Below are 72,089 nucleotides of genomic sequence, written 5' to 3'. Positions count from 1 at the left end.
GTAGTGGAATGGGTGGCAGATAACGTTTCCTCTAAATTCCTTTGCTGTGTGAGACCCACTTCTTGCAGTATGTGGTGCCTTTAAGGTTGCCCATGTTGGCACATCTTAAAGGGGCCATTGTTTGTCATTAGCACGGCACGTTGACAACTGATTGATGGCCGGTTCCCCCATAGGGATGCGGGCAAAAAGAATTCCTGGTTAAAAATCTGCCACAGTTGCACAAGCCATCTTGTGATGCTTTCAGTTGATTCAGTTCTGGGTCGTGAATCATGGGGAAAGTGGGTTGGCAGACAGTATCATCCTCCAGCCTCGATGCCTCCTTTGAAAGGCTTAGTGACAAGGGGGAGCTGCAGCAATTCAACACACGTAACCCGTCTCTGAGGCTGCTCCTTGATTGATGCTGTGAGATACTATTCTTAGACTGACCTACAGAAAGATAGATGAGAAGATTAAGTGCCCCACAGCAAAAAAGGATGATTTAAACAGACTGCTGTCCTGAACTATTTTTACCCTTGTTGATCAGGCCTGTTTGGAGTTGCAATCTATATTTTTAGCTGGATATGTTTCTGCAACATCAGCATGGCCATTTTTTCTTGTATGCAGTGGTTCTGTTTTTGGCTGGAAAAGTGACTCAGTTTTATCAACATTTAGGTAGAGGACAGGTCACACAATGCTATAAAATAACCATCATCAATTGATGCTTTCTCATTGATTTTGTTGACTTGAACAAAAGTGACAGTTTTCTTAGATTAGATTCCCTATAGTATGGAAACAGGCCCTTCGGCCCAACATGTCCACACCAACCCTCCGAAGAGTAACCCACCCAGACCCATTCCCTTACCCTCTATTGACTCCTGACTAATGCACCTAATACTATGGGCAATTTAGCACGGCTAATCCACCCTAACTTGCACATCTTTGGACTGTGGGAGGAAACCAGAGCAAACCCACGCAGACACGATGAGAATGTGCAAACTCCACACAGACAGTCGCCCGAGGTTGGAATTGAACCTGGATCCCTGGCGCTGTGAGGCAGCAATGCCAACCACTGTGTCACCAGTTCAGGGTGGCTCAGTGGTTAGCACTACTGCCTCACTGCCCCACCCAAACCTAGGTTCAATTCCAACCTTGGGTGACTGTTTGTGTGGAGTTTACACATTCTCCCTGTGTCTGGATGGGTTTCCTCCGGGTGCTCCAGTTTCCTCCCACAGTCCAAAGATGTGTAGGTTAGGCTGGATTGGCCATGTTAAATTGCCTAAAATCTCCAGGGGTGTGTATGGTTAGGTGCACTAGTCAGGGGTAAATATAGGATAGGGGAACGGGACTTGGTGGGATACTGTTTGGAGGGTCAGTGTGGACTTGCTGGGCCGAAGGGCCTGTTTCCATACTGTAGGAATTCTATGAAGGTTCAGAGTGGCCCTGGGCTGGTGTGGAATCAGTGAATGAGTGTGACGCTGTCTGTGTTCCCTCACATTTGCTGTCTCAGTCAGTAGCATACTGGACTTTATAGTGAAAGGTTGGAGAGGAATTTGCAAGGGAGTGGTGTCCCCGTGTACCTGATGTTCTTTTAAGGGTCATGTTTGCTCTTGAAGGAGGTTTGAGGAGTTGCCACAGTGTGTCTTGTGGATGGTGCACTCTGCTGTCACTGTGCATCCTTGTTCGAGGGAGTGGATGTTGAAGGAGGTGGTTGGGGTGCCAATGAAGCAGATTGGCTAGTCCCCCAGACAGTGTCGGAACTGCACTCATCCAGACAAATGGAAATTATTCCAACACATTCCTGACCCTTGGACAGGCTTTGTGGAGGTGAGGAGATGAGTTACTCACTTCAGAATTCCCAGGCTGTTTTTTGTTGATTCAGTTCAGTTTCTGGTGGATGGTAACTCCCAAGACGTTGATAGAACATAGAACATAGAAGAATACAGCGCAGTACAGGCCCTTTGGCCCTCGATGTTGCGCCGATCCAAGCCCACCTAACCTATACTAACCCACTATCCTCCATATACCTATCCAATGCCCGCTTAAATGCCCATAAAGAGGGAGAGTCCACCACTGCTGCTGGCAGGGCATTCCATGAACTTAGGACTCGCTGAGTGAAGAACCTACCCCTAGCTTCAGTCCTATATCTACCCCCCCTTAATTTAAAGCTATGCCCCCTTGTAATACCCGACTCCATACGCGGGAAAAGGTTCACACTGTCAACCCTATCTAACCCCCTAATCATCTTGTACACCTCAATCAAGTCACCCCTAAACCTTCTTTTCTCTAATGAAAACAGCCCCAAGTGTCTCAGTCTTTCCTCATACGATCTTCCTTCCATACCAGGCAACATCCTGGTAAACCTCCTCTGCACCCGTTCCAGTGCCGCCACATCCTTCCTATAGTATGGCGACCAAAACTGCACACAATATTCCAGATGCGGCCGCACCAGAGTTTTATACAACTGCATCATGACCTCAGGACTCCGGAACTCAATTCCTCTACCAATAAAAGCCAGTACGCCATATGCCTTCCTCACCGCACTATTTACCTGGGTGGCAACTTTCAGAGATCTGTGTACATGGACACCAAGATCCCTCTGCTCATCCACACTACCAAGTATCCGACCATTAGCCCAGTACCCCATCTTTTTGTTATTCTTCCCAAAGTGAATCACCTCACATTTAGCTACATTGAATTCCATTTGCCACCTTTCTGCCCAGCTCTGCAGCTTCTCTATATCCTGCTGTAACCTGCCACATCCTTCCTCACTGTCAACAACTCTTCTGACTTTCGTATCATCCGCAAACTTGCTCACCCAACCTTCTAACCCCTCTTCCAGGTCATTTATAAAAATGACAAACAGCAATGATCCCAAAACAGATCCTTGCGGAACACCGCTAGTGACTGCACTCCATGAAGAAACTTTGCCATCAACTACTACCCTCTGTCTTCTTCCATCCAGCCAATTCCTAATCCAAACCTCCAACTCACCCTCAATGCCATATCTCCGTATTTTCTGCAGTAGCCTACCATGGGGAACTTTATCAAACGCCTTACTAAAATCCATATATACCACATCTACCGCTTTCCCCTCATCAACCTCCTTCGTCACCTTTTCAAAGAATTCAATAAGGTTTGTGAGGCACGACCTGCCCTTCACAAAACCATGCTGACTATCCTTGATCACATTATTCCTATCCAGATGTGCATAACCCTATCCCTTACAATTCTCTCTAAGACTTTGCCCACAACAGAAGTGAGACTCACCGGCCTATAGTTACTAGGGTTATCCCTACTCCCCTTTTTGAACAAGGGAACCACATTTGCTATCCTCCAGTCTTCTGGCACTACTCCTGTAGACAAAGAGGACATAAAAATCAAGGCCAATGGCTCTGCAATCTCCTCCCTTGCTTCCCAGAGAATCCTAGGATAAATGCCATCAGGCCCAGGGGACTTATCTATTTTCACCTTTTCCAGGATTTCCAACACCTCTTCTCTACATACCTCAAAGCCATCCATTCTACTTATTTGTGACTCAGTATTCACATCGACGACAATGCCCTGTTCCTGAGTAAATACTGAAGAAAAGTATTCATTCAGTGTCTCCCCAATCTCTTCCGCCTCCACACGCAACTTCCCACTACTATCCTTGACTGGACCTATTCCTACCCTAGTCATTCTTTTATTCCTAACATACCTATAGAAAGCCTTAGGGTTTTCCCTAATCCTACCGACTAAGGACCTTTCATGTCCCCTCCTTGCTGCTCTTAGCTCTCTCTTCAGGTCCTTCCTGGCTACCCTATAACTCTCAATCGCCCCAATTGAACCTTCACGTCTCATCTTGAGATAGGCCGCCCTCTTCCATTTAACAAGGGATTCCAATTCCTTATTAAACCACGGCTCCCTCGCACGACCCTTTCCTCCCTGCCTGACAGGTACATAATTATCAAGGACACTCAATAGTTGCTCCTTGAACAAGCTCCCTGCGGCCATTCCCCTCAAGAACAAGTATACCGTTTTGGATACTTGTGGGGGGGATGACTTACCAGGGGTAAGTAACGGGGCTCAGGTCTCTGGCACGGAGCCTGTCCCCGTTACTCAGAAGGGAAGGGTGAAGAAGAGCAGAGCAGTAGTAATTGGGGACTCGATAGTTAGGGGCACAGATAGGCGGTTTTGTGGGAACGAGAGAGACTCACGTTTGGTATGTTGCCTCCCAGGTGCAAGGGTACGTGATGTCTCTGATCGTGTTTTCCGGGTCCTGGAGGGGGAGGGGGAGCAGCCCGAAGTCGTGGTCCATATTGGCACCAACGACATAGGTAGGAGGAGTGCCGAGGATGTTAGACAGGCTTTCAGGGAGCTAGGTTGGAAGCTCAGAGTTAGAACGAACAGAGTTGTTGTCTCTGGTTTGTTACCCGTGCCACGTGATAGAGATTCGAGGAATAGGGAAAGAGAACACTTAAATGCGTGGCTACAGGGATGGTGCAGGAGGGAGGGATTCCGGTTTTTGGATAACTGGGGTTCTTTCTGGGGACGATGGGACCTCTATAAACAGGATGGTCTACACCTGAACCTGAGGGGCACCAGTATCCTTGGGGGGAGGTTTGCTAGTGCTCTTGGGGGGGGTTTAAACTAACTCTGCAGGGGCATGGGAACCCAGATTGTAGCTTCAGGGTGCAGGGCCTGGAGTGTAGGGAGGTTAGGAACATGGCATCAATTTCCAAGGAGGGTGTCTGTAAACAGGAAAGTGGCTTGAAGTGTGTATACTTCAATGCAAGAAGTATACGAAATAAGGTAGGTGAACTTGCAGCGTGGGTTGGTACCTGGGACTTCGATGTTGTGGCTATTACGGAGACATGGCTAGAACAGGGACAGGATTGGCTGTTGCAGGTTCCAGGATTTAAATGTTTTAGTAGGGTCAGAGGTGGGGGTAAAAGAGGGGGAGGTGTGGCATTGCTTGTCAAAGATAGTATTACAGTGGTGGAAAGGACGATGGATGAGGACTTGCCATCTGAGGTAGTTTGGGCTGAGGTTCGGAATAGGAAAGGTGAGGTCACCCTGTTAGGAGTCTTTTACAGGCCTCCCAATAGTCCTAGAAACGTAGAAGAAAGGATAGGGAAGGTGATTCAGGAGATGAGTGACAGTAATAGGGTGGTGGTTATGGGGGACTTTAACTTTCCTGATATTGATTGGGAAAGCTATAGCTCAAGTTCGTTAGATGGGTCAGTGTTTGTTCAATGTGTGCAGGAGAGTTTCCTGACACAATATGTAGACAGGCCAACAAGAGGTGAGGCCATACTGGATTTGGTTCTGGGTAATGAACCAGGCCAGGTGTTAGAATTAGAGGTAGGTGAGCACTTTGGGGATAGTGACCATAATTCGGTGATTTTTACTCTCGTGATGGAGAGGGATAAGTGTGTACTACAGGGCAAGAGTTATAGCTGGGGTCAGGGAAATTATGATGCGGTGAGGCATGACTTAGGATGTGTGGCTTGGAAAAGTAGACTCCAAGGCAAGAGTGTAAATGATATGATGGTGGGGAATCCAGTGATGGTAATGCCACTGAGTAATGGAGGAGATGGTTTTGTCTTGTTGGAAATGGTCTAACCCTAACAATCAAGTGTGGCCAATGTTCTGTAATTATTGCTTTCCTTATGTTCTACTGTAATAGCAACAGTTATTGTTTTCCTGTTCATCGGGGAAGCATAGGTACAGTTAGAGTATCACTCGATTGTTATACCACAGCAAGTTGGCATTTACATAGCACTTTTCACAGTCTCGAAATGTGCTTTACAGTCAATGAATGTTTGAAGTGCACCCAATGTTCAAATGTGGGAGTAATGGAAACCAATCATGCACAGAAAGCTGCCATGAACACGGTGGCTCAGTGGTTAGCACTGCTGCCTCCTAGTGCCAGAGATCTGGGTTCGATTCCAGCCTCGGGCGACTGTCTGTGTGGAGTTTGCACATTCTCCCCGTGTCTACGTGGGTTTCCTCCCACAGTCCAACGATGTGCAGGTTAGGGTGGATTGGTCACAGTAAAAATCCCATGTGGGGTTATAGGGATGGGTTGCTGGCCATGGGTTACTAGACTCAATGGGCCAAATGGCCTCTTTCAGCACTGTCAGGAGTCTATGACTGTACAAACAGTAATGTGATAATGACCAGTTCAGCTCTTGCTTGAAGAGTAATTATTGTTAAAAATCACACCGCACCAGATTGTAGTCCAACAGATTTATTTGAAAGTATAAGCGTTTGGAGTGCTGCTTCTGATGAATGTTCTGTAATTACTGCTTTCTATATGTTAAAGCTGGTACTTCAAAATAAAGCTAATGAACTATAACCTAGTGTTGTGTGATTTTTAACTTTGTCCACCCCAGTCCAACACCGGCTCCTCCACATCATAATTGTTGTGCCCGGGCACCATGAAGATTATGCCTGCTCTGAACTGGAGTGCGACAACTCCTCAAGCCTCCTTCCAAACCCTACAAGGACAAGGGCAGCAGACACGTGGGAACACCACCCCTTGCCAGATCCCCACCAAAGCTGAAACTTTATTGCTGGAACAGCACAGCAGGTCAGGCAGCATCCAGGGAACAGAAGATTCGACGTTTCGGGCACATGCCCTTCTTCAGGAATGAGCAGAGAGTGTTCAGCAGGAGAAGATAAAAGGTAGGGAGGAGGGACTTGGAGGAGGGGCGTTGGAAATGTGATAGGTGGAAAGAGGTCAAGGTGAAGGTGATAGGTCGGAGTAGGGTGGAGGCGGAGAGGTCAAGAAGAAGACTGCAGGTCAGGAAGGCGGTGCCGGGCTGGAGGGATTCGGCTGAGACAAGGTGGGGGGAGGGGGGATGAAGAAACTGGTGAAGTCCAAGTTCATCCCCTGTGGTTGGAGGGTTCCCAGTCGGAAGATAAGACGCTCCTCCTCCGACCGTCGCGTTGTTGTGGTTTGGCGGTGGATGAGTCCAATGACCTGCATATCCTCGGTGGAGTGGGAGGGGGAGTTGAAATGCTGTGCTACAGGGTGATTGGGTTGGTTCGTCCGGGTGGCCCAGAGGTGCTCTCTGAATCGCTCCGCAAGTAGGCGGCCTGTCTCGCCAATATAGAGGAGGCCACACCGGCTGCAGCGGATGCAGTAGATAATGTGGGTGGAGGTGCAGGTGAATCTGTGGCGGATATGGAAGTTTCCTTTGGGGCCTTGGAGAGAAGTGAGGGGGGAGGTGTGGGCGCAAGTGTTGCACCTCCTGCAGATCCCCACCAAGTCATTCACCATCCTGACTTGGAAACATATCGCCCTTCCTTCACAGCTGTTGGGTCAAAATGGCAGCTACTCCCTCAACAGAACTATGGGTATTGCTACACTGTGGGACGGCGACACTTTAAGAAGGTGATTCATCGCCAACGTCTCATGGGACAATGGAGATTGGCAATACACATTGGGCCTGCCAGTGATGCCAATGTGGCAGGAAAGAATATAAGGAAGTTCAGAATAACTTAAGGCCTTATATGATTACAATGACTCCACCCTCTCTATTCTTCCACAAACCTGCCCAGCTCTCTGACATTCAAATAGATGCTGTACACCTAGTCCATTACAATAGAGGTTGACCCCTTTAAGGAGGTATTTGTATTTATGTATTTGACCTGCCCCACATCCGCAGGAGGTAAACTGTGAATCAGGCATTCCTGATCTGTGAATCACTCTCATTGACTTTAAATAAGCTGCCCACTACAACAAAGGCAAGGTCAGATATCACGTGGAGATAAATGTCATTCCTCTCCCACTTTTGCCCGAACAGAAACACAGACTTTATTTACTGTTGCTTAGTCACCAGCCATTCTTTGAATGAAGTGTAGGGAGTGCTCTGGGTTTTGGGTGGCCACTTGTATTACGTTTTGGGCTTTCTGCCAATTCACTTCAGTCATTGATCCAACAAGAAGGCAGTTCCTTTTAGAACATGTTTGTACCTTTTGAATCAAAGCTTTCAACTTCAATGAGGTGCATGAGATAGCGTGCCATGGCACTTAGAATTATTTTCTTCCCATGCCACTGGGCATTGCATGGGACTGCATTTCCCATTCCTGCATCCATTGGAAAGGCAGCCATTGTATTCAGGTTAAATCCAGTAATTACATTTATTTACAGATTACACAACTGCAGAAGAATTTTGAATGAAATTGATAAGATCTTAATTGCTCTGTTGCATATGTTGTGTGAAACCAACAATAATTTTGCCAAATCTCTGATGAGGCATCGCTTATACAGTTGAGCATGAAATATATCAGTGTTGGGACTTTGACCAGAATTAATAATCTTTGATAGTAAGCTGAGAACAATGCCTGGCTATAGCTTGTAAGACTGATGGGAAAGTCCCTACTTAGGGTTTTCTTGTTTATTAGTAAAAGCTAACAGTGCGACATGGTGGCTCAGTGGTTAGCACTGCTGCCTCACAGTGCCAGGGACCTGGGTTTGATTTCAGCCTCAGGTGACTGTCTGTGTGGAGTTTGCACATTCTGTGTGGGTTTCCTCCCACAGTCCAAAGATGTGCAGGTCAGGGTGGACTGGTCATCGGAAATTGCCCTGTTGCGTCCAGGGAAGTGCAGGCTAGATAGATTAGCCATGGGGAATGCATGGTTATAGGGATGGGGTGGGTCTGGGTTGGATGCTTCTCACAGGATCAGTGTGGACTCGATGGGTTGAATGGCCAATGTGTGCACAGTAAGCTCTCACAAAGAGCTACATGATAACACCTTGATATCTGTTTTGAGTGATTTTGCTTTGGATTTTATTCCTCCCAATAGCAAGCTCATAAACAATGCCCCTTTGCCCTCCCCGTCTCATAGCCAGTAAGTGAACGAGGATTGGAAGTTTAACCCTATGCGTGAGTTAGCACTCCAAGACAGAGCAACCCGACCTCTCCGAGACAAAGAACAATGAATTTTCGAAGGTGAATTGAATCTAATTTTGATGGTACGCGTGTCAGAGACAGACAGGATTCAGATGAAAATTGTTCAGAAATGAAACGGCATTCCATAAAAGACAGACACCGCTAGCTGGAGAATTATGTTACTAGACTGTACTCTCTCAGTAAAATGACAATTGTAAACGCGAGGCCATTAAAATGTAATTCCAGTCACACAATCGCTGTCTGCATCACATTCATTCTCATTAATAGCTCATTGACACAACCCAAAATACCCTCCAATGAGGCATCGGTGACGTAGAGCACGAGATAGCCTTGAATGATGCTCATATCATGAATGATTCATTCATGGTGTTTGTTGAAGTCAGAGCTAAAATACTTGGAAGGAAAAGTGCATAGCTGTACTGTCGGTTTAAGGCCTAATACCTCTTCAGGCTGTCTGTGAGGCAGTGCATTTACCTTGGCCCCAGACTCTGCTTCATGTTGTTTTAAATCCCTCCAGACTAAATGTTAGACAGAACACCAGTCATATTAAGATTGCGTGAATATTTAACATTGTTGTAGAGAGAGCAATGCTTCCACTTTTGGAGAAAAGCATAACTGAGTCCATTGTTTTTAGGTTAAACATTCCCTCCCTCCAACACTGCTGCTCAGTAGTAGCGTTATGATTCCCTGCATTAATTCTCTAAGGCTGCTTTGACAACACCTTCCAAACCCATGACTTCTACCCCACTGGAAGTTACTATGAAGGACTCTCCTTCCCAACCTCTCCCCTTGTCTGAGGTATGGTGATCCTCAGGTTAAATCACCACTTGTCATCTCTCCCTAATGAGAGAGCAGCCCTCCGGCCTGGTAAGACAACAGAGTCACACCACAAAGGAACATGCTCTTTGGCCCATTATCACCATCATCGGCGGGGGTCCCTCACAATCGAGAATGATTCTCTCCCACTCTCAGGGTGAGTCTGTAGGCTGTACAGACTGATGGGCCTACTGCAGGCTCTGTTACACTGGGGGCAGGAGGTGGTCACAGGAAGGGGGTGGGTGGGGCGTTGGTGAGGCAGCGTGCTCCTTTCGCCCGGCTTCCGCTTCTTCCCGACGGCGAGTCTCCAAATGCTCCACGCCTTCCCGGATGCCCCTCCTCCACTGTGCACGGTCTCGGCCCAGTGATTCCCAGGTGTCTGTGGGAAGGCCGCACTCGGCCCAGTGAGGCCTTGAGGGTATCCCTGAGATGCTCCCATGTCCCACCTGGGGCTGGCCTGCCGTTTGGGAGCTGGGAATAGAGCACCCACTCGGGGAGTCTCGTGTCGGTCATGGGGACAACGTGCTCAGCCCATTGCAGCCAATCGTGGAGTGGGAGTGGGGGGTCAGTGCCTCGATGCTGGGGATATTGCCCTGGTAATGGAGGTTGGTGTGGGTGTGTCTGTCTTCCCAGCAGATTCACAGAGTCTTGTGCGGGCAGTGCTTTTGGGATTGCTCCAGTGTTTTGAGGTCCCTGCTGTAGACAGACCTTGGCCTACCATATCTCCGCTGACCAACAAACACCAAACTACACTCATCCCATTTACTTGTACTTGGTGTACAGCATACTATGCCCTGTGCATTTTAAGTGCTCATCCAGATGTTATAAAATGTTGTGCGAGGACCTACCTCCAGCACCCTCTCTGACAGTACATGCAATGATCCTCCAGAAAGACAAGGGCAGCAGGTGAATGGGCACACCACCCCTTGTGAGTTCCAAACCACACACCATCTTGATTGGGAACTATGTTGGGCATTCCTTCAGTGCCGCTGGGTCAAAATCCCGGTAGGATTCCCAACAGAGCTGGGTGGGGTTATCCTGACAGGGGCTAGATTAGAGTGGTGCTGATAAAGCACAGCAGGTCAGGCAGCATCCGAAGAGCAGGTAAATCGATGTTTCGGGCAAAAGCCCTTCATCAGGAATCTGAAGGGCTTTTGCCCGAAACATCGATTTACCTGCTCTTCGGATGCTGCCTGACCTGTTGTGCTTTTCCAGCACCACTCTGATCTAAACTCTGGTTTCCAGCATCTGCAGTCCTTGTTTTTACTGGGGTTATCCTGACATCATAGGGATCACCAAGTTTGAGAAGGTCTCTCAGCATTACTGCCTCCAGGGTAATTGGGGATGGGTAATAAATGTTGCTCCCGTCTGGTGTCTGAAATTCATGTTAATATAGTCTGGTTCGAGTAAAAGATGCCTTTGGTTTGTTTGTTGGAGAGAGTCAAACAGATAGGATAGTGAAGAAGGCGTTTGGTATGCTTTCCTTTATTGGTCAGAGTATTGAGTACAGGAGCATATGAAGAAACAAACAAACACTGGTCATAGAGTCAGAGAGATGTACATCACAGAGACAGATTCTTCGATCCAACTTGTCCATGCCGACCAGATATCTCAACCCAATCTAGTCCCACCTGCCAGCACTTGGCCCATATCCCTCCAAATCCTTCCTATTCACATACCCATCCAGATGCCCTTTAAATGTTGTCATTGTACCAGCCTCCACCTCTTCCTCTGGCAGCTCATTCCATACATGTACCACCCTCTGCATGAAAAAGTTGCCCCGTAGGTCTCTTTTATATTTTTCCCCTCTCACCCTAAATCTATGCGCTCAATTTCAGGACTCCCTGACCCCAGGGAAAAGACTTTGTCTATTTATCCTATCCATACCCCTCATGATTTTATAAACCTCGATAAGGTCACCCCTCAGCCTCCGACAGTCCAGAGAAAACAGCCCCAGCCTGTTCAGCCTCTCCCTATAGCTCAATTCCTCCAACCCTGGCAACATCCTTGTAAATCTTTTCTGAACTCTTTCAAGTTTCACAACATCTTTCCGATAGGAAGGAGACCAGAATTGCATACAATATTCCAACAGTAGCCTAATCAATGTCCTTTACAGCTGCAACATGACCTCCCAACTCCTGTACTCAATACTCTGACCAATAAAGAAAAGCATACCAAACGCGTTCTTCACTATCCTATCTGTTTGACTCTATCCAACAACCAAACCAAAGGCATCTCTTACTTGAACCAGACTATATTAACATGCATTTCAGACACTGGGAGGGTCCCATAACTGAACGGACCCCCATTTACCTTTAGCAGGAAGACCTCAGACGGTGGTCTTTCCCCACTGCCCCTTGGCGGCAGCTGCCCCAGGCTTCAGTGCGTCCCTCAGCACCTATCCTGGACCTTGGAATGTGCCAGTCTGCAACACTCGGTCAGGGTCAACACTTTACACCAAAGACCAGCAAGGTTTGGGCAGAGCAAAGAGAGTCTTTCACCGAGTCGCTGGTCCTCCAGGCGCAGTCGGTGTTTGTCTCGGTGTGTGTCCCGGGGGAACAGCCTGTGGAGCACGGAGTCCCGCGTCACAGAGCGGCTTGGGAGAAACCTCACCCCAAACCCACTGCGCCTTCCTCCAGGCTTCCTTTGTAAAGGCACATTCCGGCAGGAGGTGTGTGACAGTCTCTACCCCCTTCGAGGGCAGCGTGCGGGGGGACGCAGACTGACCGGGCATACAAGAAGCATCTCAGTCGAATTCTGTGAGAGTGCCACACTAGAGTTAGGGCTTCAATCTGAGACTCTGTGCCAAGTGACCTCATCCACATTAGACGGGCAAAGAGGGTGAGATGGCTTCCCCCAGCATGCCAGTCCCATGGAGGAGTGGAAAAACAGCCAGGATTTGCTCAGCACTCAGCAAACCAGATATAAATCACTTTTCGGATGGGCTTCGGGTGAGATCGGGTTGTGGGACTGCCTCCCCAGGTCAAATAGCATGAAAATAAAATGTATCAAGAGTAATATGTGCATTCATATATAGCACCTAATCACAACTCTCAGAAGCGTCCCATCCAATGGACTGCTTAGAAGTGTTAAGCAAGTTGGATATTGTGCGCGGAAAGGAGGTGAAAGATTTCCTTCTCTTCTGGGATGGACGTTGGCCGGGGGGCGGTCAGGAAGAACTTGCTCTTCCTCAAACACTGCTTTGGGATCCTCAACATTCACCTGAGAGGGCAGACGGAAGCGAGGTTTAACTGGGAATGGGTGCAGTGCTCCCTCTCTACAGCACTGGAACATTCGCCTTGAGCTGGGGAATGTCTGTACTCTTAATCTTTCAGCTGAAAGATAAGACCATGACTGGCTGAAGCATCGTAGAAACACAAACAGACTTCAATCTGCTTTCTCAGAGCTTTTTTCCCCTCTTTATTTATTCACAGGGGATGAGGGCATCGCTGGCTGGGCCACATTTATTGCTCATCTCTAATTGCCCAGAGGGCAGCTGTAAGTCAACCCCATTGCTGTGCGTCTGCAGTCACACAAAGGCCAGACCAGGTAAGGATGACAATTTCCTTCCCTACAGGGGAACAGTGAACCAGATGGGTTTTTCCTGGTCATCATTAGATTCTTAATTCCAGATTTTTATTGAATTCAAATTCCACCATCTGCCCTGGTGGGATTTGAACCCAGGTCCCCAGGACAGTACCTGGGTCTCTGGATTAACAGTCTAGCAATAATAGCGCTCAGCCATCACCTCCTCTTTGCTGCAGTGACACACTGCAGCAGTGAATGGTTCTCTGGTGATGATAATGAGCCAAAAATGTCAGGAATGAGAAAAACAAGAACAAAATTGAGGCAGGGGAAAGGAACATTAGCTCAGGATTTATTTTGAGACAGCAGTGTCTGTTGTACTGAAATTACTGCTGGACAGAAGAGCCCTTTTCTTTAGAGGAAATGAGCCATGTACAGAGTTGGACTTGTGTTTCTGGGCTACGAGGCTACATCTGGGGGTGGGATAAATCGCAGTAAATGAGGACTGCCACATTGTAATATTTCCAAATCCACACCTAACCCTGCAACAAGGTGTGGTCCCAGTGAAGAGGTTTATGAGGCCAAAACAAAATAAAACTTTGCATTTATGTAGTGCCTTTTGTATTCCCAAGTATTCCACAACCGATGGAGTATTTTTGAAATGTTGTCATTTGCAGCGACCGATTTGTACGCAGCAAGCTCTGTCAAACACCAATGCGGTAAACAGCAAGATAATCTGGTTTATTTTGTGATATTGTTTGAGGGTTAAATATTTGAAAATCTCACCCCATATTATCTGAAATAACACCCCGTGGGATCCTTGCCAACCACCTGAATAGGCAGACAGAGATTCCCAATAACATTTCAAGAGCATCTCTGAATTGGGTGGATTGGGAAATGCAGATTTACAGGGATAGGGTAGGGAGGATTGATGTAGACTCGATAGGCCGAATGGCCCACTTCCACACAGCGGGGATTCTCTGATTCCTGGATAGTTCATTGGATGATGTGCTCTGGAATGGGGCAAGAAAGGTTTGCACATTTCATAGCCACGAGATTTTCCCCAGCATTCTACAGACCTCCTACCGCTCCAGAATGTTGACCTTGAATTTCGAATCCTGGAGTGGGATTTGAACTCAGAACTTTGTGACTCATAGGGGATTGAACTGTAGCAGCTCCAAGTACAGTTACTCCCATTCTAGTGGCTAGGAGATCACAAAGTTCTCAGCTAGAGGTGACAGTGCTGCCTACACAGCCATGGTTGACAGGACGAAGTGATGCATATGGACACAGGCTCTTACTCTGAGCTATTAGATTAGTTTAGATTCCCTACAGTGTGGAAACAGGCCCTTCGGCCCAACAAGTCCACACCGACCCTCCAAAGAGTAACCCACCCAGACCAATTCCCTACATTTACCCCTGACTAATGCATCTAAAGCTATGGGCAATTTAGCATGGCCAATTCACCTAATCTGCATATCTTTGGACTGTGGGAGGAAACCAGAGCCCCCAGAGGAAACCCACGCAGACCCGGGGGATAATTTGCAAACTCCACACAGACAGTCGCCCGAGGCTGGAATCGAACCTGGGACCCTGGTGTTGTGAGGCAGCAGTGCTAACCACTGAGCCATCGTGCCACCCCTATTTTGTCTCTCTCTGTGTCTGTCTGAACATCCCTGTTCTCGTCGGAAATGATATTTTACCATGTCCAGGATCAAGTGACAGATGTCACGGCTAGTGGAGCCAACATCAGAGCCACAAAGAGACTGAACCACAGTATGTGACCACAAGTCATTTCTCTGTAACGGGTTTCACACTCAAGTTCAATGTTCACAAGACCAATCTATTTATGTCAGGTAATTTAATCAAGAAGGGTAGTGCGGAAACCAATTAATCTTACATTGATTTACAGAATCATGTACCTCCAAACTTAAACTTGTCAGTTTCAATTCGGGTTTCTTTTTATATGCTCCAGCACACATGTAGACAGGGTAGTGAAGAAGGCATTTGGTACACTTCCCTTTATTGGCCAGTGCATTGAGTATAGGAATTGGGAGGTCATATTGCGGTTGCACAGGACATTGGTTCAGCCACTTTTGGAATGCCTCATTCAATCCTGTCTCACAGAATGATAGGAAGGATGTTGTGAAACTTGAAAGTGTTCAGCAAGGATTTACAATGTTGTTGTCGGGGTTGGAAGGTTTGAGCTATAGGGAGAGGCTGAATATGCTGGGGCTGTTTTCCCTGGAGCGTCAGAGGCTGTCGAACCTTATACAGGTTTATAAAATCATGGGGGGGGGGGGGCATGGATAAGGTGAACAGCCAAGATCTTTACCCCAGGGTAGGGAAATCCAGAACTAAAGGGCAGAGGTTTAAGGTGAGAGGGGAATGTCATAAAAGGGGCCTAAGGGGCAATTTTTTCAAACAGAGGGTGGTGCGTGTATGGAATGAGCTGCCAAAGGAAGTGGTGGAGGCTGATACATTGACAGCATTTAAAAGGCATCTGAATGGATATATAAATAGGAAGGATTTAGAGGGATATGGGTCAAATGCAGGCAAATGGGGCTAAATTAATTTAGAATATCTGGTCGGCATGTACTGAAGGGTCTGTTTCTGTGGTGTACGTCTCTATGACTCTATGGTGAACCGGTTATAGATCAAAGATCAGAAATGAGGCTCAACTGATCTTTTTCCCCTTTCCTGCATCTTCACTCTATGACTGAGGCAACGTTAATGCCACTTGTAGATTGATATAGCACAGAATGAGGCCATTTGGCCCATGCCTCCACTGGCTCTTTGAACGGGCTAGCCTATTGCGTCTGAACTGCCTTGGTTTGGCTTAGTCCAAAAGGTTTAGATGTGAAAGGGAGTCAGGAGCTATCATTCCCTGAGTGACAGGCGAAACTTGTGCAAGTCAGGTGAATTAGCCGTGCTAAATTGCCCATAGTGTTAGGTGCATTAGTCAGGGGTAAATATAGGGTAGGGGACTGGGTCTGGGTGGGTTACTCTTCGGAGGATCGGTATGGACTTATTGGGCTGAAGGGCCTGTTTCCATACTGTAGGGAATCTAATCTAATCTAAAACTCCCTTGGCACTATCAAAAACAGACCAGGGCTTGCAACTAGCTTGTGTCAAAATATCAGGGGTGAAATCCCCGATCAACGGGCCATTCACGAAAAGACCAAAGTGAGATACTGTGAAATGAAGAACAGAAAAGAGCTGGAAAAATGCCAAAGGTCGGGTAGCATCTGTGGAGAGAAAACAGAGTTAATGTGTCAGCTCGGTGACCTCTCATCAGATTGGTTGGTCATGTATTTGTTGTTGGTGTGACTTCACAAGTTGGCTCTCATGTTTGCCAACAAAGCAGTCACTGCATTTCAGAAACAGTTTCCTGGCTGCAAAGAGTTTTAGAATATTCTGGCTTGAGATTGTATTAATGTGCCAGATCAATAGAATTCCTGTCCCTTGTTAACGACAGGTTAGAAATTTCACCCGATGGTTGACTGGTGACAGGAGAGTTGTAAGCAACACAGACATCAAAACAAAGACGCAGCAGCTGTGCCGAGCTATTGGAGAAATCTGTGGAATGTTTTGGATTACTGAGTTCTTTCCAAACTGAATAAACATTGCAAGCTGTCCAGGAGGGTCTGTACAAGGCTTTGCACGCTTTCTTAAGAAAGAACCTGAATCCAAACAGGCAACACCGATCCCTTCCTTCTCCTCAAAGCCAGACAGGTACCTCAGCACAATCCTGGTGTGGTTCTGGGCCAGTCAGAGAGAACGGGATTCCCGACCAGTGATCTTTGCTGCGTTTCCTGATGGCACTCAGGATAATAGTGTCTTTCCCCAGGACCAGCGCTGTGACGCGGGACTCCGTGCTCTACGGTCTGTTCCCCGGGACGCACACCGAGACGAACATCAACTGTGCCTGGAGGATCATCAACTCGGTGAAGGACGCTCTCTGGGTGGTCCGAAACCTGCTGATCTTCCGGCTGAAGGAGTTGACCCCGACTGAGTGTTGCAGACTGGCACATTCCAAGGACCAGGACTACGTGTTGAGGGACGTGCTGAAGCTTGGGGCAGCTGCCGCCAAGGCGCAATGGGGAAAGACCACCGTGTAACATCTGCCTGCCTAAAGAAGAACAGGGGGCCCGTGCAGTCATTTGGGCTCTGCTGACGCCTCAGCTAAATATATGGGCATATGATTGAAAAATGTACAGACCTGTATAAAAAATGATAAATTCTGATCTCTGTATGTACATGTTTACATATGTATGGCATGACCAACTGTACAGACCATCAAATTATTTTATGAATAAAGTATATTTTTGAAATAAAAAAAATCTTTCCCCAGGACTACATGCTGAGGAACACACTAAAAGACATCTGGATGGGTATATGAATAGGAAGGATTCAGAGGGATGTGGGCCAAGTGCTGGTAAATGGGACTAGATTAATTTAGGATATCTGGTCTGTATGGACTGAAGGATCTGTTTCCGTGGTGTATATCTCTATGACTCTGTGATGAACAGGCTATAGATCGTAGATCAGAAAGGAAACTCAAACTGTTTCTTTTCCCCTTCCTGCATCCTCACTCTACGACTGAGGCAACTGCCACCAAAACACAGTGGGGAGAAGATCCCCATCTGAGACCTTTCTGCCAAAGTATAACAGGGGTCCATTCAGTTATTGGACCCCCCCGAAGCCTCAGATACATGAGAATAGTTCCTAGCATAATTAAGAAATGCCTATAGATTAATTGTACCTATCAGGAAAGTCACAGCCCAATGTTTGGTTTCTTCTCTGTATGCAAAGATTGAATAGAGCGGATCTGCTTCCGTAACTGTGTTTGTAGGTGAAGTATAATAACTGCACACAGACTGGTATCCTATTACCAAGTCACCCTTTATTTACACGAGCACCGTACACAGGCTCTGACCAGCCAGCTCAGAGCCAATCCCCTAGACTGAGGAGACTCTCTCCATCTCCTGTTTATCTCTGTCAGCCAGGGCTCTCTGATTGACCCAATCAGGGATCTCATTGTCAAGGAGATCCAACTGACCCTCACTCCAATCACAACAGAAAGATTTCCCTTATTGTGAACGAGGTATATTTTTGCAAATATTTGGGTCTTTCTCCCAAAATATAGTGGGCGTCCATTCAGTGATCTGACCCTCCCAGTGCCTCAAATACATGCAAATCGTACTTTGCATAATTTAAAAATGCCTTTGGGTTTGTCATAACTATAGAGAAAGTCAAACCCCAATGTTTGTTTACTCTCGATAAGCAAAGACTGTACTAAATCGAAATGCTTTAGTTACTGTGTATGTTCGTGGGGATTCTTTTAAGAATAACGTATATTTTTGCAATTAAAAAAAGACTGCAGTTTGACTGTGTTCTCATAACCTAAAATGTTGGTCAAATCCATGGTCAAATAGTCCAATTCAAATTCAAAGCTTCTGATTACCAACTTCAAGTGAGAGTGGGTAGCTTTTATATCAGGGTTTCCTGGCACAGTCAGTCTTCATGAGGAGGCATTCTTGGATACCAGTCCAGCCTCTGCTCTGGCCTGTCCTTATATAAGCGGTTAGGAGCTGAATGATGGGCAGCACACCAGCCCTCTTGACTCTTTCTGCCCTCTGGGGAGGCCGCTTTCCTCATGGAATGGGACAGTGGCAGATACTATGGGGGATGATAATTGCTATTACTGTTGGTGCAGGTGGGGAGGTGCCCTGAGCGAGTGAGTAGGCAGAGCGGTGGGCACACAGGCTGTCAGGCATTTGGGTGGGTAACAGCAAGTGAGAGAAAGTGTTCCAGACAGCAGTGACAGTGGGAGAGTATGAACCTTGGCGGAAGGTAGGGTAGAGTGTTTTTTTATTCATTCATTCACAGGATGTGGGTGTGGCTGGCTAGGCCAACATTTATTGCCCATCCCTAATTGCCCATGTGGGGTGGTTATGAGTCAACCCCATTGCTGTGGGTCTAGAGTCTTATATAGACCAGACCAGGTAAGAATGGCAGTTTCCTTCCCTAAAGGACATTAATGAGCCAGATGGGTTTTTCCTGTCAACTGAGTCATGGTCATCATTAGACCTGAGCAAATTATACAGTAAATGGAAAAGTCCTGGGGAAAACGGACATACAGAGAGATCTGGATGTTCAGGTCCATTGTTCCCTGAAGGTGGCAATGCAGGTCAGTAAAGTGGTCAAGAAGGCATACAGCATGCTTTCCTTCATTGGACGGGGTATTGAGTACCAGAGTTGGCAGGTCAGGTTACAGTTGTATAGGACTTTGGTTCGGCCACATTTGGAAGACAGTTCTGGTTGCCACATTACCAAAAGGATGTGGATGCTTTGGAGGCAGTGCAGAGGAGGTTCACCAGGATGTTGCCTGGTATGACAGGTGCCAGCTATGAACAGAGGTTGAATAGATTAGGATTATTTTCATTAGAAAGACGGAGACTGAGAGGAGACCTGACTGAGTTCTACAAAATCTTGCGAGGTACAGAAGCTTTTTCCCAGAGTGGGAGACTCAGTTACTAAGGGTCACGAGTTCAAGGTGAGAGGGGAAAAGTTTAAAGGAGATATGCATGGAATGTTCTTTACGCAGAGGGTGGTAGGTGCCTGGAACATATTTCCAGCGGAGGTGGTAGAGGCAGGCACAGTAGTGTCTCTAGACATATACATGAATGGGTAGGGATCAAAGGGATACAGATCTTAAGAAAATAGGCAACAGGTTTAGATAGAGGATCTGGATTGGTGCAGGCTTGGAGGGAGGAAGGGCCTGTTCCTGTGCTGTAATTTTCTTTGTTCTTTGTTCTCTGAACTGAATTCAAATTTCACCATCTGCCGTGGTGGGATTCGAACCTGGGATCCAAGAACACTACCCAGGGTCCCCCAGAACACTACCTGGGGTCCCCCAGAACACTACCTCGGGTACCCCAGAACACTACCTGGAGTCCCTCAGAACACTACCTCGGGTACCCCAGAACACTACCCGGGGTCCCCCAGAACACGACCCGAGGTCCCCCAGAACACTACCTGGGGTCCCTCAGAACACTACCTCGGGTACCCCAGAACACTACCAAGGGTCCCCCAGAACACTACCCGGGGTCCCCCAGAACACTACCTGGGGTCCCTCAGAACACGACCCGAGGTCCCCCAGAACACTACCTGGGGTCCCTCAGAACATTACCTGAGGTACTCCAGAACACTACCTGAAGTACCCCAGAACACTACCTGAGGTACCCCAGAACACTACCTGGGATCCTCCAGAACACTACCTGGGGTACCCCTGAATACTACCTGGGTCTCTGGATTAACAGTTCGGTGATAATACCACTAGCCGTTGCTTCCCCTGTGAGGGTATCAGACAGAAAATGGTGGAAGTTACTCTGGTGGAGCGGAAGCAGGTCATTAACTTTCCTGTCATGGCACTGGGTATTCCTCCAGAAGGCAGAGACCATGCTGAACTAGGCAGCAACCTCAGACCAGGCTGGCACAGTCAGCTGCCAATGCTGATGTTGCTTCTCTGCCCCATCCCATCCAGCAGGACCCCCCTCCCCACCTGCAAAGCAGGGTGCCAACTTTCCCTTTTTGGTCACATCCGGGGTGAATATCAGGAACAGTTCAGGGCAACTCCGCACCAACGGGGCTTGTCCGGGTGCCCAAAGATGGCACAGCCCCAAGAGATGCCGGTGAACTCCGGGATATCCACGGAGTGGCGAATTGTTCCAGGAATGCTGCACAGTAAGATGGGACTGGAATCAGACAGAGAGGCGGATTAGGGAGTCAATAACAGGAATTTGGTACAAAGTTAAAAATCACACAACACCAGGTTATACTCCAACAGGTTCAATTAAACCTGTTAGACTATAACCTGGTGTTGTGTGATTTTTAACTTTGTACACCCCAGTCCAACACCGGCATCTCCGAATCAGGAATTTGGTACGTTGCAGTGGGAAAACTCATTAGCATTCAGAGCAGAAATCCCTCCAAAAAACTCAACTTGGACTTAGCTGAAAAAAACAAAAGTTTCACTTGACTTTCTTTTACTCCATGCATGGTATTTGGATTTTGTCTGTTCCCCTTTGTGGGGTTATTTAAAGGTATAAGTTATATACATTCGTAATTCTTTGTGACTGTTAAAGTTCTGTGTGTTGCAATAAATAAATTATTTTTCTGGTACTGAGGAAATCTTGATCTGGTTTGCTTTTAGCCTAGACAACAGGCAATCAGAAGCAAATTGTGATTTTGGGTAGTTTTGTTATAAGTTCACATTAAGCGATGACTCCAGGTGGTAGAGGTGGGCACGGATAGCGCCATATAAGATGTATCTATACAGATACATGAGTGGGCAGGGAGCAGAGGGATACAGATCCTTGGAAAATAGATGGCAAGTTTAGATAGGCATCCTTGGGAGAGGATCTTTATAGAGGGAGGAGGAGAACTTCAAGGTGGACATCCTTGGAAGACAGGTTTAGATCGAAGATCTGGATCAACAGAGGCTTGGTGGGCCGAAGGGCCTGTTCCTGTGCTGTAATGTTCTTTGTTCTTGGTGTAGTTGCTGAACAAGAGACCTTGGAGTGCAGGTTCATAGCTCCTTGAAAGTGGAGTCGCAGGTAGATAGGATAGTGAAGAAGGCATTTGGTATGCTTTCCTTTATTGGTCAGAGTATTGAGTACAGGAGTTGGGAGGTCATGTTGAGGCTGTACAGGACATTGGTTAGGCCACTGTTGGAATATTGTATGCGATTCTGGTCTCCCTCCCGTCGGAAAGATATTGTGAAACTTGAAAGGGTTCAGAAAAGATTTACAAGGATGTTGCCAGGGTTAGAGGATTTGAGCTATATGGAGAGGCTGAACAGGCTGGGGCTGTTTTCCCTGGACCGTCGGAGGCTGAGGGGGGAGCCTTATAGAGGTTTGCAAAATCATGAGGGTCATGGATAGGGTAAATAGGCAAAGTCTTTTCCCTGGGGTGGGGGAGTCCAGAACTAGAGGGCATAAGTTTAGGGTGAGAGGGGAAAGATGTAAAAGAGACCTAAGGGGCAACATTTTCACACAGAGGGTGGTACGTGCATGGAATGAGCTGCCAGAGAAAGTGGTGGAGGCTGGTACAATTGCAACATTTAAGAGGCATTTGGATGGGTATATGAATAGGAAACGTTTGGAGGGATATGGGCCTGGTGCTGGCAGGTGGGACTAGATTGGGTTGGGATATCTGGTCAGCATTGACGGGTTGGACCGAAGGGTCTGTTTCAATGCTGAACATCTCTATGACGAGTGCTGATTGTTCTCCACTGCAGTACCCCTGGGGAGTGGTGGCAAGGGGAAGTCTCACTGTTAACTTGTCTTCCCCTTCATCATGTTCTCCTCTCCTTGATGCCTCAATCTCTGACTCTTTCTTGACTACAAGTTCAGTGAGGCTGTGCCTCCCCTATGTGGCCATTCTTCTTCCCTGTGAGCTTTGGAAGACTATTTGAACACAGAGGGCATCACAGCTGAGCCTGATCCTTCCTGCTCCACTCAAGGCCATATTGATTTGGAGATGCTGGTGTTGGACTGGGGTGGACAAAGTTAAAAATCATACAATGCCAGGTTATAGTCCAACAGGTTTATTTGGAAGCATAGTTATCAGAGCACTGATGAAGAAAGCTTTCAAATAAACCTGTTGGACTATAACTTGGTGTTGTGTGATTTTTAACTCCAAGGCCATATTGATTGATTTGGGGGATTCACAGAATCCCTATAGTGCAGAAAGAGGCCATTCAGCCCATTCGATCTGCTTGCCTTTATTGGTCAATGAATTGAGTATAGGAGTTGGGAGGTAATGTTGCAGCTGTACAGAACATTGGTTAGGCCATTTTTGGAATACTGCATTCAATTCTGATCTGCCTGCTCATAGGAAGGATGTTGTGAAACCTGAGAGGGTTCAGAAAAGATGTTGCTAAGATTGGAGGGTTTGAGCTATAGGGAGAGGCTGAATAGACTGGGGCTGTTTTCCCTGGAGTGTTAGAGGCTGAGGGGTGACCTTATAGAAGTTTATAAAATCATGAGAGGCATGGATAGGGTAAACAGACAAGGTATTTTCCCTGGGGTAGGGAAGTCCAAAACTAGAGGACATAGGTTTAAAGTGAGAGAGAAAAGATTTAAAAAGGATCTAAAGGGTAACTTTTTCAGCAGAGGGTGGTATGTGTATGGAACGAGCTGCCAGAGGAAGTGGTGGAGGCTGGTACAATTACAACATTTAAAAGGCATCTGGATGAGTATATGAATAGGAAGAGTTTAGAGGGATATGGGCTAAATGCTGGCAAATGGGACGAGATTAGGTTAGGATATCTAGTCAGCATGGATGAGTTGAACTGAAGGGTCTGTTTCTGTGCTGTACATCTCTATCAGTCCACATTGACCCTCCGAAGAATATCCCACCCCAGACCGTATCCCTGCATTCCCCATGGCTAACCCACCTAGCCTGCACATCCCTGGACACAATGGACAATTTCCCATGGCCAATCCACCCTAACCTGCACATCTTTGGACTGTGGGAGGAAACCAGGGCAGCCGGAGGAAACCCACACAGACACGGGGAGAATGTGCAAACTCCACACAGACAGTCACCCGAGTCTGGGATCAAATCTGAGTACCTGGCCCAAGAGACAGCGGTGCTAACCACTGAGCCACCCCAGATTGATTCAATGTTCCCTCCCCTTTTGACCTGAAAATCCCCTCTTGCAAAGATTGTCGGCAATTGATGGTCAGATTGCTTTTGTTCGCTTAGCAAACTATCTCTCTGTTTCCATTTTCTGATTAAAGTTAACAAAACATTTTAATCTCTGCTCTTTTACTCAATGATCTTGAAACAACACTGCTCAAGGCCAATCTGAATTAATTATATGTTTATCATTTGCAAATATCCATTTAGGTAGTGAGATAAGAGATTGGAGGCAAAATATATATAATATGTTTGAATTGTACAGGAGCTTGGTTAGGCTGCACTTGGAGCGTGCTGTGGGCAGTTCTGGTCTCTTTATCTCAGGACAGATTTTACTGCCATAGAGGCAGTGCAACAAAGGTTAACAGATGTGCCCCCAATAGACTGCCCTCTGAAAAAACATGTGCAAACTGAGTCTGTATTCTCTACAGTTTTGGAGAATGAGAGGAGATCTCCAAAATAACCCCACAGAGGCTGGTAACCCGTCACCAAATTATTTACACGCGCGTAGTACATGACACTGACCCAGCCCCCTCAGAGCTGATTCCTAGTGTGAACAGAACCCCTGACACTCCTGTTTATATCCGTCAGCCAGGTCTCCCTGATTGAGCCAGGTTAACAGCCCCAATCAGGGAACTCATATGCGTAGACCCCTACAGTGTGGAAACAGGCCATTCAGCCCATCAAGTCCACACTGACCCTCTGAAGAGCATCCCACCCAGAACCATACCCCATTACCCTATCCCTGCGTTTCTGATGGCTAATCCACCTAGTCGGCATACCCCTGGACACTCCTGGCAATTTAGCACGGCCAATCCATCCTAACCTGCACATCTTTGGATGGTGGGAGAGAAACCAAAGCACCCGGAGGAAACCCCACGCAAACACAGGGAGAACGTGTAAACTCCACACTGACAATTGCCAGAGGATGGAATCGAACTTTGATTCCTGGCACTGAGCGGCAGCAGTGCTAACCACTGAACCACCACGCCACCCTTCTATGAGGTCCTCCTGGCTGCCCTCATTCCAATCACTGCAGTCTCATCGAAACCTAAATATGTAAAGGAATAGACAAAGTAGATGCAGGTAAGATGTTGGTTCTCCTGGTTAGGAAGGTCCTGAGTCACAATTTAAAAAATAAGAAATATGCTATTTATGATAGAAATGAGGCGAATTTCTTTTCCTCAAAGGATCATGATCCTTAGGAATTCTCTACAGCAGAGATCTGTGGAAGTCATTGAATAGATTTGACAAAGAGATTGGTGGTTTTCTAATTCCTAGCAGCACACAGGGTTATGGATAAAGTGTGGATAAAAGGCTGAGAAGAGTTTAATCTTTCAGGGAAGGAAAATGCCATCCTTACCTCGTCAGGCCTACATGTGACTCCAGATCCACAGCGATGTGGTAGGCTCTTAACTGCCCTCTGGGCAATTAGGGATGGGCAATACATGCTGACCTAGCCAGTGGCACACTCATCCTGTGAAGTAATAACCAAAAAAGGAAGGTCAGCCATGATTGTATTAAACGATAGAGCAGGTTCAATGGGTTGAATGCTATGGTTGCTGGAAAACTGAAATAAAAATAGGAAATGGTGGAATTATTTTGTACGTCAGATGGGATCTGTGAAGTGAGGAAGCAGCTTTTCTTTCTGTTTTTACTGATGTTGACTGGGGGGCAAACACAGGCCAGAAATAACACAGTGAGACCATGAATGGTGGCTCAGTGGCTAGCAACGCTGCCTCACAGCGTCAGGGACCTGGGTTCGATTCCAGCCTGTCTGTGTGGAGTTTGCACATTCTCCCAGTGTCTGCGTGCATTTCCTCCGGGTGCTCCGGTTTCCACCCACAGTCCAAAGATGTGCAGGTTAAGGTGGATAGGCCATGCTAAATTGCCCCGTAGTGTCTGGGTGGATTAGCCATGGAATATACAGGGATGAGGTGGGTCTGGATGGGATGCTCTCCACCGAGGGTCAGTGTAGACTTCAGATGGGCTGAAGGGTCTGTTTCCACATTATAGGGAATTCTATGATTCATCTGAAAGCAGAGAAACTTGGTTTGACATCTCAGCTGAGAGGTGGCACCTCTGACCAACACTCCCTCAGTACTACAGGTTGGGTGGTCAAACCTGGCTCAGATTCTAGGTAGGGAAAAGGAAGCCTTTTATATTGTCTTTCACAACTTTGGGACATGCCAAAGCGTTTCACAACCACTCGAGGCTTTTGAGGAGCAGTTTGAGAAACGGAAGTACAGATTTCATCTAATTTTCTGCACCACAAGTTCCTACAAGCAGCGATGAGATCATCTGTTTTAGTGATGTTGGTTGTGGGATAGATATTGGTGGGTACTAGACAAGTAGGATTCAAAAACAAGGGGCTGTGTTGGGGAACGGGGATAAATTGGTTTATTTTCTTCAAGGACTGATGGTTGATGCCTGAAAAAAAATTAATTGGAAGTTTGTGGAGTCTAAGCACGGTGTAGTTTTCAATCTGTGTCAGAGTGGAAATATGAAACATATTTGATCGCTCATTTACTTTTCTAGGTTGACCACTGTGAGTGAATGGCCTGAACTAATTTCTTCCTCCTGAGCGCATGAAGCACTCAGCCAAACACAGGAGGGAGATAGCAGTGGAAATAGAATCGAGAACTACTGCCAGTTTCTTTCCCTGGGAATGTTGATGCCAATGGTTCATTCGAATCATAAGCTGGGGGCTATCATGAGGTGGTGGCAGTCTCCCCACCACAGGGCTGAAAGGACTTGGAGTTCAAATGCCCCGCATCATGGAGCTGTGTCAGTCTAGGTTCATTAACATGTTTTCAGAATTGTGAAGTCTTCCTTGCAGAAGGAAGCCATTTTGCTAATCGTATATGTGCCAATTTCTATCCCCCCCGCCCCCAATCTTCTTAAAACAATGACTGTCCTTCAACAGTATTTCATCAGTTATGAAAGACATTTGATAACCAAGAAAGGCACTACATAAATGTAAAACGACAGATGTAAAACTGGAGGTTTGATACCCGAGTCTGTGCTGAGCCAACACGACAACAAGGGAAATACTCCAGTTTGCCTTAGTGCCTCTAGGCAAAGGGAAGGGTCACACTGGATTTGAAACATTAACTCTGTTTTCTTTCTCTACAGATGCTGCCCAACCTGCTGCAGCAGGCTGTCTTTCAGATCTTCAGTATCTGCCGTTCCTGGCTTCACATTCATCATTCTGGCTCCTAGTTATTGGCCAGTGAGTTCTGGGACAACATGGTGCCCAGGAGGGAGTGGTGGTGGTGACCTTGCTCTTTTGCCTACAATTAACTCCTGAGCTCACACCAATGCCAGGTTGGCACTCACTGCTGAGAGTCAGAAGGCCAGGTTACCAGTCAAGTGCAGTGGGGCCAATTCTGTTCCTTGATTGTGATGTTCAACTGCAAATGTGCCTCAGATGGATAAGGAAGATCCCAGGGCTGCAATTCACAAAGAGGACAGGCTCTGAAAGCTGTTTGGCTGTGGTCCATCACCAGAACTGAGCAGATCACAGACCAATTCTGATGAAGGGTGACACACTCATTAACTGATCTGTTATTAAATTCCTGTGAATTTCCTGGTTCATCTCACTGATCGAAGCTTACTGTTTACTTCCTGTATATTCACTGGATGCTGGATAACATCCAGTGGCCTGCATAGTAACTCCATGTTTAAATTACTTTGGGAGGTTTTGAAGAGGTTAAATCTAAAACCGGGGTGGTGTATTGATTGGAGTGAGGTCAGCCAGGTAGATCTCAATGAGTAGGAGTTCCTTGAATGGGGCAGTTAATCTGGGCCAATCAGGGAGCCCTGGCTGCCAGGGGTTCTGACTCTAGGGACTGACTCTGAGCTGGCTGGTCAGAGCCCACGCACTGTGCATGTGTAAATAAAGGTGACTCTTAATATTCCTTGAAATAACAGAACTTTTATTAAAAATAAAAGGGTGCATTCAGCAAAATTGACAGATGACTCACAACTTCAAAGTCATTTATACAATGAGGAGGAAAACATTTCAACTTCAAAGGGCTCAGATGAGTTGATTAAATAGACAAGCGAGTCTTGTCCTGTGGCAGCCAGGAGCTTTGCTATCATGGTACATCATCGTCATCTGATGTCCCACCCCATTGTAGCCTCAGTTGCGATTGCTCTAAGACCTCCAGATGCCAGCCTCTGTGGAGTTATTTCAGGTGGCATGGTGGCTCAGTGGTTAGCACTCCAGGTTCGATTCCACCCTCAGACAACTGTCTGTGTGGAGTTTGTATGTTCTCCCTGCATCTGCATGAGTTTCCTCCGGGTGCTCCGGTTTCCTCCCATGGTCCAAAGGATGTGCAGGTCAGGCGGTTTGGCCATGCTAAATTACCCATAGTATCTGCAAGAGGTGCAGGTTAGGTGGATTGGCCATGCTAGATTACCCATAGTTTCTGAGGGAAGTGCAGGTTAGGTGGATTGGCCATTCTAATCATCCATAGTGACTGGGGGAAGTGCAGGTTAGGTGGATTGGCCATTCTAATTGCCCACAGTGTCGATTAGGTGGATTAGCCATGAGAATTGCAGGGTTACAGACTGGGGGTGTTGGATCTGGGTGGGAAGTTCTTTGGAGGGTCAGTGCAGACTCAATGGGCTGAATGGCCTCTTGGGGCTTTCAAATGTATGCATTTTAATAACAATTGAAAGATATCATTGCTCAATGTGCGTGAGCACAGAAATGATTTGCTCAACCAACATAAACCTACGGTTTCAGCCAAGTTCCACTGTTTGACATTTTGGACTCAGACTCTGTGATCTGTTGCATCAGCCCCTGAAAACTGGAATGCAAGACCTGAGTACGTGAAGGTGTGAGATAGTTAACAGATGCCAGCATTCCTCAGGTAAACACGGATATCAACAAGTCAAACAGGATCTCTCTCTCTCTCTCCTCCCTCTTACTGATACAAAGAACAGGTTGCAAACACGTCAAAAACATTACAAAGTTCCTGGAATGGTGTTCTTTTCTGACGTTACCCGTTTCTTATTCAAGGTCATAGGAGCACGAGTGCAAGAGAAGACCAATCAGCCCGTTAATCCTGTTCCACCTTTCCCGAACATTATTGATCATCAGCCTCAACGTCACATTCCGAAGCATGTCCTTTGATATCGTTAATATCTAGAAATCCATCCATCTCTATCCTGACGTTTCTCAATGACTAAGCCCCCACAGCCTTCTGGGAAATTTTTAAATTTTGAAACTACATTATTTATAAAAAGTTTTTGTCCACATAGTTACTAGAGTATTTTGCTTCTATACAGTCTTAGCAAATGGAGAACAATCAAACACTTCCCTGACGGTTCCAACAAACGCAAGTTTTTTTTTACTTCTGTGAGATACTATTTACATATATTTTAGGAACAGGGAGGGTCCAATAACTGAATGGACCCCTATTGCACTTTAGCAGGAAGACTCAAACAGTGGTCTTTCCCCACTGCCCTTTAGCAACAGCTGCCCCAAAATTTATTGCATCCCTCAGCACATAGTCCTGGATCTTGGAATGTGCCAGCCTGCAATGTTCGGTCAGGATCAACTCCTTGATCTGGAAGGCCAACATGTTCCGAAGAGAATTCCAAAGATTTGCCAGTCCCCTGAGAGACAAAATTCCATGAAGGACTCTCCTCCTCAACCACTCCTCTCATCTGAGACGTGGTGAACCTCAGGTTAAGCCACCACCGTTTATCGGTCTCTTGAATGAGAGGTCAGAGGTCACGCAATGCCAGGGTATATTCCAACACAAGTGTCTTCACCTGATGAAGGAGCAGCGCACTGAAAGCTTCCTATTGCAAATAAACCTGTTGGACTATAACCTGGTGTCATGTGACTTCTGACTTTGTCCACCCCAGTCCAATTCCGGCACCTCCACATCATCTCTAATGAAAGAGCAGCCCTCTTGTCTGGTGAGACTATGGCAACTTTACCTTATACCCCAATGTACAAAGCTCAGGATCCCATATAAATTGTTAACCTCTCACACAACCTGCCCTGTTACATTTGTGGACATATTCCTCAGGTCCTTCTGATCTTGCACCTACCAAATCCTTTACTCCTTATTGCCTCACGGTGTTCTTCCTATGAAAATGACTCAGCTTCCACTGCTTTGCATTGAATTTCAGCCGTTCCTTCAAAACTGGAAAACAACAAAGGGCAAAGGAGGCAGCAGCAAAGAGAAGGGGCATAGATGGATGATGGAGGTCTTAGAGCAATCGCAACTGAGGCTACAATGGGGTGGGACATCAGATGACGATGATGTACCATGATAGCAAAGCTCCTGGCTGCCACAGGACAAGACTCGCTTGTCTATTTAATCAACTCATCTGAGCCCTTTGAAGTTGAAATGTTTTCCTCCTCATTGTATAAATGACTTTGAAGTTGTGAGTCATCTGTCAATTTTGCTGAATGCACCCTTTTATTTTTAATAAAAGTTCTGTTATTTCAAGGAATATTAAGAGTTGATGGCAAGACCAGCATTTTCTTGCCCATCCCTAATTGCTGTAGAGAAAGTGGTGGCCTGCAATTGAGCTGTTGCACGCACACCCAATGCTGCTGGGGATGAGGCCTTAGGATTTTGACCCAGTGACACTGAAGGATTGGCGATATATTCTTAAATCAGGATGGTGAGTGGCTTAGAGGGAAATTTACAGAGGGTGGTGTTCCCAAGTATCTGCTACTCTTCAGCTTGTCGGGATTGTGGATTTGGAAGGTACTATTGAAGGAGGCGTGAGGAATTGCTGCAGTTCATCTTGTGTAAAGTACCATGTGCATTTGTCAGCAAGTATCCCACTTCTGAGCTGGTGGTGGGAACAGAAAAGGGGTCACTGATAAAGCAGCTGAAGAGGGTTGGGCCTAGGACACACCCTGAGGAGTTCCTGCAGAGACGAAACTGAGAGAGCAAAATGACAACACCCATGTGGTGTAGATTGTGTCTTGTTCCTGTTAAAGAGTCATACAGCGTGAAAACAGACCCTTCAGTCCAACCAGTCCATAATCTCAAACTAAACTAGTCCCACCTGCCTGCTTCTAGCCCATATCTCTCCAAACATCTACTCATGTATTTATCCAAATAGCCTTTAAATGTAATTGTACACACATCCAGCACTTCCTCAGAAATTTCATTCCACACGTGTACCACCCTCTGTGTAAAACATTTGCCCCTCATATCTTTTGTAAAATCTCTCTCCTCTCACCTTAAAAATATGCCCCCTAGTCTTGAATTCCCCCACCCTAGGGAAATGACATCTTTTTCCTTTACTCTGTAACAGGATGAGGGCATTGCTGGTTAGGCAGCATTTATTAGGCAAAAGTGAGGACTGCACATGCTGGAAACCAGCGTTTAGATCAAAGTGGTGCTGGAAAAGCACAGCAGGTCAGACAGCATCTAAGGAGCAGGAAAATCAACGTTTTGGGCAAAAGCCCTTCAACGGGAATAGAGTCAGGAAGCCTCCAGGGTGGAGAGATAAATGGGGGTGGGGCTGGGGATAAGGTAGCAAGGAGTACAATAGGTGAATGGGGGTGGGGATGGAGGTGATAGGTCAGAGAGGAGGGTGGAGTGGATAGGTGGGAAGGGAGATTGGCAGGTAGGACAGGTCATGGGGACAGTGCTGAGCTGGAAGGTTGGAACTCCCATTCCTAATTGCCCAGAGGGCAGTTGAGAGTCATCCAGGAAAATTGACATTTTGGGGAGGAGCCCTTCATCAGGCTCAGGAATGCCTGAAATGTTGATTTTCCTGCTCCTTGGATGCTGCCTGACCTGCTGTGCTTTTCCAGCACCACTCTAATCTTGACTCTAATCTCCAGCATCTGCAGTCCTCACCATCACCTAGAGTTAATGTTGAGTCCAGTATGACTTTGTCAGCTTCATTATAGCCTGAACATGGATAAAAGAGCTGAACTCTAAAGCTGAGTTGGCTGTCCCTGACATCATGGCCACATTGGACTGAGTATGGCTCCAAGGAGCCTAAACAAAACCAGATTCAATAGGAATCAGGGGAAAATCTCTCAGCTCTTTGGGTCATATCAGATATAAAGGAAGATGGCTGTGGATGTTGGCTCAGCTCCAGGACACCTCTGCAGGAGTTCCTCAAGGTAGTGTCCCAGGCCCAACCATCTTCAGCTGCTTTAACAATGACCTTCCCTCCATCATAAGGTCAGAAGTGGGGATGTTTAACAATGTTTAACAGTCCGTGTTCAAATGCAACAAGATCTGGGCAATATCCAGGCTTGGGCTGACAGGTGGAAAGTTACATTCACATCATACAGATGATACGCAATGACCATCTCCAACAAATGAGAATCTGACTATCACCCACTGACATTCGGCAGCATTAGCATCACTGTATCATCCTGGAGATTATCATTGACCAGAACTGAACCCATATAAATACTATGGCTACAAGAGCAGGTCAAATGCTAGGAATCCTGCACCAAGTAACTCACCTCCTGACTCCCCAAAATCCACCATTGACAAGGCACAAGCCAGGAGTGTGCTGGAATACTCCCCACCTGCCTGAATGGGTGCAGCTCCAACAACATTCAAGAAGGACTCCAGAATGAGAGGGCATAGATTTAGGGTTAGAGGGGAAAGAGTTAAAAGAGACCTAAGGGGCAACTTTTCACACAAAGGGTGGTGCATGTAAGGAATGTACACAGAATGGTGGAGGCTGGTACAATTACAACATTGAAAAGGCATCTGGATGGGTATATGAATAGGAAGGGTTTAGAGGGAAATGGGCCAAGTGCTGGCAAATGGGATTAGATTGATTTAGGGTATCTGATTGACATGGACGAGTTGGACCGAAGGGTCTGTTTCCGTTTTGTACACCTCTGTGACTCTATGAACTCTAAGCTCGACATTATCCAGGACAAAGCAGCCGACTTGACTGGTACCACATCCACTATCCTCACTTTGCCCTTCCCCTGTCACCAATGCAGAATGGAAGCAGTACGTGCCAGTAACTCACCAAGATGACACCAACTTCCAAATTCACAGCCTTGATCCCCTAAAAGGACAAAGGCAGCATGGGAACACCAACCCCTTCAAGTTCCCTTCCAAACCACTCACAAAGAGCAGTACAGACCACTCGGCCCACCAAGCTGGTGTTGACACATGATGCCTTTCTAAACTAAAAACCTTTTGCCTCTACACAGTGCACCTCCCTCTATTCCCTGCCTATTAGTGTATCTATCAAAGTGCCACTTAAACATTGCTCCAGTATCTGCCTCTAGCATTCCAGGCACTTACCATCCTGGAAATAAACCTTACCTCTCACATCTCCTTTAAACTTTTCCTCTTTTTCTTTAAACCCCATGACCCCTAATAATTGACATTTCTTCCTTGGGAAAAAAGCTCTGACTTCCATGCCCCTCATAATTTTCAGAAGTCACATGACACCAGGGTTGTAGTCCATCAGGTCTATTTGAGATCACAAGCTTTCAGAGCACTGCTCCATTGTCATGTGAAGGAGTAGCGCTCCAAAAGCTTGTGATTTCAAATAAACCTGTTGGAGTTGAAGTCATGTGACTTCTGACCTTGTCCGCCCCAGTCCAACACTGGCACCTCTACATCATCTCATAATTTTGTAAACTTCCATCACTTGGAAATACATCACTGACCCTGCAATGTGGCTCAGTCAAAATCCTGGAACTCCCTCCTGATAACAGCACTTTGGGTGTCTTAACCCAGGTTTGTTAAGAAGGCGTACAGTGTGTTAGCTTTTATTGGTAGAGGGATTCAGTTTCGGAGGCATGAGGTCATGTTGCAGCTGTACAAACTATGGTGAGGCCGCACTTGGAGTATTGCGTACAGTTCTGATCACCGCATTATAGGGAGAATGTGCAAGTTTTGGAAATGGTTCAGAGGAGATTTACCAGAATGTTACCTGGCATGGAGGGAAGATCTTACTCGAGGAAAGGCTGAGGGACTTGAGGCTGTTTTCGTTAGAACGAAGAAGGTTAAAAAGTGACTTAATAGAGACAAAGAAGATGATCAGAGGATTAGATAGGGTGGACAGTGAGAGCCTTTTTGCTTGAATGGTGATGGCTAGCATGAGGGGACATAACTTTAAATTGAGGGGTGATAGATATAGGACAGATGTCAGAGGTAGGTTCTTTACTCAGGCAGTAGTAAAGGCGCGGAACGCCCTGCCTGCAACTGTAGTAGACTCGCCAACTTTAGGGGCACTTCAATGGTCGTTTGATAAACATATGGATGAAAATGGAGTGGTGTAGGTTAGATGGGCTTCAGATTAGTTCCATAGGTCGCCGCAACATCGTGGACCAAGGGCCTGTACTGAGCTGTAATGTTCTATGTTCAAGATGGGCTACAGAAAGCAGTTCGCCATCACCAGCTGAAGAGACAACAAATGCTGGCCCCTTCAGCAAAGGACCACACTCTGTAAATGGATTTGAAAAAAAAAACTGTGTGCGTTTGTATATATCTCTCTCCCCTTCTCTGCTTACTCCTGGCCAGTAGAGGGACCTTTATCTATGCAGACGAGGGATTGGTTGCTATATTTCCGCTCCTATCGTGATTGAACGAGCTCGCCCACCGCCCTTTGCAATGTGTACCTCGTCCGTCCCACGGAACGAGTCAGTTTCAAACAACATTTCCTGTCAATTTCTACCTCGCGCGCGCAAACAAGAGCGTTTCCAGAAGTAGATTTTCCCAATTGAATAAACTCCGCTGGCCTGAACTGGTGAGAGATAGGGAGGGAGAAGTGAATTTACGAAGGAATCATGGCCACGTTGAGCAGCGATTGTCCGAAGGGGGTTTCGAATGGAAACATCTACTCGGACTCTGAGAAGACTGCGAATGGTAACAAAGTATCAGACGATGGCAACAATGTATCGAGCGGCGGTGACAATGTATCGTTCAGGGAGCCCGAGGCCGCCAGCAAGATGAGGAAAATCAAGGGTTGCATCAGCTCCAACCTCCTGGTGATCCTGACCGTGATCGGGGTGATCACCGGCGTAGCGATCGGCCTGTCGGTGAGAAACCTGCACCTCAACAGGGTCCAGATTATCTACTTCTCCTTCCCGGGAGAGCTGCTGCTGCGGCTGCTGAAGATGATCATCATCCCGCTGGTGGTGTGCAGCTTAGTGTCCGGGGCCGCCAGTCTCGACCCCCGAGCCCTGGGCAAGCTGGGCGGCTGGGCGATGCTGTTCTTCTTACTGACCACCCTCATCGCTTCGGCCATCGGGGTGAGCATGGCTTTTATCGTCAAGCCCGGAGACGGCGCCGAAGCCAACCCTGAGCTACCGGGCTTGGAAGATACACTACCGGATCCTAAAGAGGTCACCGATTCCTTTCTGGATCTTATAAGGTAAATGTTTCACCCCCACTTCTTTTTAAAAAATATAGATATTGCAACCAGTTCTGATTAAAATAGTTACATAGTTGAGCAGAAAACTGAACGCACAATTTCAGCAAAGTTTTATTTTTAAGAAAGTGGGTATCGAGGCTTGGGGGAAAGAGTGATGGAGGTCATTTTCTGAAAGGTTTAATTTAGTTTTGAATTTCTCGACCATATGTTTCACAGTTTTAAAGGTTTCTCTCCGTTTTCAATGCTAACCTTTCCTGCCCACATTGTACAGGAGTGTCTGTCTGCCTGTAGGTGATTTTTTTTCACGCCCCCTGTGAGCATTTTCTGATGCAATCTGCCACGTGGTTGGAAGAGGAAAGATGGTTGTCTGACTGGAACGGTCACTGAGACAGCAGCCCAGTTGAAAAGGCGATGTGTGGGCGCCAATTCTTTGAAAATGCTCTCACACACTCCACCCCTCCCCTCCCCTCCCCTCCCCCTCCAAACGCCTTCGGACGTCCCTTTCCCCGTCCTTCCGAATTGCAACAGCAGCAAATGTTTATTTTTGGGGGGGAGGAGGCGGGGCGTTTTGAAAGGCGCTGTTCATGCCGGTGGGTTAGCTAGATGGGCTCAATTGTCACACTGGCTGAGGTTACCATGAAATTCTGTCCTTCTCATCCTCTCCCCTAGCCTGACACTCCGGTTAGAGGGAAGTGAGGACTGCAGATGCTGGAGATTAGACTGGTGCTGGAAAAGCACAGCAGGTCAGGCAGCATCAGAGGAGCAGGAAAATCGACGTTTAAGGCATGAGCCCTTTATCAGGAATGAGGCTGGGAGCCTCCGGGGAGGGTGGAGAGATAAGTGGGAGGGGGGTGAGGCTGGGGAGAAGGTAGTTGTGAATGCAGTCGGTGGCTGGAGGAAGGGTGGTGATAGGTCGGAAAGGAGGGTGGAGTGGATAGGTGGGAAGGAAGATTGACAGGTAGGACAGGTCATATGGATGGTGCTGAGCTGGAAGTTTGGAACTGGCGTAAGGTAGGGGGAGGGGAAATGAGGAAACTGGTGAAGTTCACATTAATGCCTTGGGGTTGAGGGGTTCTTCCTCCAGGCGTCAGTGGTGAGGGAGTGGCGGTGAAGGAGGCCCAGGACCTGCAAGTCCTCGGCAGAGTTTGGAGGGGGAGTTGAAATGTTGGGCCACGGGGCTGTGGGGTTGATTGGTGCGGGATCAATTTAGGGAGATGTTCCCTAAACCGCTCTGCGAGAAGGTGTCTAGTCTCCCCATGTAAAGGAGACTGCATCAGGAGCAACGGATACAATAAATTATATTGGTGGATGTGCAGGTGAAACTTTGATGGATGTGGAAGGCTCCTTTAGGGCCTTGGATAGAGGTGAGGGAGGAGGTGTGGGCGCAGGTTTTGCAATTCCTGCGGTGGCAGGGGAAGGTGCAAGGCGGGGAGGGTGGGTTGTAGGGGGGCGTGGACCTGACCAGGTAGTCACGGAGGGAACAATCTTTGAGGAAAACAGATAGGGTTTAGAGGAAATATATCCCTGGTGGTGTGGTCCGTTTGTGGGTGGCGATGATGCGGTTTTTGCGGAGGTTGGTAGAGTGGAAGGTGAGCACCAGGGGGATTCTGTCCTTGTTACGGTTGGAGGGGGGGTTTCGAGGGCTGAGGTGGGATGGGCATCTTCAACCATGTGGGTGGGGAAATTACGGTCTTTAAAGAAGGAGGCCATCTGGTTAGAGTCATACAGCACAGGAACAGAGCCTACTGTCCAACTCATCTGCGCCAATCTGACCTAGTCCTTACTTCCCTGTGTCAGTTGATGGAACAGCACAACAGGTTAGACAGCATCCGAGGAACAGGAAAGTCAACCCTTGGGTTTCAGTGTGAAACGTTGACCCTCCTGCTCCTCGGATTTTGTCTGACCTGCTGTGCTTTTCCAGCTTCACATCTATTGATTCTGACTTCCAACATTTGCAGTCCTTCCTGTCCCCATGTCCCAGCATTTGGCCCATATTCCTCTAAACCTCCTTATTCATATACCCATTCAGATGCCTTTTAAATGTTGTAATTGTACCAGCTTCAAAACCCTCTAGCCCTCTGGGACTATGACAACTTTACCTTGTCTCCTTTTACCTTCCTTTAGAAGGATGAGGAAGGATCTGAGAGAATATTATACATTTCAAAACAGGCTGGACAAACTAGATGCAGGAAGGATGTTTCCCATGGTTGGGGCAGTCTGAAACCAGGGGTCACAGTCTCAGGCTAGACATTTAGGAGTGAGATATTGAAAAATGTCTTCACTCAAATGTTGGTGAACCTCTCTATCACTGAAGGTTGTGGAAGTCGAGTCATAGAGATGTTCAGCACAGAAACTGAACCTTCAGTCCAACTCCTAACCTAATCTGGTCCCATTTGCCAACACTTGGCCCATATCCCTCTAAACCCTTCCTATTCATATACCCATCTAGATGCCTTTTAAATGTTGTAACTGTACCAGTCTCCACCACTTCCTCTGGCAGCTCATTCCATACACCCCACCTTCTGCAGGGAAATAAACCTAGCATTTAGGTCCCTTTTCAATCTTTCCCCTCTCAACTTAAATCTATGCCATCTAGTTTTGGATTCCCCTAACCTAGAGAAAAGACCTTGACTATTCCCCCTATCCGTGCCCCTCATGATTTTATAAACTTCTGTAAGGTCACCCCTCAGCCTCCGACACTCCAGGGAAAACAGCCTGTTCAGCCCTCTCCCTATCGTTGCGAAATATATTCAATAATCAGAGATTTTGTTTTAGGTTTTAAAGGTATCAAAGGGCGTTGGATTGTTGGTTTGGAGAGCAGTATGATGTCAGCAGTGTGGGTTCAATTCCTATCACCACTTTGAGGTTACTGTGAAGGATTCTCCTTCTCAACCTCTTCCCTCACCTGAGCTCTGGTGGCCCTCAGGTAAATCGCCACCAGTCGCTTCTCTCTCTTATGGGAGAGCAGCCCCTATGGGCTGGTAACTTTGTGGTGACTCAACAAAGGCATACAGGGAGTATGGCATTGAGTGAGAGAGGATCAGCCAGGATCATATCGAATGATGCAATAGGGTTGAAGGGCCAAAAGGCCTACTTCTGCCTAAATCTGTGTTATGTAAGCCACTTGGTCCCTCCATTCAATAAGATGATTGTGAACTCAACTCCACGCTTTATATTTGTTCAGGGAATGTGGATATCGCTGGCTAGGCCTAGGGCATTTATTGCTCATCCCCACTTGCCCCTGGAGTAGATGTGGTGAGCAGTCTTCATAGACCACCCACAGGGTTAGAAGGCAGTTCCAGAATTTTAACCCAGGATCAGAGACATAGTTCCAAGTCACATTCCTGCCTACCTTTGACAGGCAGGGGTCAGCGTTGACTCGATTGGCTGAATGGCCTACTTCCACATGCTGGGATTTTGAATAAACTTTTCATTCCCTTGTTTATCACGAACATATCCATCTTGGCCTTAGAAAAATTCAAAAACTGCTTCCACCACCGAAGGAGAAAGAAAGTTCCAAAGCCTCTTGACCCTCTGAGAGACAATATATTTTGTCATTTCTGCCTCAGATGGTGATGCCCCCAATTTGAAACTATGACTCCGAGTACTCAAAGCACACTTTTTGTATACCTAATCTGATTTTCCACATTACTGCGGATTCTGATTTCACCAGTATTTTGGCAGGATGTTCCAAACCGATACAACTCATCCCTCGTTGCTATATTTCTTATGGTTCATTTCTAGGTTATCTGAACATGTATTCATTAACAAATTTTTGTTTTTTTTGTCTTTAGTTACTTCCTCATAAAGTAACGTGGGCTTGGTGTAGTCAGTTTAAGGCCAAATTTTATGACCAAGTAGATTTCTAACCTCTGAGTCAGCAGGTTATGGTTTTCAGATCTCGCTTCTTAATTCAGGCTGATATTCTAACACAGTACTGAGGGGGTGTTGTACTAGGATGGGGTGCACTTTTTAGATATAGACGCTAAACCGACACCCCAACTGCCTTTTTGAATGGATGTAAGTAGATTCTACAGCTGTATGTTGGAAGGAGAGTTAACCCAGGAGTCCTCAGCAATATTTATCCCCGAATGGACATCGCACACCACAAAAAGCATCAGTGCATTGTTGCATTGCTGCTTATGGGATCTTGCTGTGCACAAACTTGCTGCTCCGTTCCCTCCACTTCAAGGAGTGCTTAGTTGACTGCGTCTGCAGTGTTTGCAGACATCCAGCGGCTGGGAATAGCACTCCTTTAAATGCCAGTCGTTCTTTTTAAAACATAAGAGTTTATTGTGAAGGAACAGCCATTCTGTTAATCTAAACAAAACCAGAAAGGGCTGGAAAATCTCAGGAGCGAATGTGGAAAAAATTCCAAAGAAGGGTCACTGGACTCGAAATGTTAACTCTGTTGTTTTCTTGCACAGATGCTGCCAGCCCTGCTGAGTTTCTACAGCAATTTTGCTTTTGGTTCTGATTTCCAGAAAGCATAGTTCTTCATTTTATCACCCTGATTGCTTGTTTGATTTATTCATTGCAGGTCCACTGTGAGCTGATGGTGTGTGCTTATGGTGTGGGGATGGAGATGTAAACAAATATTACTGAAATCAGGAGCTACTGTTGTCATGGCTTTTCTTTGAAAGATCAGCACTAGGAAACCTAGCCTCACAACAGACTGGTTCTTCCTGCTGTTGGTGTCAAACTCACTCATAATTTCAAACCTTGAAGACCGCTGCCCCTGGGCTACGGGGGGATAGTTGTAGACTGTTCTGGCTGTTGTATCCTGTCTTATGACAAAGTAAGTGTTTGCAAGAGGCCCCGGTTAACACGTTAAAAAGCACAGAGAGAGCTAGGCGTGGACAAAGTCAAGCTCAGCAGCTTAATCCCCTTAACCTGGATGGAAGGCATCAGCCTAATGGGGCAGCACGGTGGCTCAGTGGTTAGCACTGCAGCCTCACAGCCCCAGGGACCCAGGTTCAATTCCAGCCTCGGGCAACTGTGTGGAGTTTGCATATTCTCCCCGTGTCTGCGTGGGTTTCCTCCGGGTGCTCTGGTTTCGTCACAACGATGTGCAAGTTAGGTGAATTGGCCATGCTAAATTGTCCATAATCTTCGGTGCAGTAGTCAGAGGGAAATGGGTCTGGGTGGGTTACTCTTCGGAGGGTTGTTGGGCCAAACTGTAGGGAATCTAATCTAATAGTATTAGTGCTGGACTATTAGACCCAGATAATGTTCTGGAGACCTGGGTTCAAATCCCACCAGGGTCGATGGTGGCACTTGAATCCAAAAAAAAGTCTGGAATAAAGAGTCTAATGATGGCTATGAATCCGTTATCAATTTTCAGGGAAAATCCCATCTGGTTCACTAAGGAAACTGCCATCCTTACCTGGTCTGGCCTATACGTGACTTCAGACCCAGAGCAATGCCATTGATTCTTAACTGCTCTCTGGGCAATAAATGCTGGCCCAGCCAGTGATGCTCTTATCCCGTGAATGATTTTTTAAAAATTCAACTTTTCATTGCTTGGTCTATGGTCTTGTAGGTTATGATATTTCAAGTGCATAGTGGCACAGTGGTTAGCACTGCTGCCTCACAGCACCAGAGACCCGGGTTCAATTCCTGCCTCAGGCTACTGACTGTGTGGAGTTTGCACGTTCTCCCCGTGTCTGTGTGGGGTTTCCTCTGGGTGCTCCGGTTTCCTCCCACAGTCCAAAGGTGTGCAGGTCAGGTGAATTGGCCATGGTAAATTGTCCATAGTGTTAGGTAAGGGGTAAATGTATGGGTGGGTTGCGCTTCGGCGGGGCGGTGTGGACTTGTTGGGCCGAAGGGCCTGTTTCCACACTGTAAGTAATCTAATCTAATCTACTTTGAGTGATTCAGCCTGATTATGGCTGGTCTCATAATCCTCAACTCCACTTTCATGTCTTTTCCCCATAACCCTTGACTCCCTTTCTGATTAAAACCCTGTCTATCTCAGCTTAAATATATTTAATGGTCTAGCCTCAACAGCCATTTGCCGTAAAGAATCCCATAGGTGTGCCATCCTCTGCGAGAAAAAAATTTCGGGATGATTCAGTTGGCAGTGTAAAAAGGATTGATGATTTCCTTATTCTAATCAGAGAGCCAGTTCATAGAATCCTTACAGTGGGAGCATACATCCCCTCAAGTCCACACTGACCCTCTGAAGAGCATCCCACCCAGACCTATCCCTGTAACCCTGCGTTTCTCATGGCTAACCCACCTAGCCCACCTGGACACTATGGGCAATTTAGCTTGGCCAATCGAACCCAACCTGTATATCTTTGGACTTTGGGAGGAAACCAGAGCATCCTGAGGAGACCTATGCAGGCACAGGGAGAATGTACAAGCTCCACACAGACAGTCACCCAAGGCTGGAGTCGGGTGCTGTGAGGTAGCAGTGCGAACTACTGAGCCACCATGCAACCCCTTCGTCACTGGGTGAAGGCTGGTCCTGGAACCGACCTTTACTCAATCTAAAGTTTATTTGCTGAACCAAACGAAACAAGTACGCATCTCCTAACTCAACAGAGACGCTCAAGAAATGTCTCTTCATATTGCTCAAGTGAAATCTCAACAAATCCTCTCCACTAAATGCAAGGAACGTGTCTTGTTGGATCAATGGAAAATCTCTCAAATCTGCTCCCCTGTAGGATGAGATATTCAAATTGAACAGAATGGAAGTAGGCCATTCTGTCCATTGCACTGAGCTGGTCCCTGCAAACCTGTCTCTCCCCAGTATACATGAAGCCAAGATCATCGTTCCCTTTGTCAGGTGCCAACGTTAATTGTATGTGTCCCTGGAGGCTTCATTGCCTGACTGACTGCCCCACTCCTACTGACAGTTGTTATGGTTTCCAGGTGGAAAGACATTCTGCTCTGCATCTCCTGGTTGAGAAAAGACCAAATGATTCAAGCTCTGTATTTTTATCATCAGTAAATCGGGGTTTTTCTACAAAACAAAACACACACTTTGATGCCTCCTCAAGTTTCTTTCTTGGGGGGGCTCTCTTTGCAGCAGTAGCCTGTAGGTTATACTTAAATTCCTAGAGATGCCCCAAGGCCAGCTTAATTGGTAGCCCTAAAACATCCTGCTACATTAGTTGAAGATTTAGATGATCATTGTTTTCTGGGCTGTTTACCTTGTGCCTCCTTTTGTTGGATCAGGGTAGCAACAGATGTCGGGCAAAGATGCTTTAAAAAAATGGTTGACACCAGTCATGATCTGATTGGAAGTTGCAGTTGGTTCGATGGGCTGAATGGTCTACTATAGCTCGCCAATCTAGGTACCAATAGTGATTGCACTCTGTAGAGATAGAACGGATGTTTCCCCTTTAGGGCACTGGAGAATGAGGGATCAGACTTTAGCCTAAGCAGCTGTAGAACAGAGATGAGGAGAAATTACATGTCATCAAGGGTCATGAATCTGTGGAATTAACGATCCCAGAGTGTGTGGGACACTGAATAAATTTAAGGAGGAAATAGACCAACTTTTGATTTGTAATGGGTTGCAGGATTGAGCAAGAAACTGGAGTTGAGGCTGAGATGGACCATGATTGTATTGGTGATGGAGAGGTGCCAGTGTTGGACTGTGTTGGACAAATGCAGAAGTTACGTGACACCAGCTTACTGTTGGACAGTAACTTCACCTGACAAAGGAGCAGCGCTCTGAAAGCTTGTGATTTCAAATAAACCTGTTGGACTATAACCTAGTGGCCTGTGACTTCTGACATGATCATATTGAATAGCGGATTAGGCTAAAGAGACTGAATGGACTTCTCCTGCTCCTAGTTCTGTGAAGACTCTTGCACGGTCTCAAGGGTGTGGAAATTTGCCTTAAGGATGAACTTCTTGCCACCTTGCAGCAGAATCTGATCCTGCTGGTGTGGATTAAGAACAATTTACCAGTGAAAACAAGTAAATATTATACGTTAAAATTTGGTCAACAGTTCTTTTAAATCTGTCAAACGATGTTTCAGTACTTTAACAGTCGTTTACAGGGAAATAAACTTTATTAATCTGATTTTTTTTATCACCGTGGAGCCTTTCAGGGGCATCTTGACTTCAGCCACCAGAAACTTGTGTTCTCTAGTCACGCAGCCTTGTCGTGGTTAAAACATTTTGGTTTCATATTCCTGTGTTAATCTATATATAGACTGTCTGCTTTCTGACGTGGCTGTTTGATCGAGTTAATGTTGGTAATTTTACTAACATTTCCTTATCAGATGGTCCCCAGGTTCCAAAAGCCAATGTGTTCTTGAGGCTCTGGCTGCTGTTTCTGGGCTAGTTTGACTCTCTAAAGCTTGATTGTAGATAGAGGCTGTTCAGCCGGTCGAGTCCATGATGGTAAATCAGGCAGCAAATGCTGGCTACTTTAAACCCTTGCAGTCTCCTCATCTCAGGGGGTAAGGGTTACTTCTGATTCCTCACCAATTGCATCAGTTGATGGTGCCTATAGGGTGGTGTCACACCTCAAACCCAAGGACTGTACCGGTTCCAGTAGGCAGGCTAATACCACCACCTGTAAGTTCCCCTCCAAGCCACTCACCACCATGTCCTTCATAAACAATTGTTTAAAATAAAAGTCAGGGTGGTGAGTGGCTTGGAGGGGAACTTGCAGGTGGTGGTATTCCTATGGATGTACTGCCTGTGTCCTTCTATATGGTAGAGGTCATGGATTTGGAAGGTGCTGTATCCCTTGAGGTGGGAGTTCCAGGATTTTGACGCAGTGACACTGAGGAAAACTAGGTACTGTATACCAAAATGGCGCCGTAAGTAGCGACTTTTTACCGTACCCATTTGAATACATGACTGTAAAGCTAATTCTAATTAATTCAATTGGTGTGATTTCAGGGGTATATGAATAGGAAGGGTTCAGAGGGATATAGGCGACTGGCAAATGGAACTAGATTGGGTTGGGTTGGGTTATCTGGTCGGCATGGACAAGTTGGACCAAAGGGTCTTGTTTCCCTGCTGTACATCTCTATGACTCTAAGCTTCCACGGATGTGGGTGTCACTGGCTGGTCCAACATTCCTTGCCCATCCCTAATTGCCCAGAGGGCGGTTAAGAGTCAACTACATTGCTGTGGGTCTGGAGTCACATGTAGGCCAGACCAGGTAAGGTTGGCAGCTTCCTTCCCTAAAGGGTATCAGTGAGCCAGATGTTTTTTTTTTCTGATAATCGTTGATGGATTCATGGTTCATCATTAGACTCTTAATTCCAGATTTTTATTGAATTCAAATTCCACCATCTGCCATGGCAGGATTCAAACCCGGGTGCCAGAAAGTTACTTGGGTCTCATGGTTCACAGTCTAGCGATAATACCATTAGGCCATCACCTCCCCTAGCTATAGGGTGCTCTGTGATGTTTTTGCACCCACCTGAGAGGGTAGCAGGTTTAATATGCCGGCATCTCTGACTTTGCACTGCCAGCTGATACCGTGTGCACGGGGGGGGGCAACGGCAGCTTGCATGCCCAACTCCAAATGGCAGCAAAAGAGAGCATGAAATGTGTGTGTGTCACGTCTCTATAAAAGAATCTAGACTAATTTGGGAATCATTCTGATGTTGCCGGAACAATATTACTGTCACTGTGACGTGAGAGAAATGCTCATTCCATAAATAGCAGGAATTCAAGCAAGTATCTTGTAATAGAATCTGCTTCTGATTTTGAACTCACCCTTTCTTGATAACAGTCAAGCTGGAATGTTGAATACTTGCGTGAAACCATGACGTGTCACAGCTAATATGACCTGAACCTGCGACACAATATGTGACTCCTTAGCTCCTTCCCTCCAGTTCCTGTGATGCAGAGGGAAATGGAACAATGGAATTTTATTCCAAAGCCCCAACGTTCGACCTTGGTTAAGTATTTACTGACCTGTCCACTCAATAGGATTTTGACATCCAAAAGTGATCTTGATATACTGTAGCAGACATGACAGATGTTTGACAACAGTAAACTTGCCAACAGAGTCTTTCCTACCTTGTTTAACCCAGCCACACCTGTGTCTTTAATAAGTCATTGGTGCAGTCGAATAGATTTAAGACACAACAGGAAGGTTATCTTTCTAAAATTGAGAAATCAATCTGATGGCTATCAACAATTTATTAAAGGAATTTTATTACTCCATTTAATCTCTGACGCTCCAGGGAAAGCAGCCCCAGACATTCAGCCTCTTCCTATAGCTCAAACCCTCCAATCCTGGCAACATCCTTTCAAGTTTCACAACATCCTTCCAAAAGGAAGGAGATCAGAATTGCACACAACATTCCAAAAGTGGCCTAACCAATATCCTGTACAGCCGTAACATGACCTCCCAACTCCTATACTCAATCACTGACCAATAAAGGCAGACTTGGTCGGGGTATTCAAGAGAGAATTGGAGTAATTAGCTGAAGAGGGAAAATTTGCAGGTGAGTGGGACATGGGGCAGGGAATTGGCTCTTGCAGAGAGACCGCGTGGGGCTGAATGGCCACCCTGTCACCATTCTGCAATGCCACGCTGGGATCCCAGCTGGTAATGGTGGTGTCAGGAGAGGCAAGAGGAAGGAAACCGAGAGGGTGGAGTGTCAGTAAATATTCCTGGGAGTGAAAAAGCAGGTCTGTGATTGTAAAGATAATGGCAGGGTGATTGTAAAGCAGGTGACTCAGTGTTGCTGCAGTAGCTGCTATGTTGGAGCATGAGGAAGAGTGTACATTAGGATACGTTTGCCAACACTCCAAGAATTAAAGATTAAAGCCACGACAAACCGAAATTGCTGTAAGTGACATCTGAGACAGCAAAAGCTTTTTTATTCAGTGTGTAATATTGACAGCACAAATATTTGGCTTATTGCTGGGCGCTCTGTTTACAATCCACGTAAGCCTCCTCCCACACTACTTTCTATGGCAGTACCCTTCCAGTTTTGACTCCATCCTGCATGTCCCCTGTTACCATCCTGGAGCAGCCTGTCACTATTTTGTTTTTACAGTCTGATTAGGGAGCAGTAACCTTTAAAATAGACAAAATCTGAGACACCGACTTCCTGAGAAAAATAAAGCCTGATCCCACGGCTATGAACAGACAACTGCAATATTCACAATCCAACATTAACACAGAAATACAAGCTACAATCCATGTACAAAATGTTTCTAATGCTCAGAATTAACATGGCTTATACAGAAAGAAGGTGAACCCCAACCAGACCATGGGGTTGCTGTCTCGTTACAGACAGGTGACCGGTGGTGGTTTAACCTGAGGTGCCACACCTCAGGCAAAGGACAATCCTTCACGGTCACCTCAACCCGTGTTGGACCCATGCTATTAGCATCACTGCCTCGCAAACCAGCTGTCCAGCCAGCTGAGCTGACTGACCCACCCCCCCAAGCATAATTAATAAACTGTGATCGACCACTCTCCTCAACCATGGTATGACTTTAATGGGCGGCACGGTGGCACAGTGGTTAGCACTGCTGCCTCACAGCGCCAGAGACCCGGGTTCAATTCCTGCCCCGGGTGACTGTCTGTGTGGAGTTTGCACATTCTCCCTGTGTCTGTGTGGGTTTCCTCCGGGTGCTCCAGTTTCCTCCCACAGTCCAAAGATGTGCAGGCCAGGTGAATTGGCCATGCTAAATTGCCCGTAGTGTTAGGGGCAGGGGTAAATGTAGGGGAATGGGTCTGGGTGGGTTGCGCTTCGGCAGGTCGGTGTGGACTTGTTGGACCGAAGGCCCTGTTTCCACACTGTAAATAATCTAAAAAAACATGGTGGGTCATCAAATATCATTAAAATGATTGAACTTCACAAGGGATTGCAATTGTAAAGCAACTGCCATCCTTACCCGGACTGGTTTACATGTCACCCCAGACCCACAGCAATTCCTGATGAAGGGCTTTTGCCTGAAATGTTGATTTTCCTACTCCTCGGATGCTGCCTGACCTGCTGTGCTTTTCCAGCATCACTCTAATCTTGACCCACAGCAATGGGGTTGACTCTTCATTGCCTTTGGACAATTAGGGATGAGCATAAAGTGCTGGTCTAGCCAGTGACGCCCTCATCCCGAGAATGAAAATAATGAAAGAAAATCCTTTTTTTGCTGATCTGGCTTTAAACTCCATTTTGAGGGGCTCTATCATGGACCACCTTCACAACCGTTCCTGGTCTGATTGATCCCCTTTCTTGTCAGGGTCGAAGCTGCCCTGAATTCTGGAACCTGTGCTCCTTTTGTCCGCGTTCCACAAACAGCAAATTTTCTTCTGAAGGGCAGCACGGTGCCTCAGTGGTTAGCACTGCTGCCTCACGGCGCCAGGGGACCCAGGTTCGATTCCAGCATCGGGCGACTCTCTGTGTGGAGTTTGCACGTTCTCCCCATGTCTGCAGAGGTTTCCTCCCACAGTCACAATGATGTGCAGGTTAGGGTAAATTGGCTATGCTGTAGTGCCCAGCGGATGTGCTGGCTGTGTTGGTTAACCATGAGAAATACAGGGTTATTGTGTTGGTGGGATTATAAATGGGATGTTCTTCCTGACCCATTCACCTCTCTCATGAATCATCTGCATTTCTTTACATTAGTCAGGTAGTTATTTTAATCAGTGCTTACCCAAAGGGCTGTAGGGCCTTTCTCTCTGTTGTCTATGACTCCTGAAGATGTATCTTCAAGGTTCTTCATGTGGATGCTGACAGCCGGTGGAAGTTTCCAGAATTGGGCTTGACTGGTTTCTGCTGGAAATTGAGGCACAGGCAATTATATGACATTGAGAGAGAGAGAGAGCAGCTGCAACCTTTTTGAGGGGCTGAATGGCCTCCTGGAGAACCCAAACCCAGTCTCTACTGCACAGAAGCTGGTACAGTGTGGCACGGTAAGCGGGGGCAAGTGCGTTTGTGCCAACAACACAGGCACACCAATCTCTCACTAGTGACATGTTGCAATGTGAGAAGGTATGTATGATTCCGATACCAGCTCCAATGACAGCTTAGCATCTTGTTCCGAGGCGCACCTCCTGAGGCAAGATCATGACAATGCAGGAAATGTGTGGGCAGCCTCTCATTACCAGTCTCTCCTTGCTGAGACGAAACATCTGAGCAGTGAGTTGTGGTTTTATTCGGGCAGTGGCTGATGACTACATGCTGTGAGTGTGCTGTGAGTGGATGCCCTGCTATCTTTCATACTGAGTTCTTCCAGCTGGAAAATTGCATTTTTAACTGTTGCAAAAAATTCCGGACAGACATTCCTGGAATTCAGCAGCGGGAATGGCACAGGGAAATAAATCTCTGCAGCCCACACTTTGACAGTTTTTGTGATAAAATTCCGGTCTCTCTCTTTCCCCATTTGTGTATACATAACGCTGTTTTATTTGGGACTTGCATGCTCTCTCTCGCTCTCTGATTTTTTTTCACCTTTGTTCTTTTGTTTTTTTTTCTCTCTATATCTCTATTTCCCTTTCTTCCCCATTTTTCTCTTTTGCCCTTTATCTTTCTCTCCATCTTTCTCGCTCTAGCTTCCCTTTCTCCGCTCTCTCTCTTTCTCCCATGCTTTCTGACTTTCTCTTTCCCTATCTCTCTCTCTTTCTCTTTCCCTCTGCTTTCTCTCTCCCCACTCTCTCTCTCTTTCTTTCTCTTTCTATGTGTGTCTTTTTCACTCTCTCTGTCCATTCACTCTCCCTTTCTCTCTTTCCCCCTCCTGATTTCTTGCCTTTGGCCTTTCATGTAAATAAAGTTTTTATGCAAGATTTGTGAAGGTTCATAGCTCAGGTTGAGGTTTAGGGTGTAGGTTTGCTCACTGAGCTGTAGGTTTGATATCCAGACATTTCATTAGCTGGCTAGGTAACATCATCAGTGGCGACCTCCAAGTGAAGCGAAGCTGTTGTTCCAGGAACCCCATCCAGGACAAACATATAAATAGAAAGCAGGAGACAACAGCTTCGCTTCACTTGGAGGTCGCCACTGATGATGTTACCTAGCCAGGTAATGAAACGTCTGGATATCAAACCTACAGCTCAGCGAGCAAACCTACACCCTAAAGTCTTTATTTTACCAATCAGCACAGTCATGAACTTTGTTTTTCGAGAACTAGTTCTGATTCCTTGACTGGTTTCTCAGAAGCCGTTTGGTTTTGTTCATTGTTCCACCTCCCCTTTTCCCTGGCTTTTGTGTTCCGGAATTCTAGGTGACCCTGACCTGGAGAGGTCAAGAAGCAATTTGTCAGCTGATTGGCAGCCTTGAAAGATCTCTTCCTGACATTCCGGGCACCCGCTTGGACGTTGAACTGAAATACATCTGAACAAACGAATCCAGAATCCTGTTGGTTATCTCGGCACATTCCGTTCACGAATCACTGCTGTGTTCACTGACCTACGGTAGCACTTAGTTCAGCAACAGTGTGAATTTAAAAATCCCCTCCTTATTTTCTGATATCTTCCCTCCCTCCCTTTGTAATCTCCTTCAGCCCAGTCTCTCTCTGTCTCTCTCTCTCTCTCTCTATAACACTGCTCTTTTACCTATCAGTGATTCTAATTGTTCCAATGTCAGGCTCTCAGCTCTGCATTGTCTTCCTCAATCTCGCTACCTATTGCTCCTTCTGTTCAAAATCTTCTATGACCAATTATAGAGTCATAGAGATATACAGCATGGAAACAGACCCTTCCGTCCAACCCGTCCATGCCAACCAGATATCCCGACCCAATCTAGTCCCACCTGCCAGCACTCGGCCCATATCCCTCCAAACCCTTTCTATTCATATACCCGTCCAGGTGCCTTTTAAATGTTGCAATTATACTAGCCTCCACCACTTCCTCTGGCAGCTCATTCCATACCCGTACCACCCTCTGGGTAAAAAAGTTGTCCCTTAGGTCTCTTTTATATCTTTCCCCTCTCACCCTAAACCTATGCCCTCTAGTTCTGGACTCCCCCATCCCAGGGAAAAGACTTTGTCTATTTATCCTATCCATTCCTCTCATAATTTTGTAAACCTCTTTAAAGTCACCCCTCAGCCTCCAATGCTCCAGGGAAAACAGCCCCAGCCTGTTCAGCCTCTCCCCATAGCTCAAATCCTCCAACCCTGGCAACATCCTTGTAAATCTTTTCTGAACCCTTTCAAGTTTCACAACATCTTTCCGATAGGAAGGAGACCAGAATTGCACACAATATTCCAACAGTGGCCTAACCAATGCTCTGTACAGTCGCAACCTGACCTCCCAACTCCAGTACTCAATACTCTGACCAATAAAGGAAAGCATACCAAATGCCTTCTTCACTATCCTATCTACCTGCAACTCCACTTTCAAGGAGCTATCACTTATTTTCTCTCGTTCACACATGGAATCAATATATATGCTGATTGCATAATTTATGCCAGTCTTCTGCAAACACAAGTTGAAATGTCACTGAAATCCAACAGAATTGGCAGCATATCTGCTCAGACATCTCCTTTGTTTGGCTCACTGTCCAATTCTGTTTCTGCACACTCCTGTCCAGTGCCTTGGGGTGTCTTGAGATTAGACTAGATTCCATACAGTGTGGAAACAGGCCCTTCGACCAACAGTCCACACCAACCCACCCAGACCCATTTCCCTCTGACTAATGCACCTAATACTATGGGCAATTTAGTATGGCCAATTCACCTGCACATCTTTGGATTGTGGGAGGAAACCGGAGAAAACCAATGCAGACACGGGGAGAATGTGCAAACTTCACACAGACAGTTGCCCAAGGGTGGAATCCAATCCAGGTCCCTGGCGCTGTGAGGCAGCAGTGCTAACCACTGAGCCGCCATCTTACTGTTGTTAAAGATGCCACGTCAATCCAAGTTGTTGTTGGTAGTCCACTTTTGCCCATTGGCCTAGTTTTAAAAATATGGTCTCCTGTGACTGTTAACATCGGAGTTGGAGTAGGCCTTTCAGCCCACTGAATGTGTAACACCTTCCTAGCCCGTGGCTGATCGATTTCTGTCTCCTGCATTAAGTCCATATCTCTCAAGATGTGGAAGTGTCAATGTTGGACTGGGGTAGACAAAGTCAGAAGTCGCATGACGTCAGGTTATAGTCCAACAGGTTCGTTTGAACTCGCAAGCTTTCAGAGCACTGCCCTTTCATTGGCCTCCTGATTGTCTATCCAAAGATTCCAACGGTAGGTAAGGTCTGACACATGCAGAGATTTTCTTTGGTACATTTAGCCTGGATTTTTGCTGCTTGTCCATTCTGTCTGTTTCTGGTAACCTGTCTTTTATTCTCATTTTTTAATATTTTTTTCTCCTGTTTTCAGTGTTCATGTAGAGGCCATGGGGGGTGCTTTTCTTTATTCTGTGCCTGCTACAAAATTGCAAACCTATTCCCACGGTTACAGGGAATCTACCAGGCAGTGTTTTAAATTTGAAGCCTTTTAAAACAGAATTTGTGTGGGAAAATCTTTCATTCACGTGGCGCCTTTCACAATCTCGACTTTCTCAAGCTTCTCTCGTGCGATGAAGCTCTTTTTGTAGTCTCATCATTTTTGTAATCGAGGCAGCCCATTTGTGTGCAGCACGGTCCTGTAAATGTGATAGTGTGAAAGAGAATGTTAGGTCTCCTTCCTCGAGAAAGGGTGTACTGGCCCTGGAGGGGGTGCAGAGGAAGTTCACTGGGTTGATTCCAAAGTTGGGAGAGTTGGCTTGTGAGGAGAGATTGAGTAGTCTGGGACTATACTCATTCAAATTTAGAAGGATGTGGAGGGAACCTTATAGAAATACACCAATGTTATGAAGGGGGTAGATAAGATGGAAGCAGGGAGGCTGTTTCCACTGGCGGGTAAAACTAGAACTAGGGGACATAACCTCAAAATAAGGGGCAGCGGATTTAGGACTGTGCTTAGGAGGAATTAGTGAGGTTTGAGAAGATTTGTAGCTCAGGTCGGGGTTTTGGATGTAGGTTGCTCACTGAGCTGCAAGGTTCATTTCCAGACGTTTCGTTACCCTACTAGGTACCATCTTCAGTGGTCCTCAGGCGAAGCAATGCTGAAAATTCCTGCTTTCTATTTGTATGTTTGAGTTTCTTTTGGTTGGTGATGTCATTCCCTGTGGTGATGTTATTTCCGGTGGTGAAGTCACTTCCGGTTCCTTTTCTCAGGCGGTGGTAGATGGGGTCTAACTAGATGTGTTTGTTGATAGAGGAACTTCTTCCCCCAGAGGGTTGTGAATCTGTGGAATTCCTCGCTCAATGAAGCAGTTGAGGCTTCCTCATTGAATATTTTTAAGGTGAAGATAGATTTTTGAACAGTAAAGGGAGTAAGGGTTATGGTGAATGGGTGGGTAGGTGGAGCTGAGGCCATGATAAAGATCACCCATGATCTTATTGAAAGGCGGAGCAGGCTGGAGGAGCCAGAAGGCCTACTCCTGCTCCTACTTGTTATGTTCTTACAAATGTCATAGGCACAGTCACAATTGTTTTTTTTAATGCAAAAGCATTTTGCTTTTAAATTGATTTTGAGCTGCCATTGAATCTTTTATGCAACTAAAGTGATGCCTGAGACATGATGTTGTGTCGAATAAAATGCAGGTGTGGGGCACTAATTGGACATCATCTGAACAGATCCAGAGACTCTTCAGTCAACTAGTCCAGGAAGTGAGCTGCGGAGGGAGTTGTTGTATCCGACAGCTTGCACCTCTACCATGGTTACGTCGCCATGGTTACGCCCACAGTGTTCTTGGGCTGGGAGGATGTGGCCCCCACTGATAGGGCTGAGGAGACGGATGGAAGAGAAGAGAGCGATTTGACTGTGATATCTTGCCATAGTGCCATTTCAATTTAAACTTTATTTAGGTTTCATTTGAACCTTGTGGTTGTGTTGTGCCCCTTTAATGCAGTTAACTTTGATTGGTTTAATTTAAATTGGGTTCTCAAAAGACCATATTGAAATTCTTGGCTGTTGCAGTGGAAATGGCCCCACCTCTGAGGCAGGAGACATGCATCATCCCACTTGCTCCAGAGGGAGTGTCTCAATGGGGTTGATCAGAAAATAATCTATAACCAGATCCTTCTCCAAGCTCGGTTGTGATTGAGTTAAGATCTGTGTGCTTGTAATATTCCATTTTTAGATAAATGGGAGACTGAATAAAAATGGCTGCCATGGTACCCTTCAGGTTCTGGCCAATGATGGGATACAAGATGGTGGCTGAGTTTAGCATCTCCCCTACATAATGGTATTGCTGCACTGTCTCTGTGCTGCACTGGGTGTGTCTATGTCAATTATTTTTCTGACTGATGATTGCTGTCGGGGCTGATGTGACCCAGAGCACAAGGAGTTTGGAAAGTTGCAAAGCAAGTCTTTTTAATTCTCTTTTATTTTTCCCCTTTTTTTTGTCAGGAACGTCTTCCCCTCGAACCTTGTCTCGGCAGCTTTTAAATCGGTAAGTTAATTTTTTTCACTCCTTGTGAGGCTGCACTGTTTAACTGGTAATAGATTATTTCCAATTCTCTTTATTATGTTAATGGATAAGTGCAATTTTGAAACAACCACCATAGAGAAAGGAGCATTTTCACTGAGACAGACTAGAGACTGTTTGAGAGCTTAATTCAGCTTATATAGCTTTATTGTACCCTTGTAAAAACATTTGTATCTGATAGGTGACCCTGGACTGTTATCGTTACTCAGTCTGGTCCCTAAGTATCTCCAATCCAGTGTCAATGTGGTTGATTTTTAACTCCCTTATAAACTGGGTTATTTTGATGCAACAAACCTGCTGCTGGCAATTGTCTTGCCAACTCAGGGATAGGCCCATTAATGTTGTCCCTTCCAGTGCAGGCGAAAGTGAGGACTGCAGATGCTGGAGACTAGAGTCGAGAGTGTGTTGCTGGAAAAGCACAGCAGGTCAGGCAACATCTGAGGAGCAGGAGAATCGACGTTTCGGGCAAAAGCTCTTCATAAGCCATCAACTGGAAAAGTGATGGGAAGTAGCGCTGTTTGAGTATAACAGAGATGGACTTCAGACTTACACTGTGATCTCATTCCCATAAACATCATCCACGGTCTCATCGAATTGCAGTTGAGATTCGATGGGCTGAATGGCCTATTTCAGCTTCTATGTCTTTATGATCTTCGCGCCAGAACTGGAAGTGTAGACCCTCGAACTTGCTCTGCCTTTCAAAACTCAACTCCACTTTCCTGCCCATTCCCTGAGAGGCCAAATGTCTACCTACCCCAGCTGTAAATCTATTCAACAACAAAGTACCTACACCTCCTTGGGTATAGAACCTGAAAGATTCACAAACCTTTCAGCAAAGAGGTTTCTTTGCTTCCTCTTCTCAGTCCGAAGTGATTGGCACCTTCTCCTGAGGCAGTACCCAAATTCCTCCCCTCCCCACCCCACCACCAATATTCTAGGTTCCACTCTGTGTCCGACCTGCCAGTTTTCACAAAGGTGAGGGTGACATTGGGAGAGAATTGGAGCACATGAGGGACAATTATCCGCTGGGAGATGGGCTCCTGGTTAGATTACATCACAAGATAGAGAGCTGGGACTGGTGGGAGGTTCAGGCATAGAGAGAGAAAGTTGGATTTGGGTAGAGATTGGAGCGGGGAGAGAGAAAAAGTGAGAGGGAGAAGCAAAAATGGATTTGGGTGGAGATTGGGACATAGAGAGAGCGATGGATTTGGGTGGAGATTGGTACCTAGAGAGAGAGAGAAAGCGATGGATTTGGGTGGAGTTTGGGACATAGAGAAAGAGAGAGCGATGGATTTGGGTGAAGATTGGGACATAGAGAGAGAGAGAGAGTGATGGATTTGGGTGGAGATTGTGACATAGAGAGAGAGAGAGAGAGCGATGGATTTGGGTGGAGATTGGGACAGAGAGAGAGAGCGATGGATTTGGGTGGAGATTTGAACATAGAGAGAGAGCGCAATGGATTTGGGTGGAGATTGTGACATAGAGAGAGAGAGCGATGGATTTGGGTGGAGATTGGGACAGAGAGAGAGCGATGGATTTGGGTGGAGATTGGGATATAGAGAGAGAGAGCGCGATGGATTTAGGTGGAGATTGGGACATAGAGAGAGAGCACGCAATGGATTTGGGTGGAGATTGGGACCTAGAGAGAGAGAGAAAGCGATGGATTTGGGTGGAGTTTGGGACATAGAGAAAGAGAGAGCGTGGATTTGGGTGAAGATTGGGACATAGAGAGAGAGAGAGAACGATGGATTTGGGTGGAGATTGGGACATAGAGAGAGAGAGAGCGATGGATTTGGGTGGAGATTGTGACATAGAGAGAGAGAGAGAACGATGGATTTGGGTGGAGATTGGGACAGAGAGAGAGAGCGATGGATTTAGGTGGAGATTGGGACATAGAGAGAGAGCGCGATGGATTTGGGTGGAGATTGGGACATAGAGAGAGAGAGCGATGGATTTGGGTAGAGATTGTGACATAGAGAGAGAGAGCGATGGATTTGGGTGGAGATTGGGACAGAGAGAGAGAGAGAGCTATGGATTTGGGTGGACTTTGGGACATAGAGAGAGAGAGCGATGGATTTGGGTGGAGATTGGGACATAGAGAGAGAGAGCGCGATGGATTTGGGTGGAGATTGGGACATAGAGAGAGAGCGATGGATCTGGGTGGAGATTGGGACATAGAGAGAGAGAGAGCGATGGATTTGGGTGGAGATTGGGTCATAGAGAAAGTGGGGCTCGGGTGAAAGTTAGAGAAAAGCAAAGATGGGTTTTGATTGAAGAAATAGTGAATGAATTAGTTGGATATTGGGTGGATTTGGAGTTGGTGATAAAGCCAGTTCTTGACTGAATTGGCATAGAGGGACAGGGCGAGATTGACTTAGGTGGAGATGGCCCATAGAGAGAGAAAGTTGGATCGGGTGGAATTGCAACATAGAGAGGGAAAGAGAGAGAGGTGCAAGTTGGGACATATAGTGAGAGCGATAGATTTGCATGGAGATTGGGACAGAGAGTGAGAGAGAGAGAGAGAAAGAGAGAGATGGATTTGGATGTAGATTGGGACACAGAGAGAGCTGGATTTGGGTGGAGATTGGGGCAGAGAGAGAGAGCGATGGATTTGGGTGGAGATTGGGACATAGAGAGAGAGCGCGATGGATTTGGGTGGAGATTGGGACATAGAGAGAGAGCGATGGATTTGGGTGGAGATTGGGACATAGAGAGAGAGCGCGATGGATTTGGGTGGAGATTGGGACATAGAGAGAGAGAGAGATGGATCTGGGTGGATATTGGGACATAGAGAGAGAGCGCGATGGATTTGGGTGGAGATTGGGACATAGACAGACAGAGAGAGAGATGGATCTGGGTGGAGATTGGGACATAGAGAGAGAGCGATGGATTTGGGTGGAGATTGGGACATAGAGAGAGAGAGAGATGGATCTGGGTGGATATTGGGACATAGAGAGAGAGCGCGATGGATTTGGGTGGAGATTGGGACATAGACAGAGAGAGAGAGAGATGGATCTGGGTGGAGATTGGGACATAGAGAGAGTGGGGGAGGCTCAGGTGAAAGTTAGGGAAAAAGAGAGATGGGTTTTGATTGGAGAAATTGTGAGTGTATTAGTTAGATGTTGTGTGCATGTGGAGGTGGTGATAAAGCTTGACTGTCTGTCTGATCAGAATGAATCCTCATCATCGTTGGGTGGAATATTTTCTTTCTGAACAGGCAGTTGTCCTTCTCATTGTGATTGTTGTATAGTTTGTGCAGCTTTATTTGTGTACGAGTGATTCACAAATAGTATTTTCTCCTCAGTATGCTACAACTTACCAGGTCGTCAAATTCTCCAAGAACATCACTGATGAATTTGGAAATATTACAGGCATTGAAGAAAAAGATTTAAAAGTAAGTGGAAAAGAGATGACAAATTAAGATAAAAACAAACTGATCTTCAGCACATTTCTAAAGATGAAATAAAGGAGTGTGGATGCTGGAAATCTGAAACAGAAGTTGCTGGAGAAACTCAGCAGGCCTGGCAGCATCGGTAGAGAGAAAACCAAAGTTAACGTTTTAACTCAGAACATCCTGAGAAAGGGTCAGAGGACACAAAGCGTTCGCTTTGTTTTTCTCTCTCCACAGATACTGCCAGACCTGCTGAGTTTTTAAGGCACTTTCTGTTTTTGTTTCAAGATGTTGCTCTTTGTGGGATCTTGCTGTGCTCGACTTAGCTACCGTGTTTGCTGAATCACAGTGCGGCCAATGATACAAAAAAAAAACTTCAATCGGTTGGTAAAGTGCTTTAGCAAGTCCCAAAGTATAAAGTCCAATCTTCCTTTTTCCTGTTCTCCAGATTCCCATAGGAAGCAGCGCGGATGCTATGAACATCCTGGGGCTGGTTGTCTTCGCCATTGTCTTTGGGATCGCTCTGCGGAAACTCGGACCAGAGGGCGAGAACCTTATCCGTTTCTTCAACTCCTTCAATGAGGCCACTATGGTCCTGGTCTCATGGATCATGTGGTAAGTGGGGTCACCCTGTCTCCGTTTCTTGCGCCTTGTCGATGGTGGACAGGTTTTGGAGGAGTTAGGTGAGTTACTCGCTGCAGTATTCCTAGCCTCTGACCTGCTTTGTAGCCACTGTGTTTATGTAGTAAGTCCCGTTGAGTTCTGGTCAATGGTGACCCTCAGGATGTTGATGGTAGGGGATTCAGTGATTGTAACGCCACTAAACATCAAGGGGTCGATAGTTAGATTTTCTCTTATTGTTGATGGTCATAGTCTGGCATTTGTATGGCAAGAATGTTACTTGCCACTTGTCAGCCAAAGCCTGGATATTGTCCAGAACTTGTTGCAGTTGAACATGAACTGCTGCAGTATCTAAGGAGTCACAAATGGTGCTGAACATTGGGCAATCATCGGCGAACATCCCCACTTCTGACCTTATGACGGAGGGAAGGTCATTGTTGAAGCACCTGTAGATAGTTGGGCCGAGGACACTACCCTAAGGAACTCCTGAAGAGATGTCCTGGAGCTGAGAGAACTGACCTTCAACAACCACAATCATCTTCCTATGTGCCAGGTACAACACCAACCGGACATTTTGTCCCCACATGCCCATTGATTCCAGTTTTGCTGGGGTGTCTTCCTGAAGAAAACTATTTTCCCTCACCAGTTGCTGTAAGTGGTGGCCTTGTATCAGTAACTTAAGAGACAGTGCAGTTAATGTTCCAATCACTCTTTGCCTCCTGAGACCAAATGTAAAGAACCTGGAAAAGAGAGCTTTCGGAACAGAAGGTCCCAATAAGCAAAAGGATCATTTTGGTGAACAGTGTGTATAGTGCTGTCCCATTTTCTTTTCCTCTGCATGAGTGTGCTCACTTTCAGCATCAAACTGTGTCTAAACAGAGAATGCGTGTCATAATCGGTTAAATGAAGTGTTCTCAGATCTTATCTTTGTAACTGAGGAGGAAAATGTCACTGAGAGAAGTTGCCAACAATGTAGCTGTAAACGGAACCACATTGTTAACCAAAACATGTAAACCAAGTAGGAATGAGCCAGATGAACAGGCAGCGCTCTGAAAGCTTGTGATTTCAAATATACCTGTTGGACTATAACCTGGTGTCATGTGACTTCTGACCCTCTGTGATAGTAGGTTCCTCATTTCCATTGCTCTCTACATAAAGAGATTGCTCTCAATTTGTGTTTTATTTCTGACTTAGCTGTTTCGGCTCATTAACCACTGAGCCCATATGACTGCAGGATCAGTTGTGTACACACAAGACTACCTCTCAACTGGCCATTGACAGTGTCACAGTGGTGAGGTCCTTAGGTCAGTAATCCAAAGGCCTGGTCTAATGATCTGGGGACACGGTTTCAAATCCCACCCTGGCAGATGGTGGAATTGAAATCCAATCAATAACTAAGTTCACATAAACTCTTGAAACTATAGTCAATAGTTGCAAAAACCCATCTAGTTCACTTATGCCCTTTTAGGGAAAGGAATCTGCCATCCTGACCCAGTCCAGTCAAGATATTGACTACATAACATTGTAGTCAACTCTTATCTGCCAGTTCACAGGGCAATTAGGGATGGGCAACAAATACTGACCTTACCAGCAGCACCCATGAAAGGAGAGGAAGAAAAATCTTTATTAAAAAAGCTTCAACGTTGCACAGAATTGTTATGGGACAGGAGGAGGCCAGTTGGCCCATTGTGTTTGCACTAGCTGTTTCATGACCCTTACCATTCTCTTTAAAAAAAAAATCTGTTAATTAACTCTTTGTTCAAAACATTGATCTTAAGACTGATCAAAGAGGCACAGCTTTAAGAAAAAAGGACAGGCTAAAAGACAATTAAAATAATTAACAACAAACAATTGTGGACAGAGGCCACTCATAACAGTTACCGAATTTTGAGAAGATTTGTAGTTTAGGTTTGAGTTTCTGGATGGTCGCTGAGCTGGAAGGCTTGTTTTCAGACATTTCGCCACCATACTAGGTAACATCATCAGTGGAGGCTCACTGATTATGTTACCGGGTATGGTGACGAAACGTCTGAAAATGAACCTTCCAGCTCTGTGAGCAAACTTACATCCAGAATTCTTAAGAGTTGCAATACCTTAATTTACAAATCCAAGGTGTTTAATCTATCATCACTATCTAAAGATATGAGCCAAAACAGGTAAGTCAGAAATAAACACAAACTGAGAGCAATCTCTTTATGTAGAGAGCAGTGGAAATGCACAGTCTAGGGTAGCAGTTTAGGTGGATTGGCCATGGTAAATTGTCTGTACTGTCTAAGGATGTAAAGGCTAGGTGGATTAGCCATGGGAAATGCAGTGTTACAGGGATGAGATAGAGGATTGAGTCTGAATGGGATGCTTTTCAGAGGGTTGGTGTGGACTCAAAGGGCTGAACGGCTTACTTCTATGATTCACTTGCTGGGGTATTAACATGAGGCTCTTTTCCCATAGGTATGCTCCTTTCGGTATCATGTTCCTAGTTGCTGGCAAGATTGTGGAGATGGAAGATGTCCTCATGCTTTTTACCAGCCTCGGGAAGTACATCTGCTGCTGCATAGTGGGCCACCTCATTCACGGCTTAATCGTCCTGCCCCTCATCTACTTTGTGTTCACTCGTAAAAATCCTTACAGCTTCCTGTGGGGCATCTTCACAGCCTTGGCTACAGCCTTTGGAACTTCCTCCAGGTAGGCTCGGAAACAATATGGAACCAATGCTGGATACTTTGTCTCTTTGTCAGGGTCTTAGGATGCCTTTTTGCACTTAAAGCGCTTTTTTGTGAGCTGTACTTATTTAGCAAACAGAAGCGTCACTGGACCCGAAACTTTTACCTCCATTTTCTGTCCACAAATGCTGTCAGACCCACTGTGTTTTTCCAGCAATTTCTGTTTTTGTTTGTTTTTTAGTGTGTAGCAATGCATGGAGTAGAGTAGATAAACTTGACCAAGTTTGGTCAGGGAGTGTGATAACAGTAGTGACTGTAATGAGGTCAGCCAGGTGGACCTCATAGAATCTGAGTTCCCTGATTGGGGCTGTTAACCTGGTCCAATCGGGGAGCCCGGGCTGACAGATAGAAACAGGAGTGTCCCCTGGAGTTGTTCAGGGGGAGGTGGGTGCCGCAGGAAGTGGAGTGTATTATTTCCCCCTCCAATTCTATTTTGATTTAAGCCCTGCCCTCCCCTTCACTGTTTGATCACACAGCATTGCCCTTTGATGTGAAGGGCACTGCTTGCCACTGGCCACTCGGGTGTTTCCTTTCTTCCTGGTGGTGGAAATTTGAATAAAGATTCGTGCACCTTGTGTCTCTCACTGTGTCTCACACCTGCACGCACACAACATGGGGGCTGGGGAAAAATTAAGCACTACCGTGGTTAGGCGGTAGTGTGGGGGAGAGAGAAAAAAAGAATCAGGCGTGTCAGGGGTTCTGCTCACTCTAAGAGCTGGCTCTGAGGGAGCTGGGTCAGTGTCAGGGACTCTCCGTGTGTTAATAAAGGGGGATGGGTTACCGGCCTCTGTGGAGTTATTTCATCAGTGACACACTCATCCCACTAAGGATTCATTCCCTCAGTGTTTTTTCATTCTCTCTCTCTCTCTCTATCTCTCTCTCTCCCCAGTTCTGCCACACTACCCCTCATGATGAAATGTGTGGAAGAGAATAACGGTGTCAGTAAGCAAATCAGCCGCTTTATACTGCCCATCGGCGCAACTGTGAACATGGACGGTGCTGCTCTCTTCCAGTGTGTCGCTGCTGTGTTCATTGCTCAGCTCAACAATGTCTCGCTCAACTTTGTCCAGGTCATCGCCATATTGTGAGTACAAGCATGCTCGCTGAAATGCATCACAACGGAGCAAACTGCCTGAAAGGGCTACTTCATTCAAAAGGGAGTTGTATAAAATGCTCGAAAGGCACAATTTGAGGAATGGTGCGGGTTTAATTGAAGGTCCTCTCAAAGATCATTAGAGAGACCCATAACACATGGGGGCAGAGTGGGCCATTCAGCCTATCGAGTCCGCTCCACCATCACGACTGACCTCAGAATCTACCCGCCTTTTCCCCATAACTCTCAATTCCCTTCCCGATTAAAAATCTGTCTACCTCAGCCTTGATCTTACTTAATAACTCAGCCTCAATGGCCTTCTGTGGTAAAGAATTCTACAGCCTCACTACACTCTGAGAGAAGAAATTCCTCTTCATTTCTGTCCTAAATATGCGACTCCTCATTGTGAGATTATACCCTGTGGTCCTAGACTCCTCCACAAGTGGAAACAATCCCTCCACACCTCCCCCTGTCAAGTCCTGTAAAATCTTGCATGTTTCAATAAGGTCACCTCTTACTCTTTTAAATTCCAGTGAGTACAGGCCCAAACTACTCACCCCCTCCTCGTAAGACAGTCTCTTCGTACCCGGGATCAGATGAGTGAACCTTCTGTGCACAATCTCCCCTTAGAGAAGGGAACCAAAACTGTTCATGGTAATTCAGGTGCCTTTTCTCATCTCTAATTCTCGAGTCTTGCGCATGTCCTATTTTAATTGCTTATCCATTAGCAGCCATGCCTTGAACTGCCTGGCTCCTTAGCTCAGGAATTCCCTCACCTCACCTCAGATAATAACACTCAATAAAATCGACATCATTAACTAAACTTTTAATTGTGTTCCTGTGAAGTGTGTTAAATCCTCATGAAAGGTGCTGTATAAATGCAAGTTGTTGAGGTATGAAGTGCACGTGAGATAGATTAAGAGGCTAGCCGTAAGTGGAGTGAAATACCTGCATTCCTATAGCAGCATTCACAACCTTGGAGGACCCGGAAGCGCTTGATTGACAGTTCGATCTTTTTCAAGTGAACAATGTGAGCGAGAAAGCTGCAAAAGCTTATAACAAAATGCTAAACCAAAATTTGTCAATTTTACAAAACGTCATATTTACATAGCAGTTAGTCAAGCCTTGATGTCAATACCCAGACCTTATATCATTATTTCATTTGTATTTTTTAAACTTATCAATGCTTTCAGGATAAATATCTCCTCTCTGGTCTGTTCAAGGCCATCCCGGGAATACTCTGTGTAAAAGATAAAAGGTAATGTTGCCATAGTCCAATCAGACCATAGGGCTGCGCCCATCCCATTAGAGACAGAGATGACTGGTGGTGGTTTAACCTGAGTGTCACCACCCGTTGAGTGAGGGAAGAGGGTGAGATTGAGAATCCTTCACTGTAACCTCAGCCAACGCAGGAATTGAACCCATGCTGTTGGTCTCACTCTGTATTGCAAACCAGCCATTCAGCCAACTGAACTAACCAGCTCCCTACTCTTTATACAACTTCTATCACTGGCCCGCTGCCCGGAACAGGAACTGGATCGAATTGGGGCAGACTCCTCGATTATTAACTACAGGCAATTGAAGGCAATGATGTCTTTCAGAAACACTGTTCCAGAGATGCCAGCCTGCCTCTTGTCATTAAATAAAAGTTGAGTGCTGGCAGGCCACTCAACTGTGGTGTGCATCACACCACGGCCTCATTCTGTCCTGTACACGTGCGCATGTTCTCGCCTGCCCTCTTGACCGAACTGTTGCGATGTAGAAACAGGCCGTTTGACGCAATTTTGTTACCAAGGTGCCCTATCTCGAGCACTGATTCTCTACAATTGGCCTTAACCCCTGATTCATAAAGAAGAACAGTCACTGCTGAACAAAACAACACATTTTATTAAATTTTCAAATTGCATTCATCAGTACAGTTTGCAAGAAGACCAATTCTAGGGGAAATCCACATATATACAACATGAGGGGAGAGTACTTTTGTTTGGCAAGTGCACTTTGACAGAGGTGTTACCATGGAGAATGCACCTGATTGACAGTTAACCGCCAGAAGAGATTTGTTTATTGATATTGTACTGTCATAAAACTGGCTAGCAGTGACCTCTAGATTAGAAATCTGCTATCCTTGTACAAGTTGGGTCTGTATTTGACTCCAGGACAACTTTAAGCCTTTAGTTGGACTCTGAAATGGCCACTTGGATGTATTAGTGAAGTTAGCTCAACCATCCCCTGCCTCTGTGCTACTCAGAACGGGGTGGGAGGGGCGCACATCTGGTTTGGGACCGAAGGTCCACCGGTTCTCTAGTCCCACTCGTCTGAATTGAGCTGGTCCTTCTTTTCCAGAGTGACAGCCACTGCCTCAAGTGTTGGTGCTGCTGGCATCCCTGCAGGTGGTATTCTGACCCTCGCCATCATCCTGGAGGCTGTGGGGCTGCCCACGAAAGAGATATCGCTGGTGCTCGCTGTTGATTGGCTGGTGTAAGTAGCCTTTTGTCCTGGTGCAGGGTGGCAGGTTTGCTGTCCTTGGGAAGATGGTGGTGCAGCTGTAGTTTAGGGCCTCCCATAATGTTGATAGGGAGGGAGTCCCAGCATTTTGACCCATTCAAGGAACGGCAACATATCTCCAAGTCGGGATGGCAAGCGAATCAGAGGGGAGCGTACAGGGGGTGGTGTTCCCATACATCTGCTGTCCTTGATGTTTGGGGAATGGAGAGGTTGTGGGTTTGGAAGGTGCTAAGGGGCCTGGGTAAATTTCGGCAGTGCATCTTGTCGATGGTACACACTGCAGCTACTGACCTTCAGTGGTGGAGGGAGCAGATGTTGAAGGTGGTGGAGACAACAAATGTTGGACAAGTGCAGGTCAGACAGCACCCGAGGTGAGAGAGCAAGAGAACATGTCTTTATCAGTGCAAAAGGAGGTGGAATGGGTTCCTATCAAGTAGACTGCTTTATACTAGGTGTTGCTGAGCTTCTCGTGTGCACCTATCCAGACAAGTGTAGTCTATTCCAACACAATCCTGACTTTTAGATAGACCTTGAGGAGACAGGAGGTGAGTTACTCGCTGCCGGATTCCCACCTTCTGACCTGCTCTTGTTGCCACAGTATTTCTACAGCTGCACTGCCAGTCCGGGCAGGAAAATGGTGTGTTAGTTGTATGCTTGAATCCTATTTTCATACCAAAGTATAAACGCTAATTCTTTACAATCTTGAAAGAATGGCTACAGAGAATAGAGGCACTGAAAACAACAGCTTCTCTCTCTATCTCTGCCCAGATAAGTCAGTAACAAGAAGATAGCAGCCTGAATTCCCACTGACGGATGTTAATCAATAACCCCACCCTCCCTAGGCTCCAAAGAGTCTATTAAGCATATATTCAGACTTAGCCGTGAGGCCTGCTAGAGGCAAATAATCGGCCAAAATTCACCTACTTCTGAGGATTGCTGGTCTCCTTTGAAAACTGGTGCTAAATGTGAACTTCTAGATTTCTAGACTAAACAGAAAGGAAGAGTATTTTTGAAATGGTGGTACATTGGGAAGTATGGATGTATGTCCAGTCAATGAGACAGGCAGGTACAGCAAACGATTGGGATGACCAATGCTGGCCTTCATTGCAAGAGGATTTGAGTTCAGAGGCCGGGGTGGCTTTATCATAGTTACACAGGGCCTTGGTAAGACCAGACTTTCAGTAATGTATGCAGATTTGGTATCCTTACCTCAGAAAAGATATCCTTGCCATAGAGGGAGTGCATTGGAGGTTCACTAGGCTGAGACTAGGATGGAAGGACTGCCTTTAAGGAGAAATGGGTTCGGCTGGGCCTGTCTTCTGAGGGTTTAGAAGCTTGAGAGATGATCTGATTCAATTGTGCAAGATTCTAACAGGGCTGGATGGAGGGAGGATGTTTCCCCTGGGTGGGGAGTCTAGAACCAGAGAATTAGACTTAGGTTGTAGGGTAGACCATTTCGGGATTGAGAGGAGGAAACTGTTCTTTACTCAAAGGATAGTGAACCTGTGAAATTCTCTACCTCAGAAGGTTGCAGAGACCAAGTTACTGAAAGAAAAAGGCATCGAAGGGTATGGGAGTGTTGTGTTAAGTTAGAGGGTCAGCCATGATTATACTGAGTGGCGGAGCAGGCTCGAAGGGCTGAATGGCCTACTTTATCGAGGTTTCCACACCTTCTCGCAAGGAATTAAGGGATATGGGGAGAGTGTGGGTAATTGGCATTGAAATGCTCATCAGCTGAGATTAAATGGCGGAGTGGACTTGATGGGCTGAATGGCCTTACTTCCACCTCTATTTCTTATGGTCTTAATGCAAGTGAGGTGGGGGGAGGGAGGGAGCAAGCTGAGGTTTACAATCGAGAGAGACGAGTCTGTGGCAGATCTAACGAGTACATGTCTGTTTGGTTGTAGAGATCGCACTTGCACCGTCCTCAATGTGGAAGGTGACGCTTTCGGGGCCGGCCTCCTCCAGTCTTACACTGACAGGCAGAAATCCAGCCAGCGAGTGGAGGAGCTCACTGAGGTAAAAACAGAAGCAGCAATCCAGGAGAGGCCTGACGAGGAAGGATCGCCACTCATGAAGAAAGACACGAAAGAGCCCTTGAAAAAGGAGAGCGGCTCGCTGGAGAAGGAATCAGTGATGTGAGGCCTAGCTCCGTGGATCGGAGCATCCAGCTGACAAATACCTTGGAACCTCCTAACACACCTGTTCAGAAAATCAGAAAAACTCTCCAACCTCTAGCCCCTTTCCCTCTCCTGCAAAACATGATGAAATTTGAAGAGTGTGATTGGGGTGACATGAGGTTTCCTTTTGCTTTTGAGAAGTCCATGACCACACGAGGCATTATTTTCCCCTTCACCAGGCTCCCCCCACCTCTACGCCACCTACCTGCCCTCGGGGCCTAGAAGGATACGAGCCTGAGGACTGGTGGTTTAGGGGTTCCAATGTTTCACCAATCAGCTGCTAGTGATTCTGAGAAAAGCCTCCTTGGACTATTTTTGGACTAGTTTTGACCTTTGTCTCCAAAGCAAAAAAAATCGAGAAACCAACAGTGTTTTAAGAGTGGCTCATGGGCCCGCTGTATATTGACACCGCCTGTGGCAGCAGTGCCATTTATGTCTTGGTTTTACACCACTTCCAGCAGTTCCTCTCTTTGTCTGCGATGCTGCAGCTGTGCTGTGGTTTACCATTATTTGGTTTTTTTGTGTGTTACAAGTCTGTGCCCCCCTCATAGTTGTTAGGGCAAGGAGGGCTTGGGTGCCAGGGTATATGCCCCATCTTCCTCTGACATGGTTTTGTTTTGCTTGTCGGGGGGAGGTGTGCGCAAGGGAAGAAAATGAAAAACGCACTTGCTTTTATACAACGCCTTGGTATCAGCATCTTCTGTAGTGACTCCCTCTGGCATGCGGGTGGGTTTCTGTACACGAACATCTTTAACCATGGTACAGCTGAACACCACGAGCTGGGAGGATGTAGGTTCAGTCACTTGGGAGCAACGTACAGGTCAACACCCCAGTGCCAAGACTTTGGGGGAAGGAGGTTGCCGCGCTTCACAAGGTATCTTTATTTTCCTTCCCCCTCACCCCCATTGCAAGTGTTTAAACCCCACCCTCCACCCAAGTCAGGTGGGAATGGAAGATTCCAAGTCATGACTCCAAAGAAAAACTAGGGTAGGGAATGACCGGGCTAATATTTATTCTTCCACTGACATCTTAAACAAAAGAGATACAGATGTTCTGTTCATTTACCATACTGATGTTTGTTGGATGTTTGCGTAAATTGGCTGCTGCATTTACTACAGGGAGCGACACTTGAAAAGCCCTTCATTGGCTGTGCAACACTCTTTGGGACACCCCGAGGATGTGAGAGGCGCTATATCATTGCACGTTCTTTCTTTTCCTGGGTTTAGGGTCTTGCTTCTTTTGTTTTGCTCTGGGCTGGAGAGGACTGAAGGCTAAACCTGGAACGTCAGGTCCATTTGGAGTCGAGTCAGAGCAAGCACTCTCCATGAGAAATCAATTACAATTGTAGAGACATCGAGAGGTGTGGAGCACACTACATTGACCACGGGATGGAGGCTGGAGGGGGACAATGTAAACTTGAAGACAAGTTGTTGAATAGATTTTGGCCGTTTGTTGATGGTATTTTCTGAAAGTTTTCTTTTGTTTCAAAAAAGTAAAAATTAAATCTTAATATATGGGACACTCGCGCTTACTTGAACAGATTGAACTGGCAATTGGAGCTCTCTCTTAATCTTGTGCATGTGCACTTTCAGGGAAATGTCATTAGTTATTTTGTTTCGGGAGCTCCTTGGCATTTAGGTTCGAATGCCAACTCTCCAGAATTGCCCTGGAATTTCCCGAGTATTGATATTAATCTTCTGGGCACTGCTGCGGGGTAAAACCCATTGGAAAACTCATAGTGAGGGGCATTTAAAACTAACAGTGGGTTCTTCTTGTTCATTTACGGGATGAGGCCATCACTGGACAGGACACTATTTATTGCCGAGAGGGTAGTTTAACAGTTAACTCTATTCTGGATCAGTGGTGCTGGAAGAGCACAGTTTTTACCTAGTTAACTCTATTGACTGTGGATCTGGAGTAACATGTATACCAGACCAGGATGGCAGTTTCCTTCCCTAAAGACCATTAGTGAACTAGGCGGGTCTTTCCCTGACCATGGATTCATAGTCATTGTTAGACTCTTAATTCTGGATTTTCACTGAATTCAAGTTCCAATATCTGCCCTGGTGGGATTTGAACCCAGGTCCTCAGAACATTACCGGGATTAATAGTCTAGCGATAATACCACCAGCCCATCACCTCCCCATTTGCCATGAAGTTTAAGGAATTGGAGATGGTTTGCTGGGGGGGCAGGGTGCGAAGGAGAAATAGATCATGTGACAAGATCTACAGGAAGTTAGCAACGTGGGATTCAGGGCATAATTTTAGCCAAAGGCTTTGGCTGGATTGGGTGTGTGATAAAGGGGAGTGATTCTATGCGTGCATTGGATTTCATTCTGACGAATACAGATCTGTGGAGTGAGCTGTAGATTGGGTAGGGGGTAGGTTCAAGGGGTCCAGGGATGGGGGAAGGACCCCACCAACTGGGAGATCCAGACTGATTCACCAAAAGCCTGAAAGGCAAGGGACACCTCTTCGGGTTACTCAGTCTCTGGTCCTCATACCTGTTCCAGCTGCTGATCAGCTTCTCACTGGGACTTGAGCTTCCTTCGGTTTTACCACCAACTGATTCCCCTCATCCCCCCGATCCTGGGAATTTCCCACCAGTATTTAGGAAACTGGGAAGGAATCTTCAAATGTTTTAAGTCGGTTCTAAGTTGAACCAGCACAGTACAAAGATAAACATATACTTAAAGGAATACAACTTACGTTGTCGAACATGAGCAAATCTGAAAGTTGTCTGTTGGAGGGGCAGCTTGGTAATATATATGTATATATTAGAAATTCGTTTAACTGGCTTGAAGCAAAAATTAAGGTTAAAGCTATTGATTAGCGGTTTTAGCTAAATTATTGGACCAATCGTTGTTAGACAGCTCAAAAATCATAAAGGCTAAAGAAATGCTGATCTTGATATCTCCAATACAGGAAGGTAGATGTTAAATTTCAGCTGTACCAAACCCTAGTTAGACCACACCTGAAGTACCATGCATTGTTCTGAGCATACATTAGCCACAGTGGGAATGCAGCAAGGATTTAACAAACCGATAGCATCTGTGCAGAGAGGAAAACGGTGACACATTTCAGATCTTCAACCGTTTTAATCAGAACTGGGCATGAAATAGGAATTCAATTTCTCTCTTTGCCAGATGGTGCATGACTGGTTCAGCATTTCCGGCTCTTGTTTTGGATTTACAGCATCAACAGTATTTTTGTTTGTTTTGATGGAAAAGTGTGATGTTTTAAATTGTGCATGTGCAAAATGACGTCTTCATTTGAAGTCTTCATCAGGAGGTTACAACATTGCAACGCAGTCTATCAGTGATGTAGCTGCAATGCAACATTGTAACCTCCTGAGAAAATGTGTGCAGGTTCTGGCAGATGCAGTACTGGTGGGGACAGGTTGGTCGCTGTGTAACACTGGGGTACGGTACTGGTGGGGACAGGTCTGTCACTGTATAACACTGGGGTACAGTACTGGTGGGGACAGGTCTGTCGCTGTGTAACACTGGGGTACAGTACTGGTGGGGACAGGTCTGTCACTGTGTAATACTGGGGTACAGTACTGGTGGGGACAGGTCTGTCTCTGTATAATACTGGCATACAGTACTGGTGGGGACAGGTCTGTCACTGTATAACACGGGGTATAGTACTGGTGGGGACAGGTCTGTCACTGTATAACACTGGGGTACAGTACTGGTGGGGACAGGTCTGTCGCTGTGTAACACTGGGGTACGGTACTGGTGGGGACAGGTCTGTCACTGTATAACACTGGGGTACAGTACTGGTGGGGACAGGTCTGTCGCTGTGTAACACTGGGGTACAGTACTGGTGGGGACAGGTCTGTCACTGTGTAATACTGGGGTACAGTACTGGTGGGGACAGGTCTGTCGCTGTGTAACACTGGGGTACAGTAATGGTGGGGACAGGTCTGTCGCTGTGTAATACTGGCATACAGTACTGGTGGGGACAGGTCTGTCTCTGTGTAACACTGGGGTACAGTACTGGTGGGGACAGGTCTGTCGCTGTGTAACACGAGGTACAGTACTGGTGGGGACAGGTCTGTCACTGTGTAATACTGGGGTACAGTACTGGTGGGGACAGGTCTGTCTCTGTGTAACACTGGGGTACGGTACTGGTGGGGACAGGTCTGTCGCTGTGTAACACGGGGTACAGTACTGGTGGGGACAGGTCTGTCGCTGTGTAACACTGGGGTACAGTACTGGTGGGGACAGGTCTGTCGCTGTGTAATACTGGCATACAGTACTGGTGGGGACAGGTCTGTCTCTGTATAATACTGGCATACAGTACTGGTGGGGACAGGTCTGTCTCTGTGTAACACTGGGATACAGTACTGATGGGGACAGGTCTGTCGCTGTGTAACACTGGGGTACAGTACTGGTGGGGACAGGTCTGTTGCTGTATAACACTGGCATACAATACTGGTGGGGACAGGTCTGTCACTGTATAACACTGGGGTATAGTACTGGTGGGGACAGGTCTTTCGCTGTGTAACACTGAGGTACAGTATTGGTGGGGATAGGTCTGTCACTGTAAAACATTGGGATATAGTACTAGTGGGAACAGGTCTGTCTCTGTATAACACTGAGGTACAGTATTGGTGGGAACAGGTCTGTTATATATAACGCTGGGGTACAGTACTGGTGGGGACAGGTCTGTTACTGTATAACACTGGGGTACAGTATTGCTACCTGTAGATCTGTCATTGTTTAACACGGGACAGTATTGGTGAATAGAAGTCTCACCATTACACTAGGACATAGATCCATTATTATAACACTAGGGTACAATACTACTAATCATAATGGCACTAAAAATGAATAATAGGTCCTTCACGCTAGATTGCAGTGCTTTCAATTGCAGCCACATAGTTCCTCACCATCACTGACAGTGATGCAAGGGAAATGCTAAATTTGCAAGTCGCTGTTGAACCCTCAAGCTTCAGTATGTGGCACAAGAGTCCCTACTGTATCCATAACCGCAGTCTACAAGAAGCCTCTGACAAAGTTATTTTAAGGTATGCAATAGCACAGTGGTTTGCTACAGACCTAGTGAGACTGAGGCCTGGCTAACGATGAGTTCAAATCTCACCTCGTTGACTAAGGGGTTTAAATTTATTTGGTAAAACTGGAATTAGCAGGTCAGTGTGGAGACCCTAAAAGGACTGGCGTGGCAAGAAGACCACCACTCATGGTCTTGAGGAAAGGAAATTTGACCAGTCCTCACCGGTGAATCCAGGCCCTTTGCAGTCACGTGGACTCCTTTCCAGTTGCTCTCTTAAATGACCCAGAAAGCCACCAAGTTATATTCAACAAGATGCCCACCAATGGCTTCTCAAGGGCAATGGAGGGATGTGCAATAAATAGGTGCCAGTGACCCTCCATACAATAAAGTGCAAATAAGCTTTTGGGATCACTGTGCAGTGATGGGTTTGCAGAGGTCCTACTGTATATCCGGATATCACTTTACAATGAAAGTTCAATTTTTTTCGATGCAATGCTTGGCATTGAAAGCACAATATTTTTTAAAGACTTGGTGTTTTTCTAATTTATTTTTCATGTTATAGGTATCACTGGTAAGCCCAATAACTGTTGCCCATCTCAAAGTGTCTTTGAACTGGGTGTCTTGTTGGCCATTTCAGGGGGACGGTTAAGAGCAGACAGCTTCATTCAGTAGATTTGGAGTCACTTGGAGGACAGACCAGGTTCAGGACAGCGGGTTATCTTCCTCAACAGGACAGATGGGTTTTGATGACAGAAACAGAAATTGGTGGAGAAACTTAGCTGGTCTGGCAGCATCTGTGGAGAGAGAAACTGAGTTGACATTCTGAATCCAGTGACCCATCTTCAGAATGAC

General features: G+C 46.3%; 1 protein-coding gene across 2 annotated transcripts; it reads left to right on the top strand.

Annotated features, from left to right (window-relative positions):
* The first annotated feature begins 34,495 nt into the window (after positions 1 to 34,495).
* Positions 34,496 to 67,739, top strand: slc1a5 (solute carrier family 1 member 5). Of its 2 annotated transcripts, XM_043680875.2 has the most exons (8): positions 34,499 to 35,291; positions 53,627 to 53,669; positions 57,010 to 57,099; positions 57,545 to 57,711; positions 60,166 to 60,399; positions 61,327 to 61,521; positions 63,874 to 64,008; positions 65,943 to 67,739. In XM_043680875.2, the coding sequence occupies exons 1-8, from the start codon at positions 34,705 to 34,707 to the stop codon at positions 66,175 to 66,177; spliced, it is 1,686 nt and encodes a 561-aa protein (XP_043536810.2). In that variant the 5' UTR covers positions 34,499 to 34,704; the 3' UTR covers positions 66,178 to 67,739. The 2 variants fall into 2 exon arrangements, with proteins under 2 accessions (XP_087840214.1, XP_043536810.2); XM_087984088.1 differs by lacking the exon at positions 63,874 to 64,008 and having other exon boundaries at positions 34,496 to 35,291.
* Positions 67,740 to 72,089: the final 4,350 nt, after the last annotated feature.

This window comes from Chiloscyllium plagiosum, unplaced genomic scaffold, assembly GCF_037043375.1.
Source record: "Chiloscyllium plagiosum isolate Xiang-an unplaced genomic scaffold, Cpla_swu_hap1 HiC_scaffold_47, whole genome shotgun sequence".
NCBI classification, from domain to species: Eukaryota; Metazoa; Chordata; class Chondrichthyes; order Orectolobiformes; family Hemiscylliidae; genus Chiloscyllium; species Chiloscyllium plagiosum.
This window is presented reverse-complemented; position numbering and strand designations above follow the sequence as displayed.

Bases quoted from the DNA above. Each gene is read 5' to 3' on its own strand.
- slc1a5 (XM_043680875.2), top strand. From the start codon at position 34,705: ATGGCCACGTTGAGCAGCGATTGTCCGAAGGGGGTTTCGAATGGAAAC. The intron at 35,292-53,626 runs GTAAATGTTTCA...TTTTTTTGTCAG, and splicing joins TCCTTTCTGGATCTTATAAG to GAACGTCTTCCCCTCGAACC. The intron at 57,100-57,544 runs GTAAGTGGAAAA...CCTGTTCTCCAG, and splicing joins TTGAAGAAAAAGATTTAAAA to ATTCCCATAGGAAGCAGCGC.